Consider the following 72,089-nt stretch of genomic DNA (forward strand, 5'->3'; position numbering starts at 1 on the left):
CTTTGCTGTGAGGTCCTCAGTAAAATTCCCAGGGTTCCACATAAACCCTATGTAAACACTGTACAGTGTTAAATCAACACTTGGAAATTTGCTGTGTATTACTAACAAGATTATTAATTATTGCTATATTCAGCAGCAGTTTAGCAGTTCATTGTGCCTAGTCTTTAATGATGTATAGCTGAATACGGCTTCTAAAGCTGGAGTGGGAGAGGTGATGCTTCATCTCAAGGGCATCTTTATAGCTATCTATTGAGGCAATGTGATTTCAATATGTGACCAGGTGAAGACACTGCTCTCTGGATTCTTTTTTTTTTTTTTCAGTCTTGCTCACATTTCACTATGTCCGAGCCTGTGATTCATTCAGACAAACCAAGAGGCTTTGTGAACTGTGTGTGGCTGTGCGTAACCGTGTGTCTATATGTGTTACGTGCACATGTATAGCAGTATGTGGTGTGTCATGAATGTGTTTGTTTGTGTTGGCTGACCATTAATGATGAGCAGATGGTGGGGGCAAGCCGATGACCGGACAAGCTCTCAGAGCACGTGGGGGACATCTGCTGCATAGAAAAACACGCATGACAGTCATGGTAACTTCTCAAGCCATATCTGCTTTCCCTTCTTGTCCTTCACTGTCATATTACTGCACAAAAAAACATCCTTCTGTCACTACTATTATTTTATCCTCTAAACTATTCCATTCAGGAAAACGCTGCAGTCTTCAAGCCCACATACAAAATCAACTTGGGTCCAATGTTTTTATTTTGCTAACCGAGAGTGTTTCTACAGAGCATGTTTCCTGTCAATATGCTGTAAAGTCATGCTTCTCAGACTGAGTGGTCAGGGGACAGGGAAGGATAGCCAAGCAGTCTTTTTTTTTTTCTGTTGCATCTTTGGAGATCTTTTACAACAAGTAATTTAATCATTAAGAATTTTGCGTAGAGACGAGCCTAATTGGCCACTTCAATACATTTTTGACTTCAGCTTTAATCCAAACATAAATCATTGAAAATCATTTTAACACAACAAAACTATTTGGGGTTATCTAGGTAACAAGAATAGAAATACAAAAAAGTTATTATTATTTGGTAAATAAATATAATTTTAAAAAAAGTTCTTTAAATACATATGTGGAGTGCAATCATAAGGGGGTAATTCTTTTTTACACTGACAATGTTTATGTTTTGTTATGTTATGGTGTTCTCCCTGATTAGTAGGCATTGTACAACAGTTATTACAGCAGATTTCTGACCAAGTGATCTGATTAGAGGCTCTCCATGAGTGGTGATAATTGATGGTAACTGCACTAGGACTTTTATGTATAGCTCCACGTCACAGGTGTTAAAGTATATAATCGTTAATTACACTAACTGTCAGTCGCAGCATGTGTGAAAGTAGATCGGTACAGTCCGCCATACTAAGCAGAGAGCAGCAGCCTGCTGAAAACCCACATTTAAAGCCAGTTACAGACGGACACACTTTTAGCAAGGAAACAAGTCTGATGATGTCATGTAATTTTAAACAATTTCCCACTTTTTCAAAATTTTCTACTTAATAATTGGCTTCTAAGACATTTTTAATTGCTTCTGTGTTCTTTTATTTTACATCTGAGGTAAGCTACAAAGCTAACTAGCTTCTAATAGAGTCTGAATTACAAATCCTCTGTAACACATAATGCGCTACTTGGTGTGTGGAACAAGGGATTGTAGACGCTAGTTAGGATTTATGCTAGTTAGGATTTAACCCACAACTCATTGTTAACGTACTGTAGGTGAAATTCTACAGTGGATTAATGGGAAATATAAAGAGATACTTATTAGATTTACAGGACTGTCCACCAGCTCCATGTTTTCCTCACTTATTCTTTTGGCTACATAGAACCGGTAAGAATTTCAAACTGCATTCACCCCTGTAATTTAGTTTACCCCCTGTAATAACTCTCAGTCGACTGCTTCACCAGTTGTGGTTGGTTAGTACTGCCAGTCGCTAAAGGATATGTACTTATTGCTGGTTAAAGTATTAAACAGATCATAATCTTTTGATAATAAATAGTGTTTGTGGAACTGTTATATATATATATATATATATATATATATATATATATATATATATATATATATATATATATATATATATATATATATATGTGTGTGTGTGTGTGTGTGTGTGTGTGTGTATACTCAGCCTTTTTCAGGACTGTGTATTTCAACAATAATGTAAAAATCCAAATAACTAATACAGTGTTTGACACCCTTTCGCCTTCAGAACTGCCTTAATTCTGTGTGGCATTTATTCAACAAGGTGCTAAAAGCATTCTTTAGAAATGTTGGCCCATATAGATAGGATAGCATCTTGCAGTTGATGAAGATTTGTGGGATGCACATCCAGGGCGCGAAGCTTCCGTTCCACCACATCCCAAAGATGCTCTATTGGGTTGAGATCTGGTGACTGTGGGGGCCATTTTAGTACAGTGAACTTATTGTCATGTTCAAGAAACCAATTTTAAATTATTCAAGCTTTGTGACATGGTGCATTATCCAGCTGGAAGTAGCCATCAGAGGATGGGTACGTGATGGTCATAAAGGGATGGACATGGACAGAAACAATGCTCAGGTAGCCCGTGGCATTTAAACGATGCCCAATTTGCACTAAGGGGTCTAAAGTGTGCCAAGAAAACATTCCCCACACCATTACACCACCACCACCAGCCTGCACAGTGGTAACTAGGCATGATGGATCCATGTTCTCATTCTGTTTACGCCAAATTCTGACTCTACCATTTGAATGTCTCAACAGAAATCGAGACTTATCAGACCAGGCAACATTTTTCCAGTCTTCAACTCTCCAATTTTGGTGAGCTTGTGCAAATTGTAGCCTCTTTTTCCTATTTGTAGTGGAGATGAGTGGTACCCGGTGGGGTCTTCTGCTGTTGTAGCCCATCCGCCTCAAGGTTGTGCGTGTTGTGGCTTTACAAAGGTTTTGCTGCCTACCTCGATTGTAACGAGTGGTTATTTCTGTCAAAGTTGCTCTTCTATCAGCTTGAATCAGTCGGCCCATTCTCCTCTGACCTCTAGCATCAACAAGGCATTTTCGCCCACAGGACTGCCGCATACTGGATGTTTTTCCCTTTTCACACCATTCTTTGTAAACCCTAGAAATGGTTGTGCGTGAAAATCCCAGTAACTGAGCAGATTGTAAAATACTTAGACCGGCCCGTCTGGCACCAACAACCATGCCACGCTTAAAATTGTTTAAATCACCTTTCTTTCTCATTCTCTCTCTCTCTCTCTCTCTCTATATATATATATATATATATATATATATAGTGGGTACGGAAAGTATTCAGACCCCCTTAAATTTTTTACTTTTTGTTATATTGCAGCCGTTTGCTAAAATAATTTAAGTTGATTTTTCCCCTCATTAATGTACACACAGTACCCCATATTGACAAAAAATAAAACCACAGAATAATTTTGCAGATTTTTTAACAAAGATAAACTGCAATATTACATGGGCCTAAGAATTCAGACCTTTTGATGTGAGACTCATATATTTAACTCAGGTGCTGTCCATTTCTTCTGATCATCTTTGAGATGGTTCTACACCTTCATTTGAGTCCAGCTGTGTTTGATTATACTGATTGGACCTAATTGAGAAAGCCACACACCAGTCTATATAAGACCTTACAGCTCACATTTTATGTGAAAACAAATGAGAATCATGAGGTCAAAGGATCTTCCTGAAGAGCTCAGGGACAGAACTCTGGCCAGGCACAGATTTGGCCACGGTTCTAAAAAAATTCTGCTGCACTTAAGGTTCCTAAGAGCACAGTGGCCTCCATAAATTGAAGACGTTCTGGACAACCAGAACCCTTCCTAGAGCTGACCGTCTGGCCAAACTGAGCTATCGAGGGAGTAGAGCCTTGGTGAGAGAGGTAAAAAAGAACCCAAAGATCACTGGGGCTGAGCTCCAGAGATGCAGTCGGGAGATGGGAGAAAGTTGTAGAAAGTCGACTATCACTGCAGCCCTCCACTAGTCGGGGCTTTATGGCGGAGTGGCCCAACGAAAGCCTCTCCTTAGACACATTTAAAAACACCTGAAGGACTCCAAGATGGTGAGAAATAAGATTCTCTGGTCTGATGAGACCAAGATAGAACTTCTTGGCCTTAATACTAAGCAATATGTGTGGAGAAAACCAGGCACTGCTCATTACCTGTCCAATTCAGTCCCAACAGTGAAACATGGTGGTGGCAGCATCATGCTGTGGGGGGAGTTTTTCAGTTGCAGGGACAAGATGACTGGTTGCAATCGAGTCTTTTTCCCCAAAAGACTCATGGCTGTATTAGATCAAAAGGGTGCTTCTACTAAATACTGAGCAAAGGGTCTAAATATTTAGGCCCATGTGATATGTCAGTTTTTCTTTTTGTAATAAATCTGCAAAATTGTCAACAATTCTGTGTTTTTCTGTCAATATGGGGTGCTGTGTGTACATTAATGAGTATATACTAATATATATAACTAACTATATATAGTCAGCAAGAAAACATTGAAAACTAAATATTGTTGCAGAGCAAGTACATTCATTCATGGAAAAGGTATTCCCTGATGCCAGTGGCCTTCCCTCACCCTGAAACATTGCAAGAAAAATTTCAAGAAACAATTTGAGGTACATGAGTTTGAGGTGTTGAATTGGCCCCCAAATTCCTTAGATCTCAATCTGATCAAGCATCTCTGGGATGTGCTGGACGAACATGTCTGATCCACACAGGACTAACAGTACTTAAAGGATCTGCTGCTAATATATTGGTTCCAGATACCACAGCAAACCTTTGGGGATCTTGTGGAGTCCATGTCTCAACATATTAGCCATTTTTGCAGTATAAGGCAAAAAAAAAACAAAAAAAACAATATTAGCAGGTGTTTTTAATATCACGCCTGTGTATATGAATAAATTTGTAGCTGATTGGTGTATGTTGGTGGGGTAAGGTTAAACAATTTGTTTTGTATATTTAAAAGCAGATATTAGTGTATAACATATTATGTCACACTAATAGTCCTTCATGCTGAGAGTTAAACTGAACTAAACTGTGACAAATTTCAGCCTTGTTATAAAGATCCCCTTGTCACTATCTCACAACCTAACAGTGTGTAGGGTAGGCTTTTATGTACGTAAAGTGTGATTCAATCACTTACACATCTGCGATAACAGCGTAAACACGCTTTCATTGGTAACTTCATGTAATCAATATATACTTCAATGTGTAACTATAATACTATCCACATCATTTCCAGGTTTTACCCACAACAGTGTTAACACTGATAATACTGATATCATGGAAATGTGATTAAAAGAAGTGTACATCCAGTTGTATGCAAATGTTTTTGCAGGGAATTTGTGTCATATTTACAAAAGCATGATACCACTGATTTTCTTCACACCCTCATGTTTGTTGATTAAGTGCCAATCAGCTAATGTACAAAGTCATGTTTACAGCACAGTTGATTTAGACTTGGTGACATTTGCCATGCTCCCAAAACGAAGCCAAAGCTTTTTATACAGAGAGCTATAAATGACAAAACTGACAACTAAACTCTGAATGGTATAAAATTTTACTTGCAATCACAGGCTCCCAACCCTGGTCCTACACAGTTTATTGCTTTCCCGGTTCTAACACACTCAGTGAAATCCAATCATCCCTCTGAACATCTAGCACTGCTCAGTTAGACCCAACACCTCTTAAGGTACAAGCAGGGCATGTATCAATGTTCTTCTCTGTTCAAAACTTCCCCCAGCTATCTTTGAATGTCCTCTTCATGAAGTACCTACATTTGCACTTTATTTAAAAGATGTTCTTTAAAAGAAAAACATTTTAGGCTGAAGGTTCTTTTAGTTCTGGACCTAGTGAAGGAGTATGAAGATGTTTTTGTGTTTTAAGGTTACTAAGGGCATTTGAAAAATGCTGTAAATGTAAATATAAAATACTAAACTATAAAGAACACAGTGCTATTCTAGGACCAGGGGCAGAAAACTGTGGTGTAAATTCTACCGCAAACATTTTATGAAGCAGTTTATTTTATATTTAGCTTGATAAATGATAAATTCCTCTAATTATGAGATAACTATAAACAGTATTGCTCTGTCTGACAAAAATACTTAATAATTTTTTCAATTAAATTAAATTTAGTTTTATTTATATAGTACTTTTAACAATGATCAGCATCGCAAAGAAGATTAATAAAATCAAATTTATATATATATATATATATATATATATATATATATATATATATATATATATATAAATCAATTTGTTATCAGTTTGTCCTCGATGAGCAAACCAAGGACTACGGTGGCAAGGAAAATATGCACCGAGATGTCAATAGGAAGAAACCCTGAGAGGACCCAAACTCAACTGAGAACCCATTCTCATTTGGGTGATATCAGATAGCTGGGATTGATCTGCAGACATACTGTGTGTGAGGAGGCTGGAAGTTCAATACAGCTGGAGAGGTTTAAATTAATATAGGGTCCACTTTTGTTATTGGAGGCTCAGGTATAAAATTGTTTTGGGGTAATTTCATACCTGGATTATTGACTGCAGTCACAAGTCATCAGAGAACAGCTGTCTGCATCAGCTGAGTCTTAGACCATCTTCATGGTACAGTGGAACCATTCACAGTCACCGCATGCATTGCATTTCAAGCAGACCACATGGGGTCTCCAGCGATGACATCTCCAATTAACAGAAAGTGACGAAGAAAGAGAGGAGAGAGATATAGAAAAGAAGAGAAAGAGAGATAATACCAAGTTAGCGATGGTTACAGTCACATAATGTATAAGGTGAATGTATATTTAGTTCAAACAAAGACTCCAGCAGTAGTAACTATAAGGGAAACATACAAGAGGGTTTCCTGGGAAGTACAGCAACCAGTCACCAGGCACCCTCAACAAATCTGAGTGATCTGAAGTGATAAGAAACTAAAGTGTTGTCCATAATGCCATGAAGTTATATTTCCAGCTGGCATTTAAACATAAACCACATATGCTGTACATTGTCACATATACATTACAGTTTAATGGAATTCTGTTCTATGCAAACTCCAGCTTGTGGCAGGGCACTCTTACAGCAGATAGTGTTGGATCCTTGACCTTTACATTTATGGGATTTGGCAGATGCCCTTATCCAGAGATGCTTGCTTTGAAGTCTCTCAAAAATGCATTTTGATACTTGTTCACTAGATCATTTTGTTTGCTTGTTTGTTTATTTGTTGTTTGGTGAAGTTCATTTTACCACCTATGTGCTAGAACAGATAAAAGGGTTGATGAATGCCTTCTTTGTAACCTGTAATGTAAGTAATGGGACCAGTCAGCTAGAGGTAGACGACTGGAGGAAGCATAGTAAACTGGGTCTAGGTTTTTGTTGTTGTTGTTGTTGTTTTGAATTTATTCATTCATTTATTCTCTATACTACTTATTCTGTACAGGGTTGTAAAAAGCCTGGAGCTTAACCCAGGAAACAAGGCGGGGTAGACGCAGAACAGCATGCCCATCCATTTCATGTACACACCACACGCTAACACACTTATTTACACATGTAATTTAAGAACACAAATTAACCTAACCTGTGTGTCTTTGGACTGTGGGAGGAAACCCCTGGACGGGGTGCCAATCCATTGCAGGGCACACACTCACACGCTTATTCACACACGACGGACAAATTTGGGAACGGCAATTAGCCTAATTTGTATGTCTTTGGACTGTGGAAGGAAACCAGAGCACTCGGAGGAAACCCACCAAGCACGGGGAGGACTTGCAAACTCCATGCACACAGACCTGAAGGGGAATCAAACTCTTAATTAATCACGATGCCACAGTAATGTTTTGCAATACTTGCTTTGGAGGCAAACATTATTGTTTTAAATCTAATCCTGTATGCTGCATGAATGTGTTGGAGAACTTTAAAAGGAAGGCTGATAAATAGTTTTAAAGGTCTGGATCAGCGCTCTGAGGCAGAACATGCCAGTAGCTATTGCAACAGTCCAGTGTTGAAATGACGAGGGACTGAACAAGCACCTGAATGACCCTATGTGGATAGAAATGGACAAATTCTTCGATAACCGGGGTTACCCCAAAGTGAGATCAGAACGGTCACTCCTTGAGCAAGGTCTTTAACCTTACTTCTTTTACCTGTCATACTGTCAAAGATTTATCACCCAAACTATATTTATTATTCAGTTTATTCAGTCTACGGTGTGCACTAGTGTGCGGGTTGTTTGGGACCATCAAAGTACCTCCTGGAGCCTGAATACAGGGGGCGAGTCCCTGGTGCTCAAAGTGGATCGTGAGTGTCAAGCATGAGCATCCGCTAGGTGGAGACACTGAGTAAGAACGGAGCAGGCGGAGCAGCAGCAAGAGCACACGCGCAGAGAAGACAGAGACGCACACGCAGGCACGCACGCGCGCACGCACACGCACAGAGCGGATCGCGCTGTCGCTTCATGCCGCCTACACTGCAGCTGCTGGACCGAACGCTATAACCGTCTTACACTGCAATCGGGGTGAGATTACAAGAGATCGCACCATGTACCGTACGGAAGGTGTGGTGCTGACGCTCGTCGCTGCTTTGCAGGTAAAACTGATTGCAATTTGTGTGTGTGTGATGTGCTCGCGCTGAAAGGAGGATCAGATGGTTGACGATGCTGTAGCATCATGTGTGTGTGTTTAAAGCTTTTGAGTGTTGCATACAGGGCTGTGCAACCTAATGCTGAGCCATCCTAGTGCATTGCTTATAGCGGATTTCTTCCATGCAATATAATGATGATGATGATGATGATGATGATGATGAATAAGAGCTGCCTGGTTATACACTTTGACTCGTGCATACTAACGTTACTTATGCTCGACCTATGGTGCAGTGCTTATTATTATACCGGGACTACCAGGTGCTTTGCAGTTTGCTTGCCTGTACAGTATAGTAGATCAGTGTATATGTCTATACACACATCCTGTGTAGATATATAGCAGTTCATTGACTTTGTATTGCTATCACAGTCCCTCGGGGCAGCGCGTGCGTGTGTTAAACGTCTCGCGCTGCACATAGGCGTTAGATCGCGTTCCATTCTGGACGTGAAAGTTTTGATTTATTTGTTTGTTTGTTTTTTCCCAGAGAAAGCCAGGCTCGATGTGAACAATGACACTGAAGGTTTCAATAAGCATGTAATGAAGAGCTCGTTGAAGTCGCCGCAGGGCGTTAATGCTGCTCCCTGAATGAGCTCCATGCTGAGACCCGCTCAGTCCTGCAAATCAGATCTCTCAGCTGGGGACTGCATGTGTTATTTACTTATTTAGTGTCCGGATATTCAGGATCAACACTGGTTATGTGCATGAAAGAGTAAAGCTATCCATCAGTGTCCCAGCCTCCAGTGCAAAGCAGGAGCACTTTCTTAATGCAGTGATTGCTTTGAAATGAAAGATACATATATTTTCAAAGGTTGCATGGAGTACGGTTTTGTTTGATGTACCCGAAAGAGATTCACGGTTGCTGAAAGGTTATGAATGGCATATCCCCAAGCGTTTTGTCCTCCCTTAACAGATCCTTCGAGGGTTTCCTTGCAGAAAATCACATCCTCCTGAGAAAGCTGGAGGTGTTGACTTGTCCGAGGAACCCAGTCAGAACACAGCTCCGTGTTTAAAGTAGTATACTAGTCATAGCATAGCACTGTCGCAGAGTCTGGGACCCCCAGGGTCTGCGTATATGTGGAGTTTACAAGTCCTCCCCGTGCTTGGTGGGTTTCCTCTGGGTGCTCTGGTTTCCTCCCACAGTCCAAAGACATACACATTAGGCTTATTGGCGTTCCCAAATTTGTCCGTAGTGTGTGAATGAGCGTGTGAGTGTGTGCCCTGCGATGGATTGGCACCCCGTCCAGGGTGTACCCCGCCTCAGCCCTAAGTCTTCCAGGATCCCCGTAACCCTGAATACATGATTAAGCAGTATATGATGAGTGAGTGAGTAAGTATTTTTGTATGATCTTCGTTTTATAGATGTTGTATTGTACTACATCTGCTCATCCTCTAACGTGTGAATGTGTCTACGTATTTGAAAGTCTGTGCAAATCCTGCTCATAAGGACGTAGGTGGGAGTCTGGTACCCACCGTGCAGCCCAGCTCCAGGTCAGGACTCTAGAGGTCATACTAAAAGGTCTTGATAAAAATGAGATGTGATTAAAGAAGTGTGCGCTGCTGCCTCGCTGTGCTCTCCTGTGTCGCTCGTCTCCTGTTTCCTCCTTTTGTGAATCCTTGTGTCAGCAGGATCTTGGCCGTTAATATTGATCTGTATGGATATTTGATACGCCCCGACAGCATGGTGCGGTGCAAATGCTGACGTTCGTGTTAAAACTCGGGTTTCTATTCCGGCTTCACCAGGTGCTAAGTACACACTGGAGAACAAAGATCTCATAGTGAGACCACCAGCACGTTTCTATGGAAATCAGCACAAAGTGCCTTATCAGGCATTGTGTGCGAAAGCGGGTAACAGGTCACTCAAGTCCCCTTTGAGGTAACAAGTAATTAACATGTTTGGTGAATCAGCCGTCTCATTAACAAACAAGGCAGCCGTCTCCTCTCCTCCTCTGATCTTACTCCAAAACAAAGAGGCCAGTTCACAGTGGACATCAGGAACCAAATACTGCATGTCTTTGATCTTTAACTTTACCCTCCAAGAGCCAAAATAGACGTTTACCCCCAGTCGGGTACAGAGGATATGTCGTACAGCGTTTGAACTAGATCTCGCAGCGTGGCTTTTGCACTTGATGTTGCTGTGTAAATTGAAAAGAAGCTTTGGTTGTTAGTCTTGAGTTGAGCGATGCTTTGTCACAATTTTTATTTTAGTAATGGCCTAATCTTAGTTTATAACAATGTCACAATGTTGTATTTAAAAAAAAGATTACATATTTACCACGACCTGGCTAATCAGGCACCAATTAAAATGACAAAGAGGCTCAGCAGGTATTTATCACACACAAAGGCTGCCCAAAATGCTGTCTACATAGGAAGTGTAATCCAATCTGCTTAGCAGCAGCAGTGACTTCCTTTAATAATAAAAAAATATATATATATAAAAAACATGATGCAGCATATCATAAGCGATAAGGACACTTCCCAGTTATGAGAAATGCATAATATGATGTAGGAGAGGACTTGCAAGGCTTGAGTATGCGTGCACCAAGTGTGCCTCCAGATCTGGCTTGTAAAGCCGGACCATGTGTTGGACAGTCAGCTCCACTTGGCAACGTCTCGCCCTCATGACCTCATCAGTCTAATTACACCCCACTCCAAAACAACAGATGCTTCAGTGCCATTGGGGGTTAAGGAAAGAGCAGTGGAGGTGGGGGGAGGACGAGAGAGGAAAAGAGAAGAGAGCGCATGGCAAGCCCTCGGGGAATACGACACTCATGAGATACACTGAATAATTTAGCAGACAGAGGAGAGGAAAGTTATTAATGTTTTTTCACCTGCAGCTGCTAAATCAATTGATCGATGCCCGGTGGCATTACACAATGAAAGATGCCCAGTGTGCCAAGAAACTATCATGAGCTGAACTGAGTTGGTGTGATTACAGGTCAATGTAACCACATTTTCATGCATATAATGTGTGCATGAAAAAAAAAAAAAAGATGGTAACCACGGCTCCGCCCACGTAGATCGTAAATGATGATGTGGTAATCAAAATGAAGATATACAGTATATTATCTCATAGTATGACATAAACCTTCATGATGACGCTGCTTATTGTTATATTTGAGGTGAACGCTCGTGACACACCTGTAATGCACAGACACCGGCCAAAACACACAGCAGGACTGGCCAGTTGTAATCATCCAAATTTTTCACCAAGACATTCAGCATCTTCACATATTAATCATAATTTTTATTTTAATAATACTAATAATTTTAACTACATTCTTTGACAAAAAGGAAAGACCTGGAAAAAAATGGTCAGATGTATACTTTTGTACTTTTTTTTTACATTTAAAACACACTTGTTATACATACAATGTTACATGCAAACATTTACCAATGTAAGCAGTGAGTTTTTAAAAAATAAATCGTTCCATAATTCACTATGTGGCGATTGCACAGAAGAATCTTGGGGAGCATCCAATATATACAATCAAGCTGAATATTTGGACTACAAAATAAACATAGAAACTTCTATTTGTATATGACTAAACCAAAAAAAATGAATTATTCATATTTGTGGTAAAGTCAAGAGATTGCCTCATTCCATTTCTCTTCGCAACACAGTTTGGTGCGTGGGTAAATATATTTTGCTGTAAACGCAGCACAACTGCTAATGATCATTCTGTCTCTCATAGCCTCTTGCCATATTGTTCTGTCTCATGTTCATTAAGTGTGGAGTTAATGATTACTAAGTGAAGTGCTTTGGTTGTTTTGGCAGGTGGTTTTGCAGGCTGTGGGGGCGATTCCATGCCAGCCAGCATTCACCCAGGAAGAGTACAGCGTTGTCGTCAATGACATTATTACGGAGGGACAGGCCCTGCTTAAAGGTGAGTGAGGAAGTCGTTTGCGGATTCAATTCTTCCAGCCTTCGCTGCTTGATGTTACAGATGGTCGAGGCAACTGTGGCGGATTGCAGCAGGATCCTCTCTCTATCTCTCTTTTCTGCCTCCCTCCAGTCGGATGATGAGAAAATACTGTGTGTGTTTGTGTGTCAGAGTCAGCTGGGGGAGGGTGCCCAGTTTGTGTGCCTGTGTTTGTGTGTTTATTCCAAGCCTGAGAAGAGAAAAGGCTGTGTTTAATCAGTGTGGTGTTTATGGGCTAGAGCACCCGTGTTTGTGTGTGTGTGTGTGTGTAAAAAGTGATGGTTTTACTTTAGAAGGAATGTGAGTTTGTTGTAATCGTGAGATATTTGCGGTTTAATATTAAACTGCCTGGTTTGCACACAAGCCTGAAACATCCACTGATCAATAGCATTGATTACACACCCATCCATGGAGGCCGTCAATAGCACAAAGCCTACTCACACGTACTCATATGGTCATTTAATCACAGTTCAAAGATCCACATGTGCTGACTTCAGCAGCAAGGAAATGCGAATGTGAATATTTTGCACTTACCCACAATGCCTTTTGTTCAGGGCTTGATTCGAAAGGGGGATTCAAACAAAAAGGTAAAAATGGTCCCCGTTGGAAAAAAAAAATCCTATCATCCCTTTCCTTCTTCTGTTGAACGTTTGTTAGGAATAACTTGATAAAGATCAGAAGTCATGATGTTGATATTTCTTAAAAGAATTAAGATAACCAGCGCTAACACATGCCCAGAGATAACACAACAATAAATCAGCTAACGATCATTTCCTTATCTTTGTTGCCTTATCTAATCTGGAATGTGTGATATTTATTGTTGGTTTGTGTTTATAATTATGAGACAAAACATTAGGGCATTTAAAAAAATCTATTTATTTAGTTTGTTTGTTATGAAATTGGAAATCTTGCTAGCTAAGCTAATCCTAAAGAATGAGGGCATTGAAAGCAGAAACCTAGCTAGCTAAGCTAATCCTGGAGTAACACATAAGAGAATTTACTATTGTATTTATACCTGTACCATGGTAGATAGTATAGAGCCATGGTAGTTTTAACAGTACTTATTTACTGATATAATACATGCACCACACTACACATAGTACTGTACTACCATAGTGCAAACTTAGGTACAGCGATATATGTACTATAGTATATGGTACTGTTATACCAGTATACTTTCAGAAATATGTACGTTATATATGTTTATGTGCCATAATGATAATATTAATGTAGTTTAGTATACTAGATTTTAGTATATGTTGAAAATCTTGATATTACATATTAATATAGTGCTGCCTGTACTACATACAGGTAGTATCTAATATGGTATAATTTGTCCAAACATACCATATTAGATACCTGCTGAACTTTGGTAGCCACTGTGGTACCCAATAAGTACCATGGTATTGGCCAAAGTATTCACCAGAGCACACACTATTTGTGATGGTATACACCATAATACTACCACGGTAGCCACTGAAGTGCCACAGTACCTACCCTGGTACTCTATATAGTGCTGTGGTGTCTACCATGGTAATGTTTTAATACCATTTGGTGCATTAAGGTGTGTACGTACTGTTCTTTAGCATAGTGAACTATAGTGCATACCATAGTACATTTCTTATGGGAAAACATAAATATTTAAAACATAAGCCTCCTTAACTCCTCTGTCGCTTAATTTACGATCTACTTTAAAAACCTAACATCTACATGACTTTTAAAGTCACGTTTTCCTCGCAGTGAATGGAATGTTATGGTTTTACATCAGACCTTCAGAGCTCACATTAGAGATGCACTTTGCTTTAATAATATAGATAAACCCCTAGGAACAGTTGGTTTCTGCATCTATTCAACACTTTATGGATGCATTTCTGTAAAACTTCTTACACATTCTATATCTGTTTAAAGGCAAAGGCACATTTTTAAGCTGTCTTTACTTTTGTTCTGTGGGAGCACACAGCTCCCACACTTACACACACACACACACACACACACACAACCCCACTAGCACCTACTCTGACCTAGAGCAATTAAAACAAAAGAGACAACCAGGGCTTAAGATTTCACACAGGGAGTCTACATTTCACAGCCTGGGGGAGTTTTCAGTACTTGTTTTATGTGTGTGTGTGTGTGTCCAGTAAATCCACCCTTGGTAAGTTATACACTTACAAAGAAAAGCCAGCTGATATCTGTGTTGACTCACAGATTTGCTTCCTGTGTTCTTTCAAGTTGAAAGATGGAGCACCATGACATTCTCTCTCGCTCTTTCTCTCTCCCGAACACACACACACACACACACACACACACACACACACACTGACTAAGCCAGTCATTTACCGCAGTCTCATCCCTTTTCTCTGGACTCCTCTGTTGGGTCTCGGTTAATACCTTTCCTAACAGTATCTTTTCTAATGCAAACGTAAAAACCTCATCCTTTCCATTCATCTCCTTTCTCTTTCTGTGTGTGCCTCAGGGGGTTTGACCCCTGTATGCAGATTATTGGGAGTCTCTTGTCTAACATGAGGAGGATGTTTTGTTTCAGTAAGACTCATTCATTGCCTCCTTTTTAAGGCAAATGACTCAGGGATGAATACTTTCACCGCTCCCCTTTTGTCTTCATTATAGCTGTGGAATACACAGTTTGGAGGTGTCTCACTGACTACACTGACGACCCACACTGATAAAATGTGCTTATGAAGCAGCACTACACTTTTGAGATAGGATACAGCCACGGGAACTTCCTGTTTCACCATTATTCATCTTCCCTCATTGACTGTAAGAAAGGTTACCAAATAAATCATTGGAAATACAGTAACTGAATGATTAAATGTACAAATTTATTTTTCTGGTAAAAACAGTCATATATCATGTCTTAAAAATAGCATCTGAACAGCCTGCCATGTTACACATTTCTACATCTTTGCTTTCTCTTTCTCTTTTCTAAACCCATTTTTGAAAAATATTTTTAAAAGCCTGATTAAAATTGGGAAACTTTTTATAACTCCATGTTTGCCATTTGCTGCGACGTTCTTTCTCACCAAAGACAAATACAGAATTTGTTTATAACTTTTCCCCGTTCTCTTGTCTTTGTGCCATCGGAGAAAGATAACACAGAAGGAACTCATGTTGGCTCTTTAGAGGAGATGATCACAAGGAGATGTAGTTTGTGAGGTGATTACATCGCTGATCAGAACCCACAAACACAGACAAATGTACATTCAGAGAGCTGCTCCAAAAGTGTGTGTTTGATCAGTTTTGATGAAAGGGCATAAGAGAATGTCATGCTTCAAGCTCTTTGTGTTTCAAAACTTTGACAAACTTAAATGAATCTTGGAAAGAGATAGAGAAAGGGAGAGAGAGAGAGACAGAAGGCTGGTGCATGGGGACTTTCTTGCAGTAAGTTTGTCCAATTAGGATGCAGCACTGAGGTCATCAGCATGCGGGTCAGCGCTCCTCAATGGGCTGACCGAACTGGAATTAAAAGAAGGACAGACCACATGTGTGTGTGTGTGAGCGTGTGTGTGTAAAGGGGTATTTTAGTAACTTGCTTTTGTGATGTCCGTTTTTTAAATGATAATATGAACTCTTAAGTCTGGCCCCTCCTTAACAGATTTGGACTGAATGAATAAATGGCTGATTGTCCTTGAAGTTTAAACTGATTGTGATTTATTTCTTTTTGGTTAATTGATTTAATTAATTATTTTATTTTGTTACTCTTATACAAGGTGTTCAAGTCAAATCAGGATTTTTTGTTAGTTTAGAATATAAGTCACACAGTTATGACTCTCTGTATATAATCCCCTCCTACACTAATACACTTTCACTAGTGCTTGGACAGCATAAGAGTTAGAAAGTTTCTCAATGCACCGTTGCCATGATCAGACTGCATGCTTCACATCACATTACTTGCTTTTTTAGTATTATCATTACATGTATAAATGATTTTAAAAAAATAGGCAATAATAATAATAAAAATTGCATTTCTCTAGGGAAATGTTATATCGCAAAAAATATTGTTATCGCAATATTCAACAACAATATTGCATATCGCATATTTTTCTAATATCGTGCAGCCCTACTGCAGTGGCCCTGGATCGTCATTCATGGATTAGCCTAACCTGCATGTCTTTGGACTGTGGGAGGAAACCGGAGTACCCGGAGGAAACCCACCAAGCACGGGGAGAACATGCAAACTCCATGCACACAGAGACGGGAATCGAGCCTGGCCAGGAATATGACAGTGCTTGCTTAGTTAATTGCTAGGTGTACAACAATAAAAAAAAAAGTCACTGCAGTTTATTTACTGAAAGCCATGTAACCAAGTCAAACATAAGCTAGTTATGTAAGTTTGCTTATTTAGATAAGTCCATCTGGGGACCTATGGGCACTCAAGCATATTAAGGAGAAATTAAAACTATATATAATGTTTAGTCCTAATTTAGAAGGTGTTAGCTGCTGTACGATTTGTACAAGAATAGATTGGAAGACCTGAGTATTTTTAAAAAGTCAAGCCAGATGTCAAATCCAATGCTCATGGGCCAGATGAGACCCTCTGTCTTGATTCGTCTTGCAAACTTAAAATCGAATTTCCGCATAAATACCCACTGTGTAACGTTTTCTCACTGCTACATTAACATCTAGGACTCACACCAGACATCAAATGAAGCAACTGCATGCGTTCCTCACACACCACTGCACAGCGCATGTGAACTCGGATCTCACAAAGCTTAAACGCTGGTTAAAAGCAACACCTATCCACTTGCATCTTAGGTGTGATTCAGTGATCTGTTGATAAAAAAAGATAGAAAACTGATTTTTTAAAAAAGACCGAAAAAGTGACGGATATTTCCTAACAGATTGGTAAAGATAGGTGGAAGTTTTAGTATTTTTATAAATGTTATTTACTTGTATGAGTCTGAATTAGAACAATATGTTCCAGATGTTGCTTCATTTTCTTCACTGTGTGCGTGTGTGTGTGTGCTTATGTGTGTGTGAGATTGGCTAAGTAGAGCTGCTGTGTGTGACAAAAAGCATGCACATTGTTCATAGATCAGATCACTGATGGCTCTATCTGCACAGAGCAGGCAGACGAGCTCATGCACTCATCCCCTTAATTACTGAATTATTGAATCGTAGCAGTCATGAATAATTAAGAGTTTTGTAAAAAGGACGCCTGTATTAAACTAGGATAAAGAAGCTGAAAGCTGTAAGTGTTAACTTTTACTCTGGTGTCTTCTCACCAGGGTTCAGAAACAAATCGAAAGAATTTATTCTGAGTAAAATCAGGACTTTTACAGTCTTGTGTTCCAGTCCAGAGATAATATTCCTATGCTGGTTAGTACTAGAAATACAAGAATAGGTTTAATTCCATTCCTTATACATAGGCTGTTTTTAGGGTTAGGGTTTAAATATGTCAAATAATCAAACCCTAACCCTAAATACAGCCTATATATAAGGAATGGTAAACCCTAACCCGATAAATAGATAGAGAGAGATAGATGGATACTTTATTGATCCCAAAGGACCCTAGGAGGGTCTCAAGTGTGTACAAAATACAGGAGGGCTTCAACTAGCTAATTAGTTTTTTTACTCCCTAATGTGACCTCATATAAGAAGATGCTCGTGGGTCGTCTCAGAGACGCTGAAATAGCGCATTTGGAAGGGGAGTGCAATAAAGGCAGTTTCAGGATTAGGGGTATTTCAGCTGCAGCAGGTGAGACTTGTTAAAGAAAAAGTTAAACATTAGACCTTTAAATCCATTCACATGGAATGTGGAATTTTGCTGTTTATCCATGAAATATCCGTGTATGTTTTACCACAGGCTGTTGTTATTTAAAGAAGTCTGATCGTAATGCTGCAGGTTGTCAACAGAGCAAGCAAACACTTAAAGAGTTAAGGATGACAAGAATGTTCTTTACCTCCTTTTTTAAATTTTTATTCTTCCAACTTGTTTGGAGCTGGGCTTCACATTGCTAAAATTTCTCTATGTCTTTCTCTCTCTCTCTCTCTCTCTCTTTCTCACACACACACCCACACACAAGCAAACGTGTACACACTGACATAGTGATCGATGATTTCAGGGTCTTTGTTTTGCTAGATCGATGTAAGGTAATGAAGTCTGTGTGTCAGAGAGAGAGAGAGAGAGAGATGTAGAAAGAGAGAGGGGGTGAATGAATGAAATAAATATACAGAAGAATTTGGAGTATTTTAAAAGCATTAACTTGACTAGGTATTGGCAGTAACATCATGATAGACAATGCAATCCAAAAAAATGCAAGTTTAAAAAAGGGGGAAAAAAAGGAATTAGAGATGGCGAAAATGAGTCGTGATCAGGTTATTGTCAAATATAAAGGTAAATCAAAGCTATTATGTAACAGGAAACAATAGGAAAATGTTATTTAATATCGATATTTTAATATGACTGGTATGTCGTTTTGTGCTTACACATGGTACGCATGCCCTATTCTAAGCTGTTCAGTTTGATACACGAGTTAAAGCTAAACTTTTATACATACTTCATACATTCAATCCCCCAGTTATGGCTGTTGAGAAATGAACGCAAAGAGTTTGACAGTGATTCTTCTCCCCCTCCGCAGTTCTCTGTCAGCTCGGAAACCTTTGCAAAGTGTCAAAGCTGAGGCACTTGGAAAAAACGAATCCCAAACATCCTTACTCTTACCACAACACTGTCTGTGTGGGTGTCGCATTTCATTCAGGTGTCATGGTCGTGTCAGTCGCAGCACGTGGCCCTGTCTGACCCAGGCTAAGAGATGTGTGGACTCTGAGTTCTGGCCTCAAGGCTGTTTGAGTTAATCTTCAACAGACAGTGCCGCAGGGTAGCTGAATTTTAAACTATTAAAGTATAGTGTGTGTGGGTAAAAAAGTACAGCAGGACTAAACCCTGGCCAAGATCGCTGTGTCTGTGAGATCCAGCTGGTTCTCATCCTGAGCTGATGGTGCGCCGTTATATTTGTTTAAAAAAAAAAAAAAAGTATGTATGTAGTTGGCTTTAGCTACAGGATATGTTTTTCTCCGTTAGATAAGTGCTTCGCTCAAGATCAAACGACGAAGCTGTGTTTGCACTTAGTACTGAATTATATTAGACTCTAACAAAGACGTGAGAGCTGGCACTTATGGATGCTTTTAGACGCATCGCTGCCGAGGTTCTGGCATTCTTATAGAAGAGACCGAGAGACTGACCCAGTAATGCACCATACTAACAAAACTCTCTCTCTCTATCACTCTCTCTCTCTCTCTCTCTCTCTCTATCCCCCTTTATAAGCCTCTTTTGAGTGTTAAAAGATTATTACTGGATGCCATGTTGTCATGGATTCCATTTTTTCAAGCGTCTTGTCAGAGGTCACACTTATTTCGCCTCCTTTTTTGTGTGTTTTTGAGTGTATGAAATTTGTCTTTTATCTTTTCTAATTATTATTATTATTAATATAATCTTAAATTTTTCCACTTTTGGAAAAATTGATGCATTGGATAGAAGGACTGGATTTTACTTTTGTTTTATTAAACACATGTTTAAGAAATGTTAATAATGTTAATGACTTAAAGAGGTTTAATACTTTATTTTATACTAAACTAAGAGGCCTCTATTGTTTTGTACTTGACATTCAGAAAGTGCCTTGTTTTGCAGAATAATATATGGTAATATATACTACAGTCCGGCCTCTGAATATGTATGGATTCATGTATTTGATAAAACATTTGTTGTGTTTTTTTTTTCGTTTTTATTTGCCAACGCTGGCTAAACGTGACATTAAAGCGAAACGTTCAAAAGCCTCTTAACTAACAGGCCAGTGTATGTATAAAATATTAGTTTACAGTACTTCATTTACATAATACTTAATTGAGTACAGTATCCGGACCCTGCTTCTCTACGCAGTCTTGCTAATAACCTCGTCTCGGATTGAGCACAGGAGAGCATTTTGACGGAGAACGATGCAGTGCATGTTGAGCGGTTAGACGGCACCTCGGGTAAATATTTCTGCAGCGCTTGCACATTTGGAAATAACACACACCCTCACAAGCCCACCCTTTAAATTCATTTGTATGTGATTGCCCTGGTTTTCAGTGTATGATGGATCACTGCTTAGTGTGCAGGACTCTGCTGTGTGTAATGTAGCTATCCAAGATAGAGAGAGAGAGAGAGAGAGAGAGAGAGATGGGTGTGGTAAGTTGGTTTATTAAGCCAAGAAGCATTTAATGGCTGTTGAGCAGCCATAAACAAATATTATGAAGTAATTTCAACCATAATTAATATAGTAATAGCATTTAATTACAGGAAGCTCGTATGCCTGCTTTGTGTGTCTGGTTATGTTCTTACCAGCGCCTAAAACTACAAAAGGGACTATCTTCTCTTTCTGTCTCTCTCTCTCGTGTGTATTCTTGCCGGTACGGAACACGATGACCGTTAGAAAGATAGCCCACAGTCAGAAAGCTAACGCTCACGCATGGCACACTCGAACACTCGAACGGGTGTCTGTACAGCCCAGGCACCCAGAGGTCAGACTTGTGGTTGTATGTGTGTGCGTGTGTAAGAATGCGGGGGTGGGTTGCAACAGCAGAGCCTGGTTTCAATCACAGGAGTTGATGGGATTGTGGTGGTGGTGGTGGTGGTGGTTGGTGGGGGGGTAACTAGGGAGACAGATAAAGCAGAGTGCCCTAGACAGCCAGAGAGGGTTAGTGCAGGGGAGGTGAACTCTGAGTCCGAGTCCACGAGCAATGTCAGGAATTCAGTGAGAGTGAGAGAGTAGGTAAAGCGAGGACAGAGGAGCGTAACGGCTGGAGGAGAGGAGCGAGGAGTGGGTATTGTGTGTGTAACGTGTGTTCAGTCTGCCATGTTTGTGGCTTATTTTAAGCTCTACCAAATCTCTGAGTGCCCTTTTGTGTAGGCTGCCCACTTTCAGCTGTGTGTGTGTGTTTTTGTGTGTGTGTGTGTGTGTGTGTGTGTGAGGGATTTGGGTTGGTCTCCAAGAGCACTTTGTATTAGTGTTTATGTTGAACCCTTGAGATGTGTGTATCACTGAAGCAGACCTAAAAGCACAGTGCTGTTGGTATCTACCCAGCAGACACAACACTCCCAGCTTCCCCCAACCTTAATCTCAGGCTTACGTCTGGTTTGTGTTCGCTTCAGAACAGGCCAACGAGCATTTGGGAGGCAGTGAAAGCATTTTAAAGAGAGCAGAATTTATTGTACGAAACACTGGAACATGCACCTGCACAGTATTCGACGTGAATAAAGGCTGGACGATTTCGGTTCTCCTGTTACGATAAGATTGTTAAGCTTAAAGGAGATATTGTCCAAGATGCAGCGCTGCGTGTTTAATGTAACTAAAATTTTTAATTCGCTTGGCCTTTATTTCTTTAGCGCCTTTAACAATAGACGCCGTCACAAAGCAGCTTTACAGAAATCCGGATGTAGATTTAGATCTCTAATGAGGAAGCAAGAGGCGGCGCTGGCGAAAGAAAAACCCTTGAGAGAAGAGGAAGAAATCTTCACAGGAGCCATCTACTTATTAGCGGCATGGGGTATACACACATGCACATGTGGAAGGGTGAAAGGCTTGATTAGCGCTAGAATTGTAAATAAGAGTCCTGGAATGAGCATTGGACAATCTTTATGGTTACAGCAACAGCTTTTAGATCTTATCCACTGAAACAAATGAAAAAAAAAAAAACTTTAGAATATTCATGTAGCACAATGCATGATATTTTAAATCAAAAGTGCTTTATTGTATTAAATATATTTAAGCAGTTATATCCTGCTGTAATGGTGTAGTGGGCAAGAAGGCACAGCCATAGTGCTATATCCAACAATACAGCACAACCTCAAGTGTGATATTGCTTTTATGCAACTGCTCTGCAAACACTGTTTATTTTCAACACATTATGATTTGTCTATTTGTTTTGCTCTGCTAACACATATTATTCTGAAACTGGTGGAACTAACTTACCATGACTGGAGGAGCTGGCAACTGACAGCCGGTGTAAATAAGGGTTAATGTAGTTTTTAGTTCTGGACCGGTATTATGTCGCGTTAGAGGTTTAATAAAAAAAATAAAAAAACACAACTTTTATGATTAGGGAGACAACTAGTCTTTTAAAATGACAAAATGTGTTTTCTTGCTAAAAGTGCCTCCATGACTTGGTTCTAATGTAGGTTTTGGCAGGCGACTGCTCTCTCCTCAGTATGTACCAAAGGACCATGCAAACCTACTTTCACCTATGCTGCAACTGACAGTTATGTATAGTTAAATATCGAAGGTGTTGTTGCCTCCATTATCACCACTTATAAAATGCATCTTGTGGAAAGCTGTTTTTTATAGTTTTCTGGGTCAGTTGATATATTTTTTTCTATGTACCTATAGTGAAAGCTCGGTAAACTTCATTAACGATTTGCCTTTTGCAAGTAACTTTTAACCATATGCTGCACTAATTTCTAATAAATAAATGAAAAACGCATTTCAATTGGGAATGTGGGATAATCTTTTCAAATCTTTGATGTCAAATCAGCACGACTGCTGTCGGCATCAGTAGCAAAATGTTTAAACTTATTTCAGCTTTAAATAAGTTATTTGCTTTGGATCAATTATCAAACACAGTTTTGAAAAGATTACAGCACTGTGCAAAAGTCTTGAGCCTTTTCTTTATATTTTGCTTCTGAAGAGTCGGTCATTTTTATGAAAGTCCCTGTACCTGAGCAGTTCCAGAGGAATGTTTTGGCTTGTTAAGCCACACAGTGAACTACGAATCATTCAAGCATTAAAAAAAAACATCTAACTTAAGGCATGAAGCATGAGAAACAGGCGCAGATGATAACAGATGATCAGAGTAGTGTACTGGTGATGCTGAATGCTGGGTGGTTGGAACGGACGAGAGGGGAAATGAGGTTGCTGCTGAGGTTGTTACATAAGTAAACATTTTTTTAAAATAGTATCTTTATGCACGTTACAGTCTGTAGCAGAAAAAATGAGTTCCTCTTCCCTTAATTTAACTTTTATTTTAAATTTCCTTAATTTAATTGAATATGATGAAATGGGGGCTGGCTCAAGGCTTTTGCATAGTACCCTAAATATGCATGCCTGTAGGTTGGTGAGCTTGTTGCTAACAAAAGGTAAATGTGGTGGATTGTAGAGCTGTGCAATGTAATCAGTCTTTTCTAGATTGATTTTAGTTAATTGAATCAATAAGTCAAGTTTCAATTCAGAATTGATTCACACTTTTTATCACAATTGTTTAAATACGCACATGTTAAATGGTTTGAAATGATGAAATCCCATAAAACCACATCACAGGTATTGCAGAAAATGTGCACAGTCTATCTGTTAATGTGCATGTGTTTTTTCCACTGTGTAACTTGAATGCACAGACGTTTAAAATGACATCATTCTGTCGTCTGACTTCCCACTTCTGAGCACGGTCGGGACTGGAGGCGGAGCAAATTTTCAGGATGGAAAAAACGCTAGGAAAATCTGAAGCCTGCTAAATGCTTTGCAAAATTTGTGCTTTCCAGTTGCCATTAAAACATTTAAAACTTTCTTACAGCCACTAATATCACTAATGATGTTTTATTAATTTCCTGTCGAGTAACTCGGTTCTTGTTTTGGGTCATGCTTAAAACTTAAGCGCCATTTTACTGCTTGGTTCATTAGAAAGAGCTAACAGGCCGGAGAAGCAGGAGTAGTTTGGCTCTCGCTGTCTGACAATTATCACACTTAAATCCCTCCTGTGCAGGAGACATTTGGATGAATTTAAAACTAAGATGACCGAGTGCAGTGTAGTCCTGCTGAGCTAAGTCTGAGTGCACTGACTCTATCTGTCTCTCTCGCTCACACACACGTGCATACGCACAATTTTTTTTTTTTTTACTGAGCAGCTGTAATGGAGATACTTTCTCTGGTGTTTAATGAGAGCAGGCGATAGCTTGTGCAGAAGTTAGCGGGTGCAGAAGGTGATAATTGGAGTGAGTCATGTGACTACCGCTGTTACAGAGCTAAAAACAGCCAGTGGCAGTTTAGGACTATGCAGTCACTCACACATGCATACAGCACTGCGATACACAGAGGTGACGTCATACTGCCGGGGCCTCGCCCGCATTTCTCTCTTCTGTCCTTCCCTCCTTTCCTCCTATACTCCGTCTCGTCTATCTGTGCTTCGATGCTCTATACCTGTGCAGACTTTCACACTCCTCCATCGCAGAAAGCAAACCCGCCGCCGCCTTCTTTGTTTTCCACCCATAAATCCTCCTCCTTCTCCTCTCATCCTGCCCTTTTTGCTCTACCTTTTCCCAACACCTTCGGCTTTTTCAGCCAGGTCGTGTCTCACTTCGAATGTTTAGGTAAATGTATTGGCTACGAAAGGGGCATCGTTGTTTTAAACCGCTTTGTTTGTGTTAGAAAGCCAAAGGAATCCTTCCCATGTCAGCAGAGAGGTCAGAGGTCATGCTTCCTTTGAGCCAGATTTATTGGGCACATATTGATGTCCTTGGGCGTTGCTGATCGATTAGACACAGCTGACTTTTACGCTATGAGATTGGGGGAAGTGCAGTGTGTGTGTGTGTGTGTGTGTGTGTAAATGAGAGAGAGAGAGAGGCCCAGACAGGGTTGCCAAGTCTGCGTCACAAAAGAAAGAAGCAACCCAGTGCCAAACTTTACTGCCAAAAATCTGTCTCTGTGAAACTTCTTAGCGATATTTCCAGAGAGCCTTTGTGACGACTTTAAAGGAGGCAGTGCTACAAGCAGACGGTTTTTATTTTACATAATGTCATAAATAAAAAAAATATATATAACGGAAATTTCCATACATTTGTACTTGGATTTATTCCTCTGACAGTCTATTCCTTCTACTGTAACATCTGCTAATGTACTTTAAACCACTGAAAGCACATTAGCTGCTTGTGTAATATTCTCCTCACTCACTCACTCCATCTTTTTCTTTTTTTTTTTTAACAATTTGACTTGAAACTAATTTATGCAAAACTCTCTTTGGTGCGGGAAAAAAAATCTAGCCTTCTGAGGAAAACTGTAGGCAACACCAATCCCTTCCCATCTCTAGCCACACCCTCCCCCACCCGACGCAGCCAAAGCGACTTGTAGGTTGTCGGGGCAACCGGTGTAGAAGCTAGGCAACCTGGCCTACTTCGGTGCTCTGGGATTGTGGGGAAAGCAAAAAACTGGGCGTATTGTTGCGTAGTTGACGTGCACAAAGACAGCGCTGTTCCACAGATCCGATTCACGCGCAAGTCCGTCTGGTTTGCACCGCGCATGCTTTTGTGTGTGCACGCAACAGAGGAGCAGGTCATGTGTCCGTGTAACCAGCGCGCTTGGCTGAGTCTTGTTTTTGTCGCCGCATTGAGTGCAGTGACGTGAATATAAGTCACTGTTCTTGTAAATTGTAAATGCTGCACTATGCCTCCCTTTAGACACACACACACACACACACACACACACACACAACATTCACTCACTGAAGTTACTACTGGTACATTCCACAAAGCTTCAACCAAATACTGTATGCAACTTTCCTCTGCAGATTTGCCTACCCACACACCCTTTCTCTCTCCGTCTTTCTCACACACACACACACACACACACACACACATTGGTATTCCGCTGTAGGCAGGAGTAACTGGGTCAGGTTGTGCACAAATCTCATTACCCGTCAACGTGCCACCCTAATGCACCATGGGTACTGTAGTGGTGACCCAATACTTCAGACTAGACCCCAGGCAGACGTGTAGACTCTTAACCGAGTTAAACTAAAGAAAGGTTCACCCGAGCACTCAGTACTTCTCCCTGTTTTAATGTTAATGCATGGTGTTGGGTTTCTCTCCAAGGAGGGGCCTTTGATGCTGTAAGCCGAGCTGATTCGCTCGTTTCTCCGAGGTGTGACGAGGTCGCTCTCGCTCTACTCTGTATGCGTGCTCGTCGGATTAGCAGGTGTCGTCTTTCACTTGACTGCATTAAATTGCCTTCACACCTGAGAACCTGCGCTCCTTCCTGAGTTTTTTCTTCAAACCCCCCCACACACACTTGTTTTTCCCATCACACTAAGACGACTCTTTGAAAATGCCGCCTTCGTTTTACTTTGATAAAACACACCAATCTGGGGGGAATCTGCCTCAGTGTGTGCTTTCGAGAAGCATGTCGGCAATCCGGATTTAAAAGAGGGGTGACGTGTTACATTACTGTCTAGTGTGAGCTTTAACATATGCATTTAAAATAATGAAATGCATATGTTAATGAAATGCATATGTTAAAAAAATAATGATTAATTAACATTAACACTCTTTACTGTCCCCGCTGTGCGGCGAATCAGTTCATCCTTTGCTAGAAGGTACCACTTTTCCAAGAAAGGAAACCAGGTGCTAGGTCATGTTTGGTGCTAGTGCCAGTTAAGAACCGGTTCTAAAAACTGGCTTTGTTTTTTCATGGGGGAGAGAGTCATGTCATTACATAACTGTATACGTCCAACAACAATGGTAAGGCTCAACATGGCTTCGCAAGCAGTTCTCCGGCCTTTGCAAGTCTACTTTGGGATCAAACCATCATAACGAGGAAGCACTAGTAAGAAAGGTCCTAGAAAACACACCACGTGACTACACTGCTCCGGTTTAAAGTTGGTGGTCACAAATATTTAGTTGGTCATAATAATCCCGCACCATTAAACAGAAAACCTGGTTCCATGGCGCCATGGTGTGGTGTGTGTGTGTGTGTGTGTGTGTGTGTGTGTCCAAAATCTCCCGGCATAGGCTCCAGGCCCCCGCGACCCTTTATACAGGATAAGCGGTATAGAAGATCACTGAATGAATTCCATTTGCATAAACACCTGCACGTTTGAGTGATACAGTATTTACCTGTAAGGTGTAAGGTGTCCAATTCTTTCCCTGGGCGATGATTAAGTCACTATGTACATTAAATAGTCATGTAATTTTTTTTCCCATACTCCTAATATATTCAACTTGAAACATTCCGTTTAAAAGTCGCTCGCCTATCACATTTCTACAGAGTGCTCCATAAGCATTTATTAAAACCTACACCAAGAAGCAATTAATAATCTCAATACAGTATCAGTATCACTCAGAAAAAAAACGCATTCATCATTCCTGTCAAAGCCGCGCAGAATATTTGCATTCTCAGTCTGATGGATCCTCTTCCACCACACACACACACACACACACACACACAGTATCAGAGTAGCACTGATCTCCTTCCATGTCCCGTTTGGCGTAATATGCCTGTTTGTTTTGGCGCTTTTATCTCGTCTCGGTGTGGACACACCTGTGTTGACACCTCTTTCATCTGCAATAGCCGAGCGCGCCATCAAACACTTATGATATATGACCATGTTATCTTTCTCGCCAAGAGTCTCCAGGGACAGAGAAGCTGCCAGATAATAGTTTTTTTTTTCCCGCTTCATTGTCCCCTATCCACACACTTGCATACACATACTTTTGTCTTTCGTGTAGAACATTTTGATCCATGTTTGTCTAGTCTTTCTTAAGACAGCACTCAGTATCATTCCTGGAAAATCCGGGATTGAATTTATAATCCCTGTCTGTGTCAGATTTTTTTTTTCAGATGTTCGAAGACAGATTAAAATGAACACGCTCACACACGTGCACATTGAGATTTTTTTTTTTTTTTGGAAGGAGATAATGACAACCCAGGCTGTCAGGATACTGCTGAGATTGTTGTGAGGAAGATCATTTGCGACAACGAGTATTTGCTACCATGGTTCACAAATCGCACCAATTTGCAAGCATCAATTCACAACATGATGTTTAGTATCATCTTTTAACAAAGCCTGTTTGTTCCGCTGCAGTTTTTTTTTCTTGCATGTTTTAACAGCTCGGTTTGTTATATATTTTTTTAAAAGTGCCTCCAGACCTGTAAAAATCACATCAGGTTTAAAAGATACTCCTTCCATTTGCAGCATTATCGTAGAGCGGATCTTTGTTTCATCCACAATTTTATTTCCCCCTTAAAAGCAACCCGTGTGGCATAAGTAATTCCGCCACAACGAAAAAAAAAACGGAGCACTAAATAAAAATGACACACTCCCTGTTTCTTTGCATACCCAGAGCACCATTGCAGTGATCGATGACATTGACCTTAATGAGACTCCAATCTGTCACATTATTGATACATGCATATGGCAGCTACATACACAAACGCTCCTGCATATGAGCAACAGACAGCGATTTGATCTAATAACAGCTTGCGTAATCCCTTCCTTTTCCTCTCCGTCAACGTTCGATCAGTGATCACCACAGTGTGTGTCTCCTGACAGACAAGTTAGCAACTGTATATGTGTGAAGATAAATCCTCATGTGTGCTTTGTATGCTGTGTGTGTGTGGAGATTGTTGAGCACGATGGAGGAATTTGTTCATGACGGCTTCTCCTTATATATATATATGTGTGTGTGTGTGGGAGGTGATAAATCTTAGGTCACAGAGTTCAAACCAACAAGGTTAAATGTTAAAGTGGGGCGTGCACACAGACACACAGGGGGGTCATTTTTTTAAAAATGGAACGCATTTTAAAGAGCAGAACTAAATGCTTTTAGGAATGTTATTAGTGCTGCTAGGGAAAGGGATTTTTTTTTTCTACATTTAATACGAATTTAATATTGTCAGATAAAAGGTACAGTGCTCAAAACAGTGAGATGATTATTAAAGAGCTAAAGCCTGAACTTTAGATTAAACACAGAAGGCGTTGTGATCTTGCATGACGATGCACGTCCACACACTTTTGCCCACACTGCAAAAACTTTATTTTGAGATGTTAAAGCATCCTCTCTAAAGTCATGATCTTGCTCCAACAGACTTTCACCTGTTTGGTCCCCTGAATGCAGCCCTACAAGGATGAAGATTAGCATCTGATAAAGAATGAGGACAACCGATGCCCAAAAAATATATATTTGTCTTTTCTAAACGTTCTATAGCCGGATGGGAATTTTTTGACTCTAGTAGTATTAGGCACACAGTAAATGAATCCGTTCTTGAAGTTGAAGTTGATGTGCTGGATGTGGGGTAAAATGCTCAAGTGTAAAGCAAATCTAAGAGACTTTGAAAATGGTGAATTGACTGTGTCAGTACATTTTAATCCTGGGTCCAAGAAATGCACTTTTACCATGAATAAAAACCCATTAATATGTTTTCCAAGCCTTGTTCCAATAACCTCAGGCACATAGAATCATGCTATCCCAGGTATTGTAAGGTTGAAACACAGCTCTATAGTTTTTTAAAGCAAAAAAGCTGTGTTGGTAATTAGCAGAGGTCCTTTCTGCAGGGCAGTGGCCGCCCAGAACTGGAGTGTGACACCCCTGTGTTAGTTCAGCAAATGAGCGTTATGACAGCGTTTATATTAACTGACCACCCAGTGTTTTAATAAAGCTCCTGTAGGCTGTGCACATTTCTGGGACTGAATCAAACCATCACTGTTTCTTCCTCCTCTCGGCTAAATCTAATTATAGCACAGCCAGAAAAGTTCACTACAAGAAGATGAGTGTAATAATGGTCCTCTGTGTGTGTGTGTGTGTGTGTGTGTGTGTGTGTGTGTGTGTGAGTGAGTGCTTGCGCGAGCACGCACGCATGTGTAATAGAGTCGTTTAACAATTTGAATTTAATCAGGTGTGATGTGCACCATGTTCTTTGGATCTAAATTAAAATCTGCACAAATGAGGGGTGAGGTGAGAGAGGAGAAGACGAGGAAAAGAGGTGATACCTGGGGAATGTCTATTCTCTCTGTCTCTGTCTCTCTTTCTCTGTGCATTGCTCATAAGCATCTAGCATTGAAATGCACTATGAGTCGAGCAGATAAATATGTACTGTTGTTAGCTGCCATTTTGAATCAAAGGCCTTACTAATTCCCATTAAAAGAAAAGTATGTGAATGCGGTATCAGCGGATGCCATTACTGAACACACACTTTGGCATCTAATCAATGACTAGCAGCTCGTTAAGGGGTTTACACATTGTGTTGTTTTTTCAAAAGAGATAATGAGTCTCTTTATGACCCGCTGTTTTCTGATGTTCGCTTTTATACCTTAATGCGCACTTCCTCGTCACTATTGAACTGAAGAGTGCACCGGAGGGAATGGTTATGTCTATGTGTGTGTGTGTGTGTGTGTTGTGTGAAGTTCACACTTAGATTGCCATGCACTCCAAGGGACAGCTTGAAGAATGGGGACCATTAGAGGAAACTGACCTTTACATAGCTTGCAAAACGTAAGAGCCGTTACAGACAGGCAGTGCGCTGGTCAGCCCTGTGCAGTGCAGAGTGAGGCCATAACCTGGCTCATCATGGTCTACAGAGGTACATTTTAAAGTGATGAAGCCTGCACAAGGCTTTCGGCAACCATTTCCAAGGTCGTTCCAAGCTGAGGTACTGAAACAATTACTTTCGAAGGGCTAGTCTAAATTAAACGGGTCAACACTTGGACACTGAATGAGCAGCAGGGAACTTATGCCATGTTCAACACGAGGTCACGGTTTATAATTCCCTACTTCTAGCAAAAAAAAGAAAGGAAGAAGAAAAAAGAACACCCGCTCAAGATAACCAATTCAGAAGCAAACAAAGCCTAAATGTCTTACCTTTAAATTAATTATAATGTATATTAGAGACGAAGAAATTTTATTCACTTACATATGTTACCATTCCTCTGTAATCCTGCAGGTGGTGCTATTCACTCATTGGCAATCAACACAAAAGTTTAAAAGACTTAATATCCAATACATAACCTCTCGCAGCTGGAGGTCTAGAGAGAGCTGATTGGCCGAGCTCTCTCAGAGGGGAGGGATGAGAGGTACTTTGTGCTCCCACATTAAGCACAGTTCTACAGGCGATCAGGGGCGTCTGTAAGCTCACGCAAGCGGAAGGAGCAGATAGCGCTGTCCTCTGAGTGTGTTACACCGCCCCCAACGGTGCGTGAACAAGCAGTTCGAAAAGATGTGGTCGACTGGCGTCAGGGGTTTGGAGGAATCACGTGATAGTCTTCGGTCCTCCCGACTGAGTGGCAGTAGTAGCCTTCATGTGGGAGCCCCCTTGTGACGGGGAGGAATTGGACGCAACTAAAATTAGGGAGAAAATCGGGGAAAAAATTAGACAGAATCTGCACCTAGGTATCGTGATATTAGGTATCTTTGTGATTCATGTCCCTACTGTATAAACTAAAATTTGCTTTAGATTAATCACCAGACATATTTGCTTGTCAAATCTAAAACACTGATGGTACCATGTGATGTTTAACTATAAAAACACATATCACAGCTTACTAGGGAAAAAAGTGTCATTTTTCTCCACTCCCTTTGACAAACGTGTCAAGGACAGGAATTATATAATTCTGAGTGGCAAATAACCACTTAGGAGGTAAATCAAATGCAGCGTTTATTATCCACTGTTAGTACCAGCTTTATCCTTTCCAGGAATGCAATGGATCCAGAGCGTATCCTGGGAACACTGGGTGTGAGAAAGGCATTAAGTTCAACAACAACAACAACAACATTATTTTAGGTCAGGTTTAACTTAATATAATACTTAAAGTTGACAATCAATAATTATAAAGTTTTAGCAATAGTGAAGGAAGTCCAAAAGTATGTGGACATCTGACCATCACCATGTTGTCTTTTCCCACAAAGTTGGAAGCACACAATTGAATACAGGATGTCTCTGTATGCTGTATTGAGATGCAATTCATAGTTGGATTGTGGATTCGATTCAATTAGCCCACTTATAGCCCACTTTCACTAACATTTATTGTCTGATTTGTTTGAAGCAGCTATATTACTTACAGGTTTTTAAGCATGAAAAACTAATAAGCATAACTAATATACATTGCACTGTTGTGGATTTGGAGCAGGATTCCAACCTACCACCTTTAAACTTAATAGTAGAAGACGAAGCGATACTCATAGTAGTGGAAGATGGAAGTGGTTTCTAGTTTCTACGGTATTTTATTTAAGGTCTTTGTAAATTTTTAAGGCATTTAACATTTGGAAGATTAAATAAATTTAAATGTGTGAATCAATTCTGAATCGAAAACTGATCCCTCGATCAACAAGAGACAGACTAAATTGCACAGTTCCAATGTTTTAGCATTTAGTAGCACCATGTAGGCAAAGATTTAGCAAACTATGAACAGAAGGACTCAAGTGTTCTGTACAGCGCCGTGCCCCTCATCACCACCAAACAGTTCTGGAATAAACTGGAACGCTGAACACGCCAAAACCTCTTTATCCAACATCAGTGCCTAAACTGACTAATTCTCCTGTGGTGGAATGAGCACAAATCCCCATAGCCAAGCCAAGCTTTCTCAGAAGAGTGGAGGCAGTGGGGGACTTACATCAGGAATGGGATGTTGCATATTCAGCAATATGATGTAACATGTTTTCTCACTCGGTATGACAGTTCTACTGGACGTTTTTTTTTGTTTTGTTTTTTTTTCCCCATGGCTGTCTTCCATCTTCCAGAGCTTTCTCAAGACCTTATGAGCAAAACAATTATAAACAGTTAAACAGAACAAAAATGTAACTGGGCTTACATGAAATGTTATTATCTGTAACAAGTGTAGAAAGTGACACGATTTTAATATAAAACATAATGCCCCATAATAACATATTTTTATCCTATGTTAGCCTAATGATCTGAGACACCGTAGCGCTGCAGCTCTGGGATTATGTTGCTTTGCAAAACCATATTAAAGAAATAAACTAGATCACAGCATCACAGTACGCCATTACCATTTGCTCTTCCCATATCTGTTTCCATTTTCATTTTGCCAGGTTGTAGAGTTCAGGTTATTAGTTTTGGGCTATTAAACTTGAATCAGCTTAACAGCAAATAGACAACTTTCGCATCCGTGCCTCAAGAACGGAAAAACCACATGATTTAAAACATACTAGCTTATGCTCCAATCACTTTATAAATATAATAAAATTGTGAAAATATGGCAGATTTAAGAGCTTTATATCTTTATACCGTGGCCCGGGGCAGCATTCTGAAGTGTTTTAAGCTTTGAAGAGATAAAGAAAGCGAGAGCTGATTGTCACACTGAGTTGAGCAGCCTTAGTGTTTCTTCATCAGCTATTCTCATCAGCAGGCAGCGAAGACCTACTCATCAAATCACTTAACAAATCAGCCCTCCCTGTAATGTGTGTATGCGTGTGTATGTGTGCGTGCGTCCTCTTTCGAGCACTGGTTGAAGCAAAGGTCGTTCAGTTGTGTTCATAATTCTCCTGTTAGTTGTGATTCTTCTAGATGCGGATTGTAAACAGTTTACTCTGAAGTGGCAAATGCTCAACGTTTCAGCAGTTCTGCTTTAAAATCTGCATTATAAGTAGCTTTCCCCAAAAATATCTAACTAAATGAATCATGCAAACCTCCACCTCCTATTTTTCCACCACCTTCTTTAACCCACTTCTAACAACATTGTGCTCGTTCCTAATCGAGAGCCATTCTGCACCACACGAAAGCAGGTTTTTGGTCGTGAGAATCTATTAGGCCCAGGAAAATGTGAACGGCTGGTATCTGGGGCTTGCAGGTCGCCTTCTTAGCTAACTTACAACATTATTCGACCATTCAGTAATACCACAGTGCTGCTGCATTTTTAAATCCTGAGGTGTTGATATAGTTTCTGTTAAATCTCTGACAGTAAAACTGACTGCAAGGCAAATCACTGCTTAATAATAAGCTCATTAAGTTATGTGACGCAATACACAAATATTAGAAACCAACGTATTTAAATTCTTCCTGCATACATGTTCTGTCTAGAGCAAGGATTTGCATAGCTGTGACATCAATACGGACAAGTAGCACATGTGTGTGAGACAGACACAGGAAACATTCATTAAAACATTTTCATCATTGGGATCAGAAGCCCAACAGTTCACACAGCCAGGTCAAGGTGGGAATATAGCGCCGTCCTTGTATATCAGCTTTCTCTATGAAAGGAACATCTGTGTAAAAAGGGAGAACCTCCCTATCATGGAATGGGAACATTGAGAGTCTGTTGACGTGGCATTTAAACAACAGTAAGCTGTTAGTTAGCAGCTTACACATTGGTAACTTATGTAAAGTAGATAAAATGAGCATGCCTCATTAAATTAATGCTAAAGCTGTAGTGCAATGGGAACAATGAACTGAAAAATGCGTGATTGTGATTGAACAGCAGTGCCCAGCTTTTATTTTTAAAGTTTAGGAATGCAATTGATGGAACAGAGCTGATTTTAGCATTAATAAACAGTACAATGTTATAAGATTTCAGCTCTAGTGACCTGTGATTGTCCAGGTCACTAAAGCTAGAAATAGGAGCCAACCATAGTGGGTGAAGGCGGGACTTACACAGCTCATTGAATACACTTAAGGAGACACTGAGCTCCAAGCAGAGCATTTGACAACTGATGTAAATGTACATGGATAGCACTTTAACACTTAGTTTACCTGCCCTTGTTGTTTTGAAAGCAATAATATTTGTGGAATTTTGGATGCTTTTGGTGCATTTCAGACTAGAGTCTGATGTTGTTGTAAACGCCACACCCTTCTGATAGCGGAAACCCATGCACCGCTTGAAAGCAAAACACTGAAATGCCAAAGTGTTTAGAAATTTTATTTTATTTTATTAGGAAATCCCACAATTTAATTCCTGAGCAATGGAAAAGCAAGCCGTTACTTAAAAATGTTTAAAAACATCTTATTAGTGGAACCTCTCCCCTCCTTCCTCTCTCTCCCCTCCTCCTCTTCACCTGTCCTGACTTCAGGTGCATATAAAACCAGCCGTTATTAAGCTGCTAAACCATGTTATTAAGTTCAGGTCCATTCTGTCTGTTCATTTTCACCTCATTCAGAGCATTTGCTTATCAAGCAGGGGGATCAGCATGCCAATAAATAGCGGTGTGTCCATCTCAGTGCGCGTGTGTCTGTGTGTGAGTCCAGGAAGACAGACTTTAGTGCAGAGGGCGACGCATGGTTATCTCTATGGGAACAGAACCCACACAGCCATACACACACACAACTCTACCCATTTAAACGGCACGATGAGACTCAGCTGCAGGCCAAATAGTTGCTGCCATCAAATTAAACTCACCACTCGACCGACACACATACACACACACTTTCTAGACGCTTCCTGGGTAACAGAGTCACCAGGGGCCGTGGATATCATGGAACATCAGACCCATTTGCTTTATGAATCTTCAGCGTGTAAAAATAGACCCAGAGGCGATGGAAATGACAGGAGTCTTTCGTTCATCAGAGAGAGCCCAGTGCAAATAACAGTTTACAGAAATCACTCTGGTCCAGTAGCGTAGAAAGAGAACACATATTCACAATCCAGTAAACACAATCCTCGAATCATCGCCTGCAGCAAATCTTTATCTAATAATCACTAATGAGCACTCATTGCTTGGAGTGGCACATTTTGGAGCCTAGTTTATTATTCTTAAAGGTCTTCATATAATAACTGTCGATTAATCTGAGTGGTAAGTGTTTTTACAACATGTGTTCTTAATTACCTGACTAATTAGCACATGCACGTGTGATCATGCACGTTAAAACAAAAAACCCATGCAATTAAGAGAGCGTAGAGCTTACCTAAGGGCTTGTGCTTAGTCCTAATAATAAGAAAAAGCAGAGGTTGGAAAAGAGCTAAAGAAACTTGGGGCACACTCAGAAGGTGACAAAAACTGTAAAATGAACTCCATTAGGGCTGCATGAGCCATCAAAAATAAATCACAATCTCGGTTTATCTCATTTCTGAATGGCGGTGGTTCACTTACATGTACTGTATTTCCTTTTATTCATGTGTTTGCTTATTTACTTGACAGCGATCCCAGATACGTTCATAGGTCACACTCACACAGGGCAAAACAAAATACTTAATTTACCAATCAGGCCAGAGATTAGCGAATGCTTCAGTCATACAGCGGTCATCTTTCTTCCTCATTTACGGTGTCCTGCTGTGTTGATTCTAGCTGTGAGACAGAGACTCATTCTGATTTCTAATTGCAGATTAAAACATAAAATATAGTAGAAGTTTGATAAGATTGAGCAATAGCACCTTTGACAACAATAAATTCTATACAGTAAGAATTTACAGTAAGTTTAAAATACCTTATAAACACTGTAACATTTACCTTATCCTAATAAAAATAATAACGATATAACTAACACATGTGATGATAAAGTAGTCTGTAGCTGTAGAGACTAAAAAGTGCAGCTGATATTTATTAGTTATTTTTATTTATTGTTAACATTCTAGTTATGTTCAACAGTCTTCATGTTATTTACTTCTACAATGTATATTGCAATGTATATTAGGAAACGTGACTTTTCTGTTACAAAAGATGAAAGTCCTGTGTTGACAGCATGTTTTTAAATTTTTTAATTAAAAAAATGTTTTGGTTGAAAAATAAGATTCATGTAAATGAATCATAATCTCATTTTCCATAAAGAGAAATCATGATTTACCTTTTAGCAGAAATAATGCAGTCCAACTATCCCTATTAAACCCCATGTTAAAGAAGTAGTTTTGGTTTTTGACCCTAAGAAATGTAATGTTATATATCAGTTATAATTAGATGTTATATACCATACTACATACTAATGCTAACTAACAACTAAATTTAAGAGCTAGACTGTTAAGCTATTACTAACCAGCAACTACAGTTGACAGATAAATAATCAGTAAAGCTAAAGCTAACCAGCAATTATTATCAACAGCTAAATACTGTTAAGCTAATGCTAACCAACAACTACAGTTAACAGCTAAATAGACTATTTTGCAAATGCTAAACAAAAAGTGTAAAACAGCTAAAAAGACTGTTAAGGTAATGCTAACCAACAACTACAGTTAACAGCTAAATATACTGCAAATTAATGCTAACCGGCAACTATTATCAACAGCTATATTGACAAGATAATGCTGACAACAACTTAAAATAAGTGCTAAATAGACTATTAAGTGCTAACCAACAGCTATAGCAGCTAAATATTGATGAACTAATGTTAACCAACAAACCATAATTAACAGCTAAATAGGTTGTTGCACTAATGCTAACCACCAAGCGTAACAGCTAAATAGATTGTTATGGTAATGCTAACCAGCAGCTATTAACAACCGCTAGTGTTAAGCTAATGCTAATAACAACTTTAATTAACAGCTAAATAGACTGTTTGGCTGATGTTAACTAACAACTATAATTAACAGCTAAATTGATTAAGCTAATGCTAATGGTTGGCATTTTTTCTTAAGACTTGAAAAGCACAAATGAGGATGAACACAATTAGCAGGATAGATTACTTAAGAATTAGCTTGGTGGGGATTAAATAGCTTTTGTCACAGTAACATATAGCTAAAACATGTTTTCCAAAAGTAAACATTTTTACTGTGAAAAAAAATTTCTTTAACAATATTTTTGGCCTAACAGATTTTAGGTCACAGTAACTGTGAAAACACTGAAGTACCTCAGCAGTCTGAGGAAACTGGATACAAAGAGGAATTTGACTGACATGTAGTCCCATGCAGTTAGTAATTCTCACCGCAGATAACACAAACTACACTGCTACAAAGCATTGCATGTGAACGTGGTCTGTTTGTACAGTGAACTGTAGAAGCACAGTGTTTGTATAAATGTGTGTATGCGCTTGTGAAGACAAAGAACAGGAGAAGACATCATTTCTGCCCTGCGCCCTGCTGTGTTCTTTTGAAAAAGCATCCCTCCGGTGGTGGCATGTGCTCTGTAGAGAAAACTGAGAGACTGATCAATGTAAATAGCTACTGGTCAATAATCAGCTCCACATCCAACGGCAGAGCAGCACACTAATTCATCCTCATACTCCAATGAGCTTTAATAATGAGGCATAGCATTCGAAGAGCGGAAGATGCAAAAGCAGGAGCCGAGTCAATACACACATTCAACAAATGATGCACACTCCCACTCCATCTCTCCCACCGCTAAGTGTGTAATTGTTTCTCCTTTAATAGCAGCATAATGAGCGAATGCACAGCCATTTATTTGTTCTTTGTGTATTTCTAATGCGATTCCCTCTGGTGATGTAGCCTAGTCTCTATCCTACACAACCCCCCACCCCTTTCTTCTTTGCATCTTTTTCTTTCTGTGTCTCGTACCACTTCTGTTTCTTTGTCTCTTCTTCCCTGGTTGAGCACACCTGGATGCCTGCAGGTGTAAGCCTCAGCATAAATGATGCACGAGAATGTTAGGCTACCAGATATCCTTTCCTTTCTTCCTCTCTCTACTCTCTCACTGTCTCCCTCTCTCTCTTCTTTCCACCTTCCTAGTCACTTTCTAGCTCTATGTTCTCTCTTCTCAAATGAAATCACAATTCCCCCATGGTCTAGTGAGAATGTCAGTTTGTTGTATGCTTGTGTATCTACTTTGATGCTTGCTGTATCATACCCCCCCCCTGTCTTTTTCTGTCCTCAGTGAGCTTCATGGACTGTGGCAGAGGTTCCAGTCTGCACTTTGACAGTGGCTACCCGGCAGATTTTCGGATAGGAAAAGATGGCACGGTGTACGCTGCACAAACCCTGCGCATGTCAGATAGAAAGACATGGAGCCTAGAGATCAGTGCAAAGGATAAGAAGACACAGGAGGTGTGGCTAACTTATGTGACCTTAGCACTACCAGACACACCTAAGCAGGTAAGCTTCTATTACCTTTTTCCATTCTGTCTCAGTCATAGGAGAGCCTCTCTTAACACCAGCCACCCTTACTATGATAAAGAGATTAATAGATAAACCCACCGGTCACTTCATTGGGTAAACCTGTTTAACTGCTTGCTAATGAAAGTATCTAATTATCTAATCACATGGCAGCACTCAGTGCCTTTAAGCATGCAGACATGGTCAAGACAATATGCAGAAGTTCAAACCGAGCCTCAAAATGGGGAAGAAAGCTGACGTAAGTGACGTTGAACGTGGCATGGTTATTTGTGCCACACAGGCTGGTGTGAGTATTCTCAAAACTGCTGAATAAGAAAACTGGGATTTTCATGCACGACCATCCCCAAGTTTTACAGAAATGGTCTTAAAAAAGTAAAATATCCAGGGAGTGGCATTTCTTTGGGCAGAATGCCTTGTTGGTGGGATTTGAGGAGAATGGCCAGACTGGTTCGTGGTAATATAAAAACAAGAGGTACTTAAAGCACATTTTGTTACAGACAAGGTGATGCTAAAGAGCATCTCTGAATGCACAACACATCAAACCTTGAAACAGATGGTCTACAGCAACAGAAGACCAACAGTTCAGGATTGTGTTTGCGTACTGGTATGGCCGATATTTTCTTGCCATTGTTTGTGCCCCTTAGTACCAATCAAGCATTGTTTAAATGCCACAGTCTACCTGAGGATTGTTGCTCCATCTTTTTATGACCACAGGATAGTGATGTCACAGAGTTAAAATCATCTGAAACTGGCTCCCTGAACATGAGACAATGAGTTCATTGTACTCGCAGAGTCATCAGATCTCAATCCAAATCTGCAACAACTGCATAATGTGATCATATAAATCTGAAGCAAAACTTCAAAATTTCTAGCTCCTTGTTGAATTTATGCCACAAAGAATTGAGGCAGTTCTGAAGGCAAAATCAATCTAATTCAGTACAGTACTAGCAAAGTGTACCTAATGAAGTGGCCTGGAAGTGTATATAATGGATATATATAGATATCCCAAGAGTCTAAGTCTAAATTAATATCCATTCTTCTCAAAAGAGGTGAAATGTCTAGTTGAGCTAAATCTATTATTTGGTATTAACTGTATATACTGTACATGGAAAGTTGATATTCGTCATAAACCTAACATGAACCTGACATAGATAAGTATAAAAGAAGTCTTCTGCAATTGTTTCGCTTTAACATTTAAAAGAACAGAAGTCTCATTATGAATAGGGCTTATTTCAATGACGCAGGTGTGGTAATGGTAACCATAGTAACTCAGTATATGTGAAACCCTTATATCGCTAATAAAATATTCCACATTAATTACATTTCTAAAATAGATTCAGCATTTGAACTTTTTCCCCAAAGTATAACTTACCTTAACATATGGTATGTAAAAATATAAAAGTATCAGAAAAATTCTGTTGGCTAATAAGACTTGTCCACGTTCACATAATGTTGAGGTTTATTTTCACAATGCATATCTTTATCAGTACTCAATGTATAGTAAAGTGTTACCAGTGCACTAGCACCCTGAGAATAGTGCTCTAATTAAGTCTTATCTGTGCTAAATTGTGGCCGAGGCAGTGGAGAGGGATATGGTGGACGAGATCTTCTCCCATAGCTGATCAGCAGAATCGCGTACTCTCTCTGGGCCGTCACATGCTCGGAGAGTGAGAAAAATGCTGCTGAGCGCACACAGGCAGAATAGAGATGGGGGAAGGAAGAGAGATGGCAGTGATGGAGGGAGAAGAGAGAGAGAGAGCTTTAATGGTGGGTGTTTGGCAGAGATGGTCAGAAAATGAGCTGGGACAGGATAGAAGGTGGGTAGAAACGGAGAGCAGTAAGAAGGAGCGAGTTGGGAAAGATAGAGGAGAGGTAATAGATAAGACAGAGCAAGCAAAATAGAGTGTATGTGTATATAAGAGAGAGAGAGTGTCGTATGAGCCTGTTTTTGATCTTCATGTTGTTGCTGATGATATAAATGTGGTTCCGCTCTTTGTAATTGTAATGGCCTGGCTCATCACCCGAGTCATATCTTCACCAGCCAGAGACTGGAGACAGACTGAGCGAGAGACAGAGAGAGAGACATAGAGAGACAGAGAGTCTGCCTTTCTCCCAGCACTCTTCTGCCCACATTACTGCACTGCCATTACCATCAATATTTAACCAGAGCATGAGAGAGAAAGAGAGAGAGAGAGAGAAAGATTGTGTTGAGAGGGACATACAATCAGAGCTGAATAGAAACAAAATGCGTGCACATGCGCACACACACACACACACACACACACATATTTGTCTTACTATCTTTGCGAGGACCTTTTATTGAAATTAATGCTAACCTTAAGTACAATAATAAAAAGGAAGCCCTTTATCTTTTTAAGTTTATTAAATTAAAGCTTTTTGTAAAAAAAATTAAAATAAAAAAAATCTATACGATGCACTGCATTTCAGTGCAGTGAAAAATTTATTGCCCTCCTCCTTAATTTTTATTATTTTAAATATTTGTCTCAGATAAATGATTTATATCAAACTAAATTTAATACTACATAAAGATAACCAGGGTAAGTACAAAATGCAGTTTATAAATGTGGATTTCATTTATTGAGGGAAAAAATCTGTCCACATCCAGGCCGGATTACTGCCAGACCTGTTGAATCAAGTAATCACTTAAATAGAACCTGTCCGCCAGAGTGAAGCATGATGTAAAAAAAAAAAAAGTAAAGACATTTACAAACAGATGAGAAACGAAGTAATTGACATGTTTCAGTCTGAAAGGGGTCCATTTCTAAGGCTTTAGGACTCTAGTGAATCACAGTGAGAGTCATTATCCATAAATGAAAAAAAACTTTAAACAGTAATAAGCCTTCGCAGGAGTGGCCATCCTACCAACATTACCTTATCCAGGAGCTTATAAAAAAATCCCAGAACAACGTCTAAAGACCTGTATGACTCACTTGCCTCAGTTAAGGTCATCATTTATCATTTAACATTAAAACAAAAACATCATAAATGGGCAAATACTTTTTATTGGCCCTGTATATGAACATGCACTCACTGTGCTTCCCTTTGTCACCGTTTTTCTTTACTATTTCTATGACACAGTTTATTACTGCAGCTAATAATGAAACGCCTGCACAACTAATCCTAACCTTCATAGAGAAGACCCAGAAGGCCACACTCATCGCTTTGAGCACATTCGTGCCCATACTAATAGGAATACTTGACAGTAAATACAATGGCATGCACACAGACTTAATGCCAAAGTAACGCTAAGCATGCTCTCTGTGGGCCTTAATAATCGCTTAGTGCCTAGAGGGCTTTTTTTTATTCTACTGCCCTCGGAAACCTGACTGCAATTGTACCAGGCGAGGCAAACATCCACTTTAGTGTGTCTGGCCTTGAATCTCTTGCTCTCCTTCTCTCTCATACACACACATACAGAGATAATGGAAAACCTGCACTGTAAGCCCTACAGTATGACTGTGTTACATAAAGTTAATCAGTTTTAAGAGTGTGATTTCTGCAAATAGATTTTTCCTACAAAAGCTTCATCTACAGTGGGGCAAAAAAGTATTTAGTCATCCAACAATTGTGCATGTTCTTCCACCTAAAAAGATGAGGGTCAAGTATTTGGTCAATAACAAAATTTCATCTCAATACTTTGCTATTTACCCTTTGTTGGTAATAACAGAGGTCAAACGTTTTCTGTAAGTCTTCACAAGGTTTTCACACACTGTTGCTGGTATTTTGGCCCATTCCTCCATGCAGATCTTCTCCAGAGCAGTGATGTTTTGAGGCTGTTGCTTGGCAACACGGATTTTCACTCCCTCCAAAGATTTTCTATGGGGTTGAGATCTGGAGACTGGCTAGGTCACTCCAGGACCTTGAAATGCTTCTTACGAAGCCACTCCTTCGTTGCCCGGGCGTTGTGCTTGGGATCATTGTCATGCTGAAAGACCCAGCCACGTTTCATCTTCAATGCCCTTTCTGATGGAAGGAGGTTTTCACTCAAAAACTCACGATACATGGCCCCATTCATTCTTTCCTTTACAAGGATTAGTCATCCTGGTCCCTTAGCAGAAAAACAGCCCCCAAAGCATGATGTTTCCACCCCCATGCTTCACAGTAGGTATGGTGTTCTTTGGATGCAACTTAGCAACGAGTTGCGTTTTTACCAAAAAGTTTTATTTTGGTTTCATCTGACCATATGATATTATCCAATCCTTTCCTGGATCATCCAAATTCTCTCCAGCAAACTTCAGACGGGCCTGGACATGTACTGGCTTAAGCAGAGGGAGACGTCTAACACTGCAGGATTTGAGTCCCTGGCAGCGCAGTATGTTACTGATGGTAGCCTTTGTTACTTTGGTCCCAGCTCTCTGCAGGTCATTCACTAGGTCCCCCTGTGTGGTTCTGGGATTTTTGCTCACAGTTCTAGTGATCATTTTGACCCCACATGGTGAGATCTTGCGTGGAGCCCCAGATCGAGGGAGATTATCAGTGATCTTGTATGTCTTCCATTTTCTAATAATTGCTCCCACTGTTGATTTCTTTACACCAAGCTGCTTACCTGTTGTAGATTCAGTCTTCCCAGCCTGGTGCAGGTCTACAATTTTGTTTCTGGTGTCCTTTGACAGCTCTTTGGTCCTGGCCATAGTGAAGTTTAAATTGTGACTGTTTGAGGTTGTGGACAGGTGTCTGTTATACTGATACCAAGTTTAAACAGATGCCATTAATACAGGTTACAAGCGAAGGACATAGGAGCTTCTTAAGGAAGAAGTTACAGGTCTGTGAGCGCCAAGTATATTGCTTGTTTGTAGGTGACCAAATACTTATTTTACAGAGGAATAACCAATTAATTAATTAGAATTAAGAATTGTTTTTTCTTATTTTGTCTCTCCCATAGTTGAGGTATACCTATGATATAAATTACAGACTTCTTTTATCTTTTAAAGTGGGAGAACTTGCACAATTGGTGGCTGACTAAATACTTTTTTGCCCCACTGTATACAAATGCTCACACACTTAGAGTATAGACACGAGACAGTCTCACACACAGACGTATCCTTTGGTACACACACAGCATGCCAATACATGCACATACGCCGTAGGATTTATGTCAGTAGCCTGACTCAGTCATATTTATGGCCACATTAAAGAGAGTAGAATTAATGCTGTAAATATTTAGGTCTACAGACAGAAGGGATAAATGTCCTGCAGTATGTGCATGTGTGTGTGTGTGTGGTAGCAAAGTAAGAGAGAGAGAAAGAGAGCACAGAAAACAGAGAGTGCAGCACCCAGGGGTGTGTGTGAGGATCTAACCCGAGATGTTCGTGTTCACAGGTGCCTGAGATCATGTTTCCATGGCGCAGCGTTGTTGTCGGGGGTGACGGGAGTGTGAGCCGCGTGAAGAGAGACTGGGTCATTCCTCCCATCAATGTCCCTGAAAACTCCCGAGGACAGTTCCCAGAGGATCTTGTCAAAGTCAGTGCACACACACTCTCTCACACACAGTGAAACACACACACACACACACAGTGAAACACACAGGCATCCACATGAATTCCTGCAGAAACAGTAGAAAGCGTTTATGAATTGGATTTAGTATTTATTGCTATTATCCATGGGCTACTTCTTCTGTTATTAATATCTGGATTTCTGGAACTGCTAATATGTACATCATTTAGACTTTGTTAATTGTTGTTTTTTGATGATACTTACGATCACGATACCTGATATTGTCTCAAGTAGTGTGTATTTAGATTATGTTCTATAACATAGGTCTTTTTGAAAAAGGCTCTGCAGTATACACAACATAGACAAAAGTATTTGGACACTTTACCAAGACATCCACACAGTATGTGGATCTTCTTCACATTGTTGCCACTCACAACTTAGAAGCTCACAAGTGTGAATATGTTTCTATGTGCTTTAGCATTAAGGAGTCGCTATATTAAAGCTAAGTGACCCAAACCGGTTCCAACATGGCAGCTCCTCTGCGTGTTTGTGTGTGTGTGTGTGTGTGTTACCATCTTTATGGAAATGAGCATGATTTCTATTTCAGATCCGTTCGGACAGAGATAAGATTAACACGCTGCGCTACAGTGTGACAGGACCAGGAGCTGATCAGACTCCTACCGGCCTCTTCATCATCGACCCCATCTCAGGACAGCTGTCGGTCACTAAGCCTCTAGACCGAGAGCAGATCTCTAACTTCCATGTAAGTGTGTGTTTTTTGCAAATCTGCTGCTTGTGGCAAATGATTCCTTTTTGTTTGTTGTGATTAAGGTCAGGATTGTATTTGTGTATAGTCCCACGAGGGGGATTTATCTGTTTTTAAGAGCTTGCATTCTATGTATGGTATGTGTATGGTCTCATCCCACAATTCCGCATTCCATTGAGAAGACACAAATACTCCTTTTAAACTGTTTATCTTGGGTTTCCATGGCAATGCAATAATGCAACTTTTGACCTCAGTTTAATCCACTCTCAGAGGAAAAAGGGGAGTAGGCAGATTTTTTTATAGCTTAGAAAAAAAAGCTTATCCTAACAAAGACACACACATTCAGCATGTCCTCACGAGGACAATGCATATACACTTTCCCCCACATTACGAGCCATAAGCTCCGCCTGCCCTTAGCATTACCATTAAACTGTCACTATATGCAACGTCGATTTTTCTATCTAGAGCACTGTAAAGAGCAGGGGTAAAGGAAATAACAGATATATCTTTGTCTTCATGGGGTTTTTGTTTTTATATACAGTAAGCTGCTCCAATAGCAGCTTAATCCTGACAAATAATTCTTCAAGAGAATTATTGCACACTACATTTATAGTGCATTATGGGTAATAACAGTTCACAACCCACTTAGAATTTGGACAACACGACGTAATGGCTGCACGTCAAATAGTGCACTAAAGGGAACTGATTCAGACACACCAGTTGTCTTTTGTCTACTGGCTCCAGAAGCTAATCAGAGCAAACGTGGGGGCAGAAACATTTGTAATTGGTTAAGTGCTGCTCCTAATGAAAATGGACAGGAAGCAGGGCTTGCCACGTCTTCAGTTAAAAATAAATAGCCTTGTTCTAACACTGTTTTTGGAAATTAACCGAAGCCAGTTAGCTTTAATGTTTAATGAAACGTCTCCTGCTATTTAATTCATCTGCAAATATTTTATTTAATGTGTTTAATTTAACGTGTAATTCCTCTTATGTGACATAAACTCTGGGTAATAAAGGGAGTTTGTGAATTCTTTTTTTGTATTATGTGGTGTAATTATTATTAAGGTAAATAATTTATCTTTTTTTAATTTTTTTTATATTATAATATATTTAAGAAAGGGCACTGGTGGCTCAGTGGTAGGTTATTTGTCTGTCATGGGAAAGGCCCGGGTTCGAACTCCAGCCACAGGATGCAGCGCCAGTCCCAAGCCCGGATAAAATGTCTGGACGGGCCTCCGGCGTAAAACCTGTGCAAAGCTATATTATATTATATTATATCATATTATATATTATATAATATTCAGTCTTCATGAGGTGCTTATCATGCTTTTTCTGTTTTTACTGCTTGCATCTTTCTACATCTAAATTAATCTGCTTTGTGTGTGTTGCTCCAGCTGCGTGCTCATGCTGTGGACATTAATGGCAATCAGATGGAGAATCCCATTGATATTGTTATCAATGTCATCGACATGAACGACAACAGACCAGAGTTTTCCCATCAGATCTGGAACGGCACGGTGGACGAGGGCGCCAAGCCAGGTACTTACACACACACACACACATACACACACCCACACAGGATCGTTTTTGCACAGCTGACATTCTCACATATAATCCTCATGTATATCATGAGCACGTTTGTTGCACCTGCTAGTTCTTGGTCTGACAGATGGCCGTTGCTGTACGAAATCCAAAGCAGATCACTGTTTCTCTCCATTTCGCACAGGCACATTCGTGATGACAGTCACAGCACAAGATAAGGACGATCCTAACACAGCCAACGGCATGCTGAGATACAAGATCCTCTCTCAGAGTCCCGAGACTCCCTCCACCAACATGTTCACCATCAATAACAAGACTGGCAAAATCATCACTGTTGCTGCAGGCCTCGACAGGGAGGTGTGTGTGTGTGTGTGTGTGTGTGTGTGTGTGTGTGTGTGTGTGTGTGTGTGTGTGTGTGTGTGTGTGAAGGCTTTTCCATTGTCCACTGCTTGTGATTTTATCCTAATTCTTTATACCTGTCTTTATCACTGTGTGTGTTTGTGTGTTTACATGTTGTGAGTAGAAAGTGTCCCAGTACACTCTGATCATCCAAGGCACTGATATGGAAGGAAATCCGACATATGGCCTGTCCAACACTGCTACCGCTATCATACGTCTGCTTGACGTCAATGACAACGCACCGGAGTTCACCAGAGACACAGTGAGTTCATTGTGCATTAACAACTCCTTATAAATTAAGTGAGAAAACCAGAAAAGCGTTTTTATATTCATCCAGACAAAAAATGTTGAATCAATTAAACTGTGAAAAAAAAAATACCCTGAGTTTTTTATTTTTAATTGTGGTTAAGTTGTAAGAACCACAAGTAGAGGATATACTGTATCAGCCTCTGGTATGCACCCGGGTAAAAACCAAGGGCATTAATGACCCTGTTGAACACATTTTACCTTGACACACATATTCCCATTTGCCATAAAAACCTGAGGGAGTATCTTTCCTAGAATTTTCTAAGATGTCACGCATACTGCAGAATCACTGCATAAGGGGAATATTATGTAACATTTGATTTGTCGTGGCATGTACATTTTATTCTGGTTAAGCAGATGACAGCAAATCTTAAGGGAGACATCATCAGGTTCAGGAGTTAATACTGGCAGTTGTCGCATTTAGTAGAACGAGATGAGATTCCTGTCTACTTTAAGGAATCTTTATAACACAACATGTAGAAGATAAATCCATACACTGGGGAGAGGTGAAGTAGACCTAAGTGATCATGTCATTAAAGGGTGATGTTACCGTGATGCAAACGTGTAAAAACACAGACACACTTCCACTGACACTCTGTCTCTCTCTCTCTCCATCTCTCCACACTGTTTATTCTCACCTTAGTTCTACGGCGAGGTGCCTGAGAACCGTGTGAATGTCATTGTGACTAATCTGACAGTCACCGACAAAGACAAGCCAGGGACACCTGCCTGGAACGCCGTGTATCGGATCACATCCGGCGACCCGACCGGACGCTTCTCCATCCCCACTGACCCCACCACCAACGAGGGCCTCGTCACCGTGGTTAAGGTTAGTCCTAAGACAGTTTGCTTGCCGTCATCAACAGTGATTTCACACATCCAGAGTCAAACACTGAGCGAAAACAGTTCCCATAGAAACAAAGCTGGTCAACAGCCACGGCCGCCTCTTCATCAGCGATAAACATTTATTATTATAGTGTTTTAATCACAGGAGGAGCTATTTATTCATTACTGGTGCTCTCTGGGTGTTTATTGATACTAATGTCATCTTATCACAAAGGGCATTCAGTGTGTTTTATATCATTGTATAACTTGTTCGTGTGTGTGTGTGTGTTTTTTTTTCTTCCGCAGCCCATAGACTATGAGATGAACCGTTCTTATTTGTTAACCGTCATAGCCGAGAACGAAGTGCCCCTGGCGGTAGGGATCCACCGGACGCGCCAGTCGACAGCCACCATTTCCATACGCATAATCGACGTCAACGAGAGTCCTAACTTCGAACCCAACCCCAAACAGATCAAATTGGACGAGGGACTTCCTGCAGGGTCAATGCTCACCGCATTTATAGCTCATGACCCTGATAGACACATGCAGCAGACTATCAGGTAAACACAAACCAATAAAATAACATTAAAACAAAAGCCCGATAGACACAAACAGAAGAGCCTCATGTGGAGATAGACACACTATTTTCCACATAAACATGCGCCCACACACTCGCTCACTAAAAGGCAGTCTCAGGCTCAGATGCTTTGAGGTATAAAGCTTTGAAGGCACCATTGAAACTTTGAGTTATGTTTTACCAGTTTCAGAATCTTACCAGTTTTATGCTTCTCAGCTATACACACGCACCTAAGGGCAAATTTTGAATGCTGTCACAGCAATAAACTTTTCAAAAATAAAGGCACTGTATTTGAAAAGAAAAATAAAATAAAAGTTTGTGAAGGTTATTATATTTTTTTTTTTTTTCTCCAGTTAGGATTTTTCCACTCAGCTCCCATGTGTGATAAGGTTCTGGTTTTGGGGTAAATGGGTTTTGAATGAGAGTTGCCTTATACAAAAAGGGAATAATTGGACGGTTAAGTTGAGTTTAGTTCGCATCTTCTCTGTATTTAGACTTTCTTTAAGGGAGCCATTTTCTTGTAAATGGCTTATTTATCATTTACCTGTGCCGGTTATTCTTGTGTTTTCAAGTGCTACCTTTTATGTCTTTAACTATGCCCAGCCTGTAAGCTGGCCTGCTTGTGACTGTTACCAGGAAGTTGTTTCATTCTGTATTTGCTTGATGATCTCATTTTTCAGAAATATCCATATGTATTAGGACCACACACTAGTCTTACACAGTATAGATATCTAAAACAGTTTAACATTAGGTATCAGCAAACCCCTGTGCACACACGGATTCCTGCAGTGTGGCAGCAGGCGGCAGACAAATCATATGCAAATAACGAGGTGAACAAATCACTTGTCTGGGAAAGCTACCTTCATGTCCAAGCTATTAGGTTTTCATTTGTAATTGCCTTTTGGATAACTAAGCTTTACCACCAGAATAGTGGGAAAGAATCCTGTTCTCAGTTCAGCATCTCTGGGGCCGTGGTGGCTCAAAGGCAAACGCTCTGGGTTACTGATCAGAAGTCTGGCGGATCGAGCCCCAGCACTGCCAAGCTGCCTGTTTTGGGCCCTTGAGCACCCTCTCTGGTCCAGGGGTGCTGTACAAGGGCTAATCTTGCACCAAGACCCCAAATTACTAACAAGCCGGTCTGCTGTAATGTACTGTATATGTGACAGATCCAGGCTTCTTTTTCAGTGTCTTTGATTTAGTGAAGTGTCCTTTTTTTACAGTGGTGTGATGCTCCTCAGTGCTAGCTCGCCATGCATAGTTATTATGTTGTATTGCTACATCATGTTTAGGCAAAGCAAACTCTGAGGGTGAGTCAAAAATGATCCGCACAAAATTAATTTTAATAAAAGAACCCAGACCCTGGAAGTGCATTGCGACAGTGCTAAGCTGCTTTTAGGGGAAGGGGTTCAGGGGAGGATGCTTCAACACCTCAAAAGTCTTGGAGTGTGGACAGTGTAGACAGGCGTCCAGCTCCTTTTTGATGCAAACTTCCTTAAACTTCTCTATCCATTTATACACACTTTTTCGCAGCAAAACACGTCCTCCATACTGTGCATAAAGTCTTTGATAAATAACGGCACCAGATACACCCTTAGACCACCAAAAAACTAATCACTAATCATTTGCTGCTCTTCTTTCGTGCAAATCAGTGAGGCATCCATTTTTGCTCGCAACGCAGTTACAAATTAACTGATGTAACACGTTCACACCTGAACAGCAGTGACTGGGGAGACAGTAGCCTTGAACGGAAAGCGCTGATAAGCCAACAGCCAAGTTTTAATATAACTGGAGTGCAGATAATCTTTGACTTACCCTTGTACACAACACATTGGATCTTTCACTAGATCTCATTTATCTAGTGAAAGATAGGTAATAAATGTCATCTTGAGATGATGGAATGTATCTTAGCTCAATAGTTGGGGTGGGGTAGGTAATAAATGTCATCTTGAGATGATGGAATGTATCTTAGCTCAATAGTTATTTTCGATGACACTACTTTTAACAGAACCTTTAAACAATGTGTGGTGTTTTTTCTTTATGTTGTAGGTACTCCAAGCTATTTGACCCTGCTAACTGGCTGGAAATCGACCCAAATAATGGGCGAATCTCCACTATCGCCCTACTTGACCGTGAATCCCCGTACGTCAGGAACAACCTCTACAATGCTACCTTTATGGCTTCTGATAATGGTTAGTAGTGTGTGCGCATATGTGTGTGTGTGTGTGTGCACGCGCACGCACGCGTGGGTTGCAACTCAGTTTTAATCCATTACAGGTTACACATTGGATGAGTAACTCCATTGATCTGAGCTGCAGGGAACAATTATGAGCTAATAGCCACAGGCATACACGTAGAAACACCCATACATAAATAAGCTCGCACGCTTTCACTTCTAAAACTATAAAACTCCTTACATGTTTCAAAAGAGTCGAAACATCCCTATTTTTCCGACTTGTTTGTGTGAATGTGACTACAGACGTCTGCTCAGCTCTTCTGCTGTTATTGACATTTTCCTTGAGTCACCTCAGTGTAAAAGAAAAAAAAATCCTCTCTCTTACACACCCATTTAAACACACTCATAGGTCTGTGAAGGAGTGATCCCATCTCTGTAAACACTCTGTTAACCTGTGGTCCCAGAGTGCCTCACTCACAGTAGGCCACTCATGGAGTTGGATTGCAACACTCTAGCGGCGCCGCTTCCTCTCCCAAGGCTCCCTTCATTCAGCCTGATCATCTAAGGAGGGCTGACACTTAGTGCTCTTCTCTTTTCAAGCTCTCCCCAAGTGACTGAAAATGTTCTGATGAAGAGGCAGGAGATGCTGAATAGCTCGTGGGCAGTGTCTACTGTCTATGATTGACAATTTTATCTATCCTCTGATTATGCATGTCATAAATATTTCATACAATAGCTTAGTGGTTCAAGAGTTTTTCTCTCACGGTCAGACTAAATTGACAGCCACTGTAGTAAAGAATAGTTTTTTTAATTGTAATTTTTTTCTTTCTTTCTTTCTTTCTTTCTTTTTGTGCAGGTATTCCTCCTGCAAGTGGAACAGGCACACTGCAGATCTATCTGTTGGATATTAATGATAACGCACCACGCGTCTTTCCCCAAGAAATCGAGATGTGTGAGAGACCTAACCCTAATGCTATCAACATAACAGCTGTGGACGGAGACCTGAACCCCAACGCCGGGCCATTCGCCTTCGAGCTAGCCCACCGACCCGCTGATATCCGCCGCAACTGGACGCTTTCCCGTCTCAGCGGTACGACACATGGCTGAATAATATCAGAAACACTTTATCCATCTCACCCCTCTTCCCAGAACTTTTGCCAGAATGTGTAATTGCATGACTGATTTTACATTTTAATATTTCAGCAAGCACAGCTAATATGAAGCAAGCTAAGATTTTTACCATTTGTCTTGGTCAGTTTTCTAAGGGAGCTTTCACACTACACACAAAAAATTTCTATCATGCCCAGGAACTGATTTAATCTGTTATACCTCCATTCACACTTACATGTAGTGCTGCATAGCCAAGGCACTTTCCAACATGTTTTTATGATAAAACTCCTAAAAGTCTGTAATCTGAGCAAACTGGGAATCTGTAACTGTTAAATGGCTCCTTTTTGAAAAAGTAATGAAGTAGTTTTAGTTACACTTTAATTCTTATGTTATTATAAAAGGGAAGTTTGTGTCAAACCATGCCTGGTGATGAAATCTCTCGTGAAGACATTATAGATTTTACAAATAAGAATTGACAGAAGACATCCAGAATGTACAGTGAGGAGGCACTTAGCTTCAGTAAAACATTGGAATGGTGCAAACATTGTAAAGAAGTCCGTACGTCCGTGAATGACGATCCGCCGTTAAAAGAGTTCCTGGGAGGCAAGCATTTCAAATTTGAAGCTGGCAGTCAGATCATGGCTTTAGCATACTAAAAAAAACTGTCTACCTTGATGGTGTCCGAGCACTAGTGAAACACTGGGTTAAGTGCGTTAGTGTAGCAGGGGAGTATATAGAGAAATAAAGGTTGTGTTCACTCTTATTCTGTACAGTCAAAAGTCCCATTGTAGATATGTGACATAATAATGCAAACGCAATGCACTATGAAATGTAGTTTTATTCTTATTCAAGCTGACATTTCGTTTTATTGCTGTTCCCGACGTAGGTGATTATGTCCAGCTGAGCCTAAGAATTGGGTATCTCCAGAGCGGAATCTACGATGTTCCCATCATCATCACGGACTCCGGAAACCTGCCGATGGCCAACACCTCACACTTGCGTGTGAAGGTGTGCCAATGTGACCATCACGGAGACTGCGTGGACATGGAGCGCATAATGGCTGCCGGTTTAGGCACCGGAGCCATCATTGCCATTCTCATCTGCATCATCATCCTGCTGGGTGAGTTACAGTACTCCCTATTGTGTGTATATAAACCCCTATACATATAAAGTGTTTATGCTTTAAGGAATGAGGAAAAAGAATAGTTTTATCACCCTCGAGACTCCCTTTATGCTAAGGGCTAGGCATGAATCATTTTGTATAACATTTTCTCTTTCTGCATTTGCTTCTCTGCACGCGCTCTGTGTAGTGCTAGTGCTGATGTTCGTGATGTGGATGAAGAGGAGAGATAAGGAGCGGCATGCCAAGCAGTTGCTGATCGACCCGGAGGACGATGTTCGAGACAACATCCTGAAATACGACGAGGAAGGAGGAGGAGAGGAGGACCAGGTACGAACGCTGCTGATTTAAGGAAACATATAGTTTAGGTATAAAAAGTGACAGGGTCGTATTTGTATGCTGTGGGGTACTGATCTGTGGGTACCAATAATTCAGAACATTCACATGGTAGAACAAAAGCTGTCACTCTTCCTTTCTTGTTGTTTCCTCACCGTTTGCGTACGTGCATGTGTCTCTGTGTTTGCAGGATTATGATCTGAGTCAGCTGCAGCAGCCAGACACTCTCGAGCACGACCTGGTGAAGCCAGTTGGAATCCGCCGGCTGGACGAACGCCCGCTGCACCCTGAGCCCAGCTACCCACTTCGCTCAGCCGCCCCGCACCCTGGAGACATCGGAGACTTCATCCACGAGGTTTGTTTGTGTGCGTGCGTGTGTGAATGCGTCTTTGTGTGTGTGTGCATGTGCGGATGTGTTCTGTCTCGCCATATAAACTGCTGGATGGCACCAGTGATAAGAGCTAATGGTGATTGATTGGCTAATTGGACCTCAATCCTATTAGTTTAGATGGACATTAGACTGGCTTAGGTATTCAGTATCGTCCTCAGCGGACTGTAGATGAGCATGTTTTACACACACACACATACACATACACGCACACAGGGGGAGCGAGAGAAAGAAATCCTTTTAAGTACTAAATTGTATTGGGAGCCCAGCAGGGAAAAGTGAGAAAATCTTTAAAACTGGAAATGAATTAAAGATCAGATATGAGCTTAAGTAACCGCAGGTACGCCTCCGTTTAAGCGGAGTAGAATCATATCTACTGGCTGATGTTATGCTATTTTCCTAGAACGTATTCTTTTCCTATTTATTCATTACCAGCACACTCAGGATGCCGTATTCAATCAATACCGTGTAGACCAGCTTGTGATTGTAGCTCTGCATAATGATGTTCTAATTGCACTATAGATTATACGTGTAGGGTCCTGCCTATAGAATATCATTTAAGCTGTAAACTTTATATAATAACTGCAATGTGTCTTAACACCTCATCAAGGGTTCGATTCGCGCCTTGGGTCTGTGTGTGGGGAGTTTGCACATTCCCCTTGCGGTTTCCTCGGGTACTCTGGTTTCCTCCCATAGTCCAAAAACATGCAGCAAAGGCTAACTGGAATTTTCAAAATCCCTGTAGTGTGTGAGTGTGTGTGGTTGCGCCCTGCAATTGATTGGCACCCTGCCTAGTACCCTGAGTACATACCCTGGGATAGGCTCCCAGCCTCTTTCGATACGGTACATTTCTTAGAAACCTTTTTTCAGGTTTAATGTCTAGTGTGTGGACAAATAATTGGTTATTAGGGCTGCTTTTCCAAACTCCTGTCTTCTTCCATGATTTTCTTTTCATGTATTATTGTCCTTCCCTTTTCATTGCTCAACATCTCATCTTCTCTCCATCCTTTCTATTCCTTCATCCATCCTCTTTCCCCCTCCTTTCCTGACCACAGCTGTCCTTTACCATCTTCCATTTCTCATTTTCCTCCCAAGGCTACAACACTTGAGAGCCCTGCAATGGGTTCACTTCAGCCCATGAAATATTTCTAAATGGCACTCTGTTGTAAATATTTTCCCAAGTTTGTCATTGGATTGTTTTCTAATATTATGAAAAAACTCCATGTCTCTTTCTTGTTCAGGGTCTGAAGGCGGCTGATACGGACCCCACGGCCCCCCCATACGATTCATTGCTGGTGTTCGACTACGAGGGCAGTGGCTCTACGGCTGGCTCGCTCAGCTCACTGCACTCGTCCAGCTCCGGAGGCGAGCAGGACTACGACTACCTCAACGAATGGGGACCAAGATTTCGCAAACTAGCCGACATGTACGGAGGAAACGACGACTAAAAAAAAAAGCGTCCAGGTGTTATGGAAAAAAAAAACGAACGCTCAGTTACACTTGAATCTCACAGTACAGAAGCACTGGGATATTATGTGCCTTTTTGTACATTTTTTTGACTGATTGGTTTCCATCCATTGGCTTTATTGGCTCTGAGTTTTGGAGTAGTTCTGTTGTGAGCCTGTTTATAGAAAATGGTTATGCTTCGCCACGCTTCTGTTTGTACATCACAGCATGGCGCTCTTACACGCCATCACGCCTCACCCCGAAGAAGAAATGAGACTGACAGAACAGCATTGTACAGTAGAAATTAGATGTCAAGTTTCATGGCATTGCTTCTTCTTCTTTTTTTTTAAAAACTATTTACAGTTTACAGTTTTTTTTTGTTTGTTTGTTTGTTTGTTTCATTTTCACCAAAAAAGTTTAACTTATGCAGCTGGTGAAAAAAAGGGGAAACCTCATCATCATTTGGTAGCGTAACCTTTTTTGTTAGGATCCTGATTTATTATTATTAAAATTATTATATAATTTTTCTTTCTTTTTTATGACGTGTTTCACAAACAAATAAAACTCATATTTTTGTTCGATCTCCACCTGCCTTAGTCAACCTATGGTATTCCTTCTTTTGTTCCTTTTTTTAAACTGCACTGTAAATTAAATGTTGTGTACATAGTTTTTTTCCCTTCTTTTTTGTTGTTGATGTAGTCTATGAGGAAATACAAGGAGTATGAAAGAGTTGTATATGTATAATTTCCTACAGACAAAAGGCATTTTTTTTTGCATGTTTCTATCTTTTTTCGGTATAAAAAGGTATTTCTGAAATCGATTTACCTACAAAAATCATCAACATGTCAACTGTTGGAGAGACTCAGCACCAGCGGGGCAGCAGCTTAATCCAGATATGTATACAACCCTCCCCTGTACCTGTTTAGGCTGTATATGCCAGCAGAAATGAATTAGATTTATATTTTTTTATTTTCTTTGGCTGCCTTGTGTCTAAATTCGCTCATTTCCTGTTACACATTATACAGACTGGTGATATCTTGTGTATTTGAAGTGAACAACATCAAGATGGAGAAAATTTTGGAAACACTGCTGCTGTCTCTCCATTTAAAAAAGTGTGTGTGTGTGTGTGTGTGTGTGTGTGTGTGTGCGTGTGTGTGTGTTGATTACAAGCTGTAGTCACAGAAGGGCCGAGCAGTACGGAGGTAATTACCTGTCAAAAGTAATTAGAACTAAATGCAGTGCCAAAATATATTTTTAATGAATTTCAAGTCTGTGGTCAATTTTGTAAATCTATACCTTATTCCATTTGTGAATCATTTTCCACACTGCCAAAAAAATCTAATCTTAGCAAAGGGAAATATCTAAAAATCTAGTCAAAATCTTCTACTATTTCTTATCATAAGGTTACAATAAATAAGTATATTTATATATTTATATATATACAGTATTGTGCAAATATCACCACCTCATTTATGCGTATTAAATTAAATAATGAAGATTAAATAAAAAATACCTGAACATATAATAAAACAATTGGTTGTTTATGCAATAACCTCAGCAGCAACCTCATTTCCCCTCTCGCCTGTTCCAACCAGCCAGCATTCATCATCACCAGTATACTAATCACCGGCCTGATCATCTGTCATCATCTGCACTTGTTTCTCACTGGTTCATGCTCTAAATTAGATGACTTTATGCTTGAATGATTTATTGGTCACTGTGTGGCTGTCTTGACATTCTTCTGAAACTGATCATGTACAGGGACTGGACTGAAAATAAGAGCTAAGTCCTTCAGGGAGCCTGGAGAACTATTCTTTAAGGCTACATAAAAAAATCCCAAAAAGTCTGGAAACAAAATATGAAGAAAGACTCTTGCACGTTACAATTACTTAGCTTTAAATTGCTTTTTATTCTTCTTCATTAGAAATGAATGGGTAAAATCTGCAAAAATTGAAACAAAAAACAAATCTGCCAACAGAACCAGAAAATGAATCCTTAAAAGCAGGAACATTTTTCAGAAATAGGCTTCATAATGGTATTTTTAGTTTATTTGAATCTTTATAAGAATAAGAAATATTACATTAAGATAGATTCGACTAGATTCCAGATATGCTCTCTTGCTAAGATGACCTTTGTTGCAGTGTGTACAGTTTATAATCCCTGTGCATTATTTTCCTCTCATACTATGAGTGTTGTTCCAGCCCTGTACTCTTCTATGAAAACACAACCACTTTTAAATCCACACAGATTTGACATGATCGCATGCTTTAACAGCGTAACCTTTTTTGTTTTTGTTGGGGTGAGGGGGGGGGGGGTGTAAATGTAGCATGAAAGAGTTCATTAATGAGTTCATGATTGCAACCTTCTCATAAAACTGTAATTGTTTTACAGACCTGACTATAAATTTGTTCCATCATTGCATCCACATACGTTTTGACAGGAAACTCCGCGAAGCAGCACTAGTCTAAACGACCAGTGTGTGTAAGTGCTCAATACACACTCAGGTGACTGACAGCAGTCGATCAACAGCTGCTTACTGATTGGCAGCTACGAAGAGTTCAGTGAGCTTGTTTACTGTTACTTGTTGATGTTATGACCCATCGCTGCCCATCTGGCCAATAAAAATTTAATTTTTGGAAATAGTGCCAATCCTCTTGGCTTTTTTTTACTCACTCACTCACTCACTCATCGTCTATACCGCTGTATCCTGTATACAGGGTCACGGGGGGCCTGGAGCCTTTCCCTGGGGCACAAGGCGGGGTACACCCTGAATGGGGTGCCAATCCATTACAGGGCTTACACACATACACACACTAACCCACATGTTTTTGAGTACCTGGAGAAAACCTACCAAGCACAAGAAAAACATGCAACTCCATGGACATAGACCCGAGGCAGGAATCAAACCCAGATACTGAAGGTGTAAATTGACAGTGCTAACCACCAATCTTGTTTCTTTTTTTTTTTATCATTATTATTTATTTAATTAGTGGCTACGTGCTCTTAATGTTATATAATAATAATAATTATTATCTTTATAATTTTTATTAATAAAAAAATAAATAGTTTTATTCCCAGGAGCCTAAAAAAAACATTTTATCTAATATTTCTAATGATTTATAATTATTTATAATTATTCCTGTTTGAAACCCTATCCCAGTGGCTGTAGCTATTTAACTAATAAGCATGTGCATCTATGCATCCTGTACAGTACAGAAACACACACACACTCAAAACATATTCTTTGTGACTCCACAATCACATCTCTAGAAGCTGTCCTTGGTCTGTCACTCTCTCTTCTTCTTTTTTTCTTCCTTCCCAAGAATTGGGATTATTGTGCCAACATCAAAGTGCTGCCTCCTTCTGTCCCTGCGCTCGTGTGAGACTGAGCGAGTGACAGTGTGCAAAGGCATCAGGCCAAGCTTGATGCTGCAGCTCATATAAATCAGGCAGAACGAGCAGCTCCCCTTCTGCCTCCATCCGGCCCTTATCCCTGCGTCCACCTTCTGTAGGTTCCCTATATTTTTATATGCTGTTTCATATTTGCACCGCTCCCTTACTCGTTTCTCTCCTCCCGCTTGTTTTCATTAAAATCTCAGCTGTATGTTGGTGCTCTCATCTCCTTGTTAGGCAAAAGCAGTGTATGCGTGAGCGTACGTGTTAAGAGACTGAGTCAGTTGGAGTCTCAGAGGCTAAAAATAAGCTGTGCTCTGCTGGCTTGAGGATGGTGATGACATTGATCAACTGATACAGGGATCTCTCTCTCTCTCTCTCTCTCTCTCTCTCTCTCTCTTTCTATCCTGCAGTCTTTCCCCCCAGCACATTCTCTTGCCCTGGTTATGTAGACCAGATTTCAACAGCTCCACTGTGGTGTGTATGTAGGACTCTCAAATCTGATTTTCATCCAAGCACTATCTCACACATCGGTGATTGCACTGTGTTCCCTGGGTTGCACTGGCAGTGTTATAAGCTAACAGCTAAATGCTCCAGATGTCTGCATACAGCATAAGACACATTCACAGCACCCCATTTCAATCACCCATTGCACAGTTAATGACTTTAATCCAGTGCCCTGTGTTCTGTCTCAAAGTGTGTTCTAGCCCCTTACATATGGCGAACAGGGAAAGGGTTGGATTTGCTTGCTCTTCCATAATTTCCCATGTAACATGTAATTATATAAACAATTATTATAAATATATTCACATGCACCTTAGACAAATACTTTTAAACTTTATTTTTCACAATTCCGGACTGTTAATCCTAGTGAACATTTCCTGTCTTCGGTCAATTCATTTTAAGAATGTGAAATGTCTAAAGAACATTAGAGAAAAAGGATTTGTTTCAGCTTGTATTCCATTCATCTCACTCCCAGTGGGTCAGAAGTTTACTTAAACTTTAGTGTTTGCTAGCATTGCCTTTAAAGTGTTTAAATTGCCTTTCACAGTGTATATTAGCCCATTCCTCCTGACAGAACTGGTGTAACTGAGTTACGTTTGTAGGCCTGGCTGCTAATAATAAACAGAATAAAAGGACAATGCATTACTACAATACAAAGTATGAATTTATTGCAGACAATTATACTGTAGATAGGTAGTAATAGATCGTTTAGATAGTGTGACCATACCCAGTTGGCATGCACACTAGCCTTCGGGTCATTCTATAAAAAGGTCTTTTTTAAACTTAAGACTCCTTAAGAGGTCTTTGGGGCATCCTCAAGGCAATTTCAGTATTAGGACATTAGGAAATTAGCGCTGAAGATGTCGATAATACATCTCTAGTTCTAAAGGTGCCCTACAGTCCTCGCTCTGCCTATTGGGTACAGTCCAAGGAAGGCAAATACATTTTAAGAAATGTTATACATGTTTCTAAAAATTCATGTGTTCCAGCAGAATGCAGCCCTTAATTAAAATAAATAAATAAATAGTGCACACACACACACACACACACTACATTCAATTTGGAAACAACCTAATCTGCTTGTCTTCGGGAGGAAACCCACCAAGCACAGGGAGAACGTGCAAACTCCACACACAGACCCGAAGCAGGAATCAAAACCTCAACCCTGGAGATGCAGGTCAACAGGGCTAACCACTACGTCAGTGTTGTTTCTCCGTTACAGCTATAACCACTGTGGTGGTTAATAAGGTTTAGGTTAAAAAAAAATTCATGAACCAGGATTGATTTCAGCTTGACATAAGTCTGACCAAAGTTCTGCATCAACCATTATATTTATGTCTGCCTCCCACTTCTTTTTGGATTTATGTAATCCTGGATTTGAACCTGCAACAACAAATTGTCCATTTTTTAATGCATTCAGGAACACCTCATTTATGCAGCAGTCACAGTACTGGTAAAGTCATTTCAGATCCCAGACGGGTTAATAACAGACAAAAAGTTATTTTGGACAAGTTATAAATTCTCTGCATTTGTTCAAAAGAATTGATCTTCCAGATGGTCTATCAATTTCCTTTGCCACAGATTTAATATCCTATTATTCAGAATTATGGGTAAGACCAATATGCTTGTGAGTACAATGAATGTGAAGTGAAAGAATTTTATACATTATTATTTTTATGCTACCCTGTATGGGTAGAGTTTGCATGTTCTCCCCTTTCTTTGCTACGGGGACCTCCAGTTTCCCACACAGTCTAATGGGATGTGGAATGGGCGGATTGGTGTTTCTAAATTGACCGTAGTGGAGCACAATGTTTGTGTTGTGGAAAAGGAATTCATAAGTGAATATCCAATCACATCAGCTCCTGTCCTTCTTCATCCACTCAGCACTCGGTTCTATGTAGGTATTTTCGTAATAACAATTAGCTTAGTTTATTTAATTATTTATTATTTAAATCTCCTGCCGTACGTTTGTGCATGACCATTTTGTGACATTTGTGCACAGTGTGTATATTGCCTAATTCCTCATATCTATAAGTAGATTCCGAACCAAAGGGAGCCAAAGTGCTCAGTTCAAAAGGATCTGTGAACAGTGAAGGGAACAAGTGAGCAGTGGTTCAACATTTTCCTACAACTGGATGAGTAAAATGACCCATCAATCATTGCGCTTTGCTGGAAAGCTAAATGCTATATACCATTTATTATTATCAAAGATGACCTTATATTATATTACATAACAATAATAAAATAAATAATGGACAGATATATTTATCGTATCTCTATTTACACACACATACAAATATATATATACACACACTTCAGGAAAAGAAAAACTTGTATAAGTATTTTACTACTAAATGTATTGTTTATATGCACACTAACACATTTATACAATATATGTTATATGTTATTATTATAATAATGTTATTATTATTACATTAATATAATACACATCATACAATTGTTTTTTCCCTATAATTTTTTACACACACACACACACACACACACACACACACACACACACACACACACACACACACACACACACACACACTCATTAATAACATCCAATTCTTAATATGTAAAAAAAAATGCTGGTGCACCCTTTGCAGCTATAACAGCTTCAGCTCTTCTGAGAAGGTTTTCCACAAGGTTTAGAAGTGTGTTTATGGGAATTTTTGACCATTCTTCCAGAAGTGCGTTTGTGAGATCAGACACTGAGACGAGAAGGCCTGGCCCGCAGTCTCTACTCTAATTAATCCCAAAGGTGTTCTCTCGGGTTGAGGTCAGGTTCTTCCATACCAAACTGCTCATCCATGTCTTCATGGACCCTGCTTTGTGCAGTGGTGTGCGGTCATGTTGAAACAGGAAGAAGCTATCCTCAAACTGTTCCCACAAAGTTGGGAGCATGAAATTGTCCAAAATGTCTTGGTATGCTGAAGCGTTAAGAGTTCATTTCACTGGAACTAAGGGGCTGAGCCCAATTCCTGAAAAACAACCACAACGTTATAATCGCTCTCTACACCAAACTTGCCAAACAGAGAAGTGTGATTTGTCCCTCCAGAGAACACATTTCCACTGCTCTAGAGTCCAATAGCAGCATGCTTTACACCACTGCATCCGATACTTCCGGTACATCTGATGCGTTGCACTGTGTATGATGTATGGCTTGGATGCAGCTGCTCGACCATGTTAACCAATTCCATTAAACTCTCTACGCATTGGTCTTGAGCTAATCTTGAGGCCAAATGAAGTTTGGAGGTCTGTACCTGTTGCCTCTTCAAAAAGTTGGTGACCTCTGTGCCTATGCGTCTCAGCATCTGCTGACCACGCTCTGTGGCATACAGTACCACTTTGTGGCTCATTTACTGTCCTTTCCAATTGCGCTATTGGGAGAGAAAGGTCTTAGTCAGGGAGGTGACCAAGAACCCGATGGTCACTCTGTCAGAGCTCCAGAGGTCCTTTGTAAGGAGAGGAGAACATTCCAAAAGGACAACCATCTCTGCAGCAATCCACCAATCAGGCCTATATGGTGGAGCTCAGTTTAGATGGCCGGCCAGCTCTAGGAAGAGTCCTGGTGGTTTCAAGCTTCTTCCACTTACAGATGATGGATGCTACTGTGCTCATTGGGACCTTCAAAGAAGCAGAAATATTTCTGTAACCTTCTCCAGATTTGTGCCTTGAGACAATCCTGTCTCGGAGGTCTACAGACAATTCCTTTGACTTCATGCTTGGTTTGTGCTCTGACATGAACTGTCGACTGTGGGACCTTATATAGACAGGTGCGGCCTTTCCAGATCATGTCCAATCAACTGAATTTACCACAGGTGGACTCCAATTAAGCTGCAGAAACATCTCAAGGATGATCAGGGAAAACAGGATGCGTCTGAGCTCGTTTTTGCCAAGGCTGTGAATACTTATGTGCTTTCTCAATTTTTTTTTTAATAAATTCCCAAAAATCTCAAGTAAACTTTTTTCATGTTGTCATTATGGGGTGTTGTGTGTAGAATTCTGAGGAAAAAAATGAATTTAATCCATTTTAAAATAAGGCTGTAACATAAAATGTAGAAAAAGTGGCACTGTATATAAAGTTAAACCTTGTTTAAAAAAAAAAAAATTTTCCGGAAGCATGCTTGTATATTGAAGCATCGTATATCAAAGCAGTTTCTCCCCATAAGAAATAATGAAAACTTCGATGCAACCCAAAAATATTTATCTAAAAGTAATTAATACAAAATGTAAACATAAAACAAATTAACCTGCACTTCACCTTTGAAAAGAAGGCAGTGTTTCCGTAACTCTGCACACACACACACATGAGAAACGTCTTTAACAAGGAACTCTTCACGCACATACACACAGAGACAGAGAGACTGAGAGCGAGACTCTGGAAACTGGATTTTTTACAAGGAACCTCTCTAATAACACTAGCTTTTACTTTACACATGCGCAAATACACGTGGCTACATTGTCATAATAAACAGTACACACGCGCACGGATGTTGAATGTACGAGTGACGCGTACTGAGACTGGGCATTGAAGACAATTACCCACAATCCCTCAGTGTGACTGGGAGAAAAACCATTGGTTCAGTCGTGATCATGTGACGATCAGACAAAGCAACATTCCTACTCATATGTAAAGACCTTGCTTATTTATCAAGTTAAAATGTATTTAAAAAAAAAATTCATCTTGCAAAATGCTTGCAGACCAAATTCCTCAAAATCTAATGTTCCACTGTATCACTGGCTGTGAATAAGTAATTAGCAAGGAAACTTCAGGACTGGACCTATTACGCAGGTGACATCCTATCATGGTACCACGCTGGAATTCACTGAGCTCTTGAGAGCAGCCCATTCCTTAAAAAATGTTTGTAGAAGCGTCTGCATGGCTAGGTGCTTGAATATACACCTGTAACCATGTAAGTGATTGGAAGACCTGATTAAATTTGGATGGGAGAGTGAATACTTTTGGCAATATAGTGTGTGTGTGTGTGTGTGTATATATAAATGGTTTATATTACATGATATTGGTCTAGGATTTAGGATTGACAGTGTTAATCAAATCACATTTAATCACAGGTTATTTACATTCCAATAAAATATGTTGTGTAATATATCAGGATTTTGCCTTAATATACAGTATATTGAATATTTTATTCCAGCATTGTGAAATGTTTCAATAGCAGCAACAGGTATCTGAGATGTTTTAGCTACCATGGTAACGCATGGAGAAAATTATGTCTATGTTTGTAATATTGCAGGGAGTTCCTAATGGAGAAATTTGGCCAGGGAAGTACAGAACTCTTAACCAACATGCCCTGCATAGGTAGCAGGTACGTAGACTGTGAAATGGAACGCAGCATGGTCTTGTCACATTTAGGTTCGCTGACTCCACCCAATAACTTTAATCACAGCCACAACTTACACACCATCCATTCACTGCAGAGTATAGCAGTTAATACCAAGCCTTTCCATTGCTGTAGATTTTCTGATCCTGTTTTTTTTTTCTTTAGAGTTAGTTATTGCTTGTGTCTCGACACCACATTTCTTTTCTTTCACATTTTACGAGGTGGTTAATTAAAGCCATTCTTTACCTGAATGTTAGTGTTTCTCCTGTGAAACCATGCCAGTGTTTGCATCTCTCATGCTTCACACAGCCCCGTCCGATCTCTTCCTCTGCATCTGTGTGTAACCCAGTGTTCTGACAATTTGCAATTTGTTGAAAGTACATAGTGCACAGTGTGAGTGCAAACTGATAGTGTTATGTCAAAAAGTTAAAAATAGTCTAAATGAAAATATGTTGTGTACATTGTTCTACTACATGACATTATCAGAGCCGTAAACTGCACTACAAAGAGTGTATTTTACTTTGTGCTGCTGCTGCAACCCCAGCCGTAAAGCTTTAACATACTTATTGATTTCACGGTTTACATCAGTCACTTGCTACAATTTATTCCTATGTTTAGGTAAATTTAAATGCAGGTGTCGAAACCTCCTTAACGTCCAAGAGAAGGTGACTAATCCCATACAGAAATGAATGAGAAATGTATGCACATGTATGAATTTCTAATATATGCAATATATTGACAAGAGTTTGAAATACATACTTTTTCTGTAGTTTTTTTTTTTTTTTGTACATTAATACTGAATATATCCAACTTATAACAGTTGTATTGTAAAATACAACTTATAACAATATTGTATTGTAAAAAGTTTAGCATTGATGGCATATTGGCACATGCATGGCATTCTCTTACCAGATTCACAAGATAGTCACCTGGAATGTTTTTTTATTATTTATTTACAAGTTTGCCTTGGCAAAAGTGAATCTGTGACATTTCTTGCCAACAGAACAACAAGCAGAAGAGACTTGCTTAGGCCAAGAAACACAAGGAATAGACATTAGATTAGGGGAACAATTTAAAAGAGTCTTTTAGAGTGATGAGTTCAAATTTGAGATGTTTGCTTCTACCCACCATGTCTTTGTTAGAGTTCCTGAATGTGTTGCTCCCAGTGTAAACATGTGATCATGTGGGGTGCTTTGCTGGTGACACTATTGGTAACATAGTCAAAACTGAGGGCACACTTAACCAGCATGGCCACCACAGCATTGTGCAGCAGCATCCCATCCCATCTGGTTTGCACTTAGTGTGACCAGCATTTGTTTTCCAACAGGACAATGACCCCAAACACACCTCTAGGTTATGTAAGAGTTATTTATCCAAGAAGGAGAGTGATGGAGTGCTGCATCAGATGACCTGGCCTCCACAATCACTAGATCTAAATCTACAGTATTTGAGATGGCTTTGGGTCGACTTGGATCAAAGAGAGAAGAAAAAGCAGCCAAGTGCTCAACACTTCTGGGAACTCCTTCAAGATTGTTGGAAAGGGTGACTGCCTGATGAGGCTGACTGAGAGATTGCCAGGGGTATACAAAGCTGTCATCAAAACAAAATGACAGCTTTGTTTTATATATATAAAATATATATTCTCATGTGTAGCAGCATGTTGTAAACAGGGCATGAGAGCATGAAACCCTGCATTTACATTTTATTTTAATGACGTTCTGTCATTCTGTTTTAATAACTATAATTTAAGTCCTTGTGACATCTTACATGTGACTTCGGCTTTCAGCTGAACACTTTGTAGTAAAGCCCAGTTTGTAGAAAATCCGCATGTATCATGTATCTCCTTTCAGCCTAAAAATACAGAAATATCATTTTTGATATACATCTCCTACCTGTACTGCAGATCCACCTTGGCCCTGACTGGGATAAAGTGATTACTAAAGATGAACGAATTAATAAATGAATCTAGAAACAAACATAGAAACGGGGTTACAAACAAAAGAAAATGGTTCGTGTCCAACCATATGACTGATGTTGTACCAAATGCTTTACAAATAGATGACATTCATCAAAGCTGTGCATAAAAACACAAAGCTATGAAGCAACATTCAGAACTACAGATGACAGTTCTTCCTACTCTGTAATGACTTTCTACAATGAGATTTTAATTACTTTCAGGAAAAGAAAAAAAGGCCACTTTGAATTGCAAGGTTTGCTAAATGAATGCTGCTAGTGATATATTTCTAATACAGCACATAGAGAAGGCTGACGCATACATTTTTATATATTTTACATGAAAATTTGCACTCGTGCCCTCAAGCAGCACGGTAGCAGATTTTAGTCTATTTCAAAGTCTCATACATACATGTGTTGGCTTGCCTGCTTCATCATCCTCCCTGCTATAATATCATGCTATCTGTCTCTCTGCATTGCACTGCTCTCTGAGCATGTCATGCATAAACAGCAGGTCCAAAACATTAGCCGTGCGCTTGGTTCGCCTGTCACCATTCGCTGAATGCCTGCTTCTGAATCTTTAAACCATTACATAGCCGCGCTTTCTCAGCAGGCACTTTCTCCGTGTTATCTTTCAACCCCCTCCAGTTGCAGGTAATATTAAAGTGAGGACATGAATTCTCAGTTTAATGCACCTCCTATCTATCGGGCGGAAGCGCTGGCATGTTATCACTGCTCTAGCAGCCCACCACTATTTAATCTCCTTCCTTAAAAGATTGAGACAGAAGGTAGGAAAAGACACAAATATGCCATACTGTACTATATATACATATAACATGAAACACTTTAATACTGTCCAAGCAGACAAATATCTATTTTAATTTAGCATGAGAATTTTTCTTTTTCTTCTCATTGCTCTGTTTCTATTCATCGTCACCTCCGTGGACATTTTTTTTTTTCATCATCTGATTGGAAGGTTTGAAAGCTATGGATTGAGAGTGAAGTCTGAATTCATTGTCTTCTTTCTTTTCTCAGAAATCCCAGAGGACAGACAGTGGCGGCGCTTTATTCGTTCCTCTACATGGCCGGTACGAGGCCGGGATTTCTGTCACAGCTCTCAACTGAAATATTACAATACGTTTACAGGTGACCTTTGAAACACATTTGTGGTTTAAAGTGGATTTTTATTCGTGTGAACACAACATGAGAAACACAACAACTGTTTAATCAGTAAACAGGATTCCTTGCTTTTATTATTTTTTTTCTTTACAAAAATACTACCCATTTTTGCATTCTTTACATTTCTTACCTTTCTCAATTGTTATAAGGGCATGGGGTGTTCAATGCAAACTTGGACATTTATGAATTATGGAAGCACAAACTCCCTTTATTTCTCTCTATGTAATTCCTTACTATACTAAATCACTTATTCAATCTTTAATGGCCCAAACCAGTGTTCATTTTGGCAGCCTATTTCGATTTAGTTTCATTGGTAGTATTTGACTAAAATGGAATAATTTTTATCATTATTTTTGTTGACAAAATGAACATGTGGAAATGACTTGGAGCAAGGTCTGGACTGTATAGAGGATGTGGCAATACTGTATCTGCCAGCCCATTTTCTGTAATGTGCAAGTAGTGTTGGTAATGCATTGTGTGTACAGTTTCCACAGGTGGATGCGTCTCTTCTGCAAGTTGTCAGTCAATTTTCAAGGATCAAGCAATCAACTGCCTGAATGTTCACGGGAACAACAGTGTGCTCTGAGCCACCTCTGCCAGGATCATCATTTACAGATGCAGTGCCTTTTTTAAAAATATTTGCACCATTCAAATGTTTGACTGTGGCCAAGAGTCTCCACACTGTACTGTGCTTACAGCTTAAGTCTTCTTATGTGTGAAATCTGTAATTATAAAATATGCCTTACACTGTAACTAAAGCTAAACAATTTTATTTGCATTTATTCATGAGGAATTTCAGTCCCTGGTTGACTTGAATGACACTCGTACACAAATTTAAAAATGTTTCTTGCTGTGTTTGGGAAATGTGCTCATTTAGGTAATTCCGTTTACTCACCTATTTGAAGTCCAGCAGATTATCTTCAACTGTAAGCCATACATATTGTAATTTTATTATAAAAAATAAGCCTTATACTTTACTACAGAGAATGTTTACTGTTGTTTGTGGCAAAAAAAAAATCCTTGGTAAATAAAAAAAAAAAATACATTTGAGTCAGGGGACAAAAACATGATGTTTCTCTGCTGCTGTCACTCTAGCAATCTTGTAATACTTATTTATACTCTGTTATTTACATCGTGTCACGGATGTCAGGTCAGAAACGGCCATGCACCTTTGCAGATATGTCAAATGGCATCGCAATGTAACACTAGACACGTAAAAAGTCAGGTTCCTTTGTGACTTTCCGGAGAACCCAGTCAATCAGGGGAGAAAAATAATAAAAGAAATTGAAGTCTGTGAGTGTATGTGTCAGTACGGTACTGTAATAAGAAGACCGATGCAGGAATGAATGGGTGAGGTGTTTTCATATTTCTCTGGAAGCTAATGAATGATATCACAGCTGGTTATTTTGACTGCACAGTTGTTAAGATGTTTTGGTTAAAGAGAACTCGTTATTGTGACTAATGAATGATTTGTGCAATTTTTTTAAATTCCATTTTATTTATTTATATTTATTTTTATTTAGAACTTGGTCATATTGTGAAACAGTGAAACCTTCAAGGCTTTTGCTCTGTGAATATATTTTTTTAAGTGCTACAGTAACTCTATTTGGATACACGGAACGGAAAACAAATCGATTCCCAGAAAGAAAACAGAAGATATTTTGTCAGGTAGAAATGGAAATTTTTTTTGTTTTGTTTTTAAAAGATTGAGTTGAGAATGCGTCTGACATTAAGTTGACATGAGTCTTCCAAAAATCCCTTGTGTATGCATCAGGGAACATTAAAGCCTTGTCTAAATTGCTCCCTTACTCAGTGTACATTATTTACTCCATAGACTGTTACATCTAGAGTCCTGTGCAGGCAGGAATGAGGGAGACAATAGACTGAATTTAGGCCACATGCATCCTCATAACCTGTAAAGTCAAAAATGAAATTATGAAAATGTTATTTCTTACCTTAAGTAATCATTAAGTCATTAAAAAAAAAAAAAACATTTTTAAAGCATTTATATACTATACAAGGTTGGCTAATCCAATGTCTAGGGTTGCAAAAAAAAAAAAAAAGTATACAGATGTCCAAAACTTGGACACGCTTAACTCCATGTTCTTTTCTGCTTTTATTTCTTACTACACTGTAAAATAATGCTGAATAATACTTTTGGCAAAATAATTGAACAGTGATATTGAGATGTGTCTGCTACGTACCTCTGTAAAGTCTTCATAACATCTCTAATCCGAGATGCTGTTAATTGGTGATTTCTGAGGCTGGAAACTCTAAATGAACATCTCCTCTGCAGCAGAGGTATGTTTTGGTCTTGCTTTCCTGGGATGGTCTTCATGAGAACCAGTTTCATCATGGTGCTTGATGGGTTTTGCAAAGGCATTTGACAATACTGTTCCTTTAAGAACTATTCCAGACCTTCATGTCTTTACTTAATTACATAATTATTAATTACATAATTCCATATGTGTTAATTGTTTAATTAACACATATGAGTTTGAGGGTTTTTAAATCACTAATAAGATGGTGTGTTCAAATTTTTTTTTTGACTAGTACTGTACATGAAATAAATAAGTACATACATAAATAATAGACAGCGCAGTGCCTTATGGTTAGCAGGGGTTGGGAGTCGGAGTCTTGCTCCCAGTCTGTGTCCATGGAGTGTGCATGTTCCCATGCTTTTTGGGTTTTCTCCAGGTACCCCAAGGTTTTTAAATTGCCTATAGGGTTTGACAGGTTGTGTAAGAGAGTGATTGTGTTGTGTGGCTCCTAATACACACAACACAATCTCCAGGCCCCTAATACACTATATAGAATAAGAGAGGTAGAAAAAAATGCATATATGGATGGATTAATGCTAAAAAAAATCTAAATTATAATAGAATTAAATTTCATGGATAATTTTTAGCCTTCGTGTGTTTGTGTTTATTAAATCATGTGATTTTTTTTTTTTCATTTTAGTCTGTTTTGTCATTTAATTTCTGATAGGTTATGTTCTTATATCATCTGTGAGTCACTATTTTGTTAAATGGTTTATATCAGTAAATCTAAGTAATATCAGCTATTTATATCAGGGTTCAGTAGAAAGCACCAGTGCCATTGCAGATGTGCTAACACATACTAAACATGCAGTACCTATCATTGAATTGTATATAGAGTATGTATATACAATACTCTGACATGGTGGCTCCTGTTATGAAAGAATTGCACAAAACACATTCATCAGAAAGTGACATTGATTCAGGTTCTACCTCATATGTTACTGTTAGTTATGTGTCATTGTTACGGAGTAAAGTAAAAATACATGTAAAAATTATATGATATACAGAGGTATTGGAGTCATTTGTTGTGGACTTTTGTGGACGGATACTGGAAATAGTGATATTAACAATTTTTTCTGTTCATGATCGTGGAATTTGGGGAAATGACCTGGCTGGTGAGAAAGTGTGGCCTAATTCGTCAACTCGTGTAATCACTCCAAATCTTCAATTAGAGGAATGTTGAGTACCTCCTATCCTGGTGTTGTTTCTGCATGGGCTATGGCATGGGCTATGAGCTATGCCAATGTTGATTCCTGCCATAAAAATATATAGAAAAAAAAACCCTGTGCCATCATTTCCATTGCCTGTGACTTGCGGTGACTTAGTGGAGGCACAGAAATAACACTCCAAATTCTTCCAGCTGAGAAGCTGCAGAGTGCAGTCCATGGTTACTTCCTCCAAGATATCCTGTTGGTGAGAAAATGGATTCCACAGGGGGTTTGTTTTGTGAGAGAGAAAATCATACAATCATATATAATTGTGCCATCTAAGTTAAGGCATCTAGTGCTTTAGACTGCTCATGATGGGGTTGCAGGGCCCTTAGGTGTGAAGACAAAACATATAATCAAATTTTACAGTATTTTTTATTGGCCCTATTTGAAGAAAGACATTTCTGAGTTTATTAAAAACCTGTCTTACTTGTCAACTCCAAATCAGGC

The 72,089-nt window shown here is 39.7% G+C and overlaps 1 protein-coding gene across 1 annotated transcript; it reads left to right on the forward strand.

Annotated features, from left to right (window-relative positions):
- Nucleotides 1-8,447: 8,447 nt before the first annotated feature.
- On the forward strand, nt 8,448-58,367 carry cdh2 (cadherin 2, type 1, N-cadherin (neuronal)). The gene is made up of 16 exons (XM_053489114.1): nt 8,448-8,627; nt 12,456-12,564; nt 39,053-39,270; nt 44,632-44,772; nt 45,353-45,508; nt 46,906-47,050; nt 47,238-47,410; nt 47,577-47,714; nt 48,402-48,587; nt 48,890-49,143; nt 51,207-51,349; nt 52,190-52,423; nt 53,330-53,563; nt 53,754-53,893; nt 54,090-54,254; nt 55,529-58,367. Exons 1-16 carry the CDS (start codon nt 8,580-8,582, stop codon nt 55,733-55,735), a joined length of 2,691 nt encoding a protein of 896 aa, XP_053345089.1. The 5' UTR covers nt 8,448-8,579; the 3' UTR covers nt 55,736-58,367.
- The last annotated feature ends 13,722 nt before the right edge of the window (nt 58,368-72,089 follow it).

Source organism: Clarias gariepinus, chromosome 27, assembly GCF_024256425.1.
Source record: "Clarias gariepinus isolate MV-2021 ecotype Netherlands chromosome 27, CGAR_prim_01v2, whole genome shotgun sequence".
NCBI classification, from domain to species: Eukaryota; Metazoa; Chordata; class Actinopteri; order Siluriformes; family Clariidae; genus Clarias; species Clarias gariepinus.

What these genes read in the sequence shown, in the direction of transcription:
- cdh2 (XM_053489114.1), top strand. Translation starts at nt 8,580, where the DNA reads ATGTACCGTACGGAAGGTGTGGTGCTGACGCTCGTCGCTGCTTTGCAG. An exon ending in AGCAGATCTCTAACTTCCAT is followed by an intron (nt 45,509 to 46,905) that starts GTAAGTGTGTGT and finishes GTGTTGCTCCAG; the next exon opens with CTGCGTGCTCATGCTGTGGA. An exon ending in TCGGAGACTTCATCCACGAG is followed by an intron (nt 54,255 to 55,528) that starts GTTTGTTTGTGT and finishes TTTCTTGTTCAG; the next exon opens with GGTCTGAAGGCGGCTGATAC.